This window comes from Pan troglodytes, chromosome 4, assembly GCF_028858775.2.
Source record: "Pan troglodytes isolate AG18354 chromosome 4, NHGRI_mPanTro3-v2.0_pri, whole genome shotgun sequence".
NCBI lineage: Eukaryota > Metazoa > Chordata > Mammalia > Primates > Hominidae > Pan > Pan troglodytes.
In genome coordinates, this window is record NC_072402.2 from 131,839,689 (window position 1) to 131,909,673 (window position 69,985).

A 69,985-nucleotide genomic window follows, 5' to 3' on the forward strand; every position below is an offset into this window, starting at 1 on the left:
TGGAGGCGAGGGTACCACTCTCTGCTGCCCAGAGGACTGAGCCCAGGAAGAAACAGGTTGCTGAGCTGATACTCCCCAGAGAGGGACGGAAAGTGGCCAAGGCAGCCCCTCTCTTGTGGGCCTTTCCCTATTCTGGGAAGCACTGTGAGATACCTTTGAATGTCCCCCAGCTGTGAGTCTCCTGTCTGCCTCATCTGAGAGTAATTGTTACTTTCCTGCAATCTGTAGCATCAACCCCACTGAAATACCCCAGAGACCAGAGCTGTGTGATCCTGGACTCCATGAGGCCAGTGAGCGGTGAAGGGTGGTGGGGGGCGGTGGGTGGAAGGCAGGTGCCCTGCTTCTTGGCTTAATGCAAAGTCAACAGGCTTGAGCACTGCCTCATCCAAGCAAGCATGAAGCTATTCCTGCCAGAGCGCTTGGATCCTTCCTGCAGGTGCAGGTCATTCGCGTTCCAGGCAGCTCTGGGCCCTGGCCTCCACACTGCATACCTGGGCAGTCAGAGGGAGTGCCTGATGGCTCTCTGCCCTGCCTTGTCTGTCTTCCCATCAGGGTCCAGCCCAGGTAGCGGAACGACGACAGAGTTTCTTCCATATCAAACTCTGGTCGGTTAGAGGAGCAACAGAATGAAAAGACATGAAATGGCCGGGCGCGGTGGCTCACACCTGTAATCTCAGCACTTGGGAGGCCGAGGCAGGCAGATCACGAGGTCAGGAGATCGAGACCATCCTGGCTAACACGATAAAACCCCGTCTCCACTAAAAATACAAAAAATTAGCTGAGCGTGGCGGCGGACGCCTGTAGTCCCAGCTAGTCGGGAGGCTGAGGTAGGAGAATGGCGTGAACCCGGGAGGCGGAGCTTGCAGTAAGCTGAGGTCGTGCCACTGCGCTCCAGCCTGGGTGAAGAGTGAGACTCCGTCTCAAAAAAAAAAAAAAAAAAAAAGACATGAAATGGGGCAGCTGCCTTTGTGCTCCCCAGTGAGAGGCCCTAATGCCAACGAGCAGCCTGCAGAGTAGGGAGGAGCTGCCCTGGGCCCCACAGCTGCCATGTCCAGGGCAAAGTACACACTGATGGGGCTGCCAGGGCCACTGCTGGGCTCCTGCCCAGACTGCAAAGGCCTGGGGAAACCCAAGGAAATGTCTTCAATTTAACCAAGAACTCTGAGTTTCCCACGTACATGCTGCAGAACCCAAGAGTCACCCCATTTGGGAGCATCAGTTCCTCCACATGTCCAGTTTCCTTTTCTAGCATTTCCCAAGGGGAACTCCACAAAATGCCAATAGACGTGCCATGTAAAAAAGGTGGTGTGGTCAAATACATTTGGAAAATTTGAGATTAAATAAAATGGTTGTTTTCTAAGCAGAATATCTCAGTGCCTTTATTTAACATGCAAATATACGTCTCAAAAATCCAAGAGGAGGCTGGGCACAATAACACACACCTATAATCCCAGCAGTTTGGGAGGCTGAGGCAGGAGGCTCATCTGACGCCAGGAGTTCGAGACCAGCCTGGGCACTACAGGGAGACCCCATCTCTACAAAAAATTTTTAAAATTAGCCGGGTATGGTGGCACGTGCCTATAGTCCCTGCTACTCAGGAGGCTGAGGTGGGGTGATTGCTTGAGCCCAGGAGATTGAGCCTGCGGTGAGCTATGATTGCATCACTGCACCCCAGCCTAGGCAGCAGAGTGAGACTCTGTCTCAGTAAATAAATAAATAAATAAATAAATAAATAAATCCAAGAGGAAGACAGAGTGGACTGTTTGCCAGATGTAATCTAACTTTCTCTCATAGACTATCACAAGACTGGGGTTTATTGGAATCCTTGGGTGGCCTTCCTCTATACCTAACGTTGCCATCCCCTCCCACTGCCCAATGATCCTAGTGAGCTGGGAGAGGCGAGCTGAGGCGCAGGACTCTAGGACTGCACTGCCCAGTTTAGCAGCTACCAGCCACACGTGGCTATTTACATTTAAATTCACTGCAACTAAATCAAACGTAAAGTGCAGTTCCTCGGTCACACCAGCCCCACTGTAAACGCTCAATGGCCACATGTGGCTAGTGGCTACTGTACTGGACAACACAGAGAACAATTTCCATCACTGCAGAAAGTTCTGGAGGAATGGTGCTTGTCTAGCTTCTAGAGAGGCTGGGAGACAAGCCCAGAGCCATAGAAAAATTCTAGGAAAGAGCCAAACCAGCTTCACCCTCCCGCTCTCGGCTTCAGAATCTGAGAACCAAGCTCCCTTGAGACCGATAAGCCATGGGCGCCAGCCACCGAGTCAGACTCTATCCCGCGTGCCAGAGGAGTTTCACTGAAACTGCAAGGAAGTGCGTGTTTCCTTTCCCCAGGGCCCGGGATTGTGCGGGGCAGCCCCTGACTCCCCCGCCTTGGTTCCCTCCTAGGGGCTTCCTCCTCAGCCCTCCCCAGGCCCCACTGACACTGCCGAGGGCAATGAGTCCTGGAAGAGGGAAGGGAGGAGTTGCGCTCCTCTCTCCAGTGCTCCTTTGTGGAGTCCCAGTCCCAGAGTGCCCTCACCCTCCATGCCAGGTGACAAGGCATCTAAAAGATTGCCTCTGCCCCCAGCCAGGGACCGGGCCCACAGCTTGACTGAGCAGCCCCGGCTGCAGGATTTAGGGCAGCTTCTAGGAGCTGTCTCTGCCAGGGCTCTCAGCATTATCCAATCCCAGTCTTGGGGAAGGGGGCTGTGGGCCACACGATCTCTCCTTTATCTAGCCAACTAAGGATGATCTGCTCTCACACCCCTGCCTTCCCCCTTTCTATGCTTATCTATATTTTCTTTTCTTTTCTCTTCTTCTTTTTTTATTTTTTATTTTTTTTGAGACAGGTTCTCACTCTGTCACCCAGGCTGGAGTGCAGTGGCGTGATCAACCTTCACCTCTTGAGCTCAAGTGATCCTCCCACCTCAGCCTCCCAAGTAGCTGGGATTACAGGTGTGTGCCACCACACCTGGCTAATTTTTGTATTTTATGTAGAGAGAGGGTTTTTCGTGTTGCCCAGGCTGGTTTTGAACTCCTGAGTTCAATCTGCCTGCCTCCGCCTCCTAAAGTGCTGGAATTACAGGCATACGCCACCACACCAGCCCCATCTTTAGATGGACAGTTATGGGCTCTCCAGCAGGCAAACGAAGGCCTAGCTAAGGGGCTTGCAGCCCCCTCTGGGGAAGCCGTGGATTTCCTGGGACTTAGCCTATTGCTAGAGACTCGTGGTCCCAGCGCACATCCCTACCAGCGTCTCCAGTGTTGCCTCTCTCAAAGCACATGCCTGTCTCATAAAAAGATATCAGCATTAGTGCTGTCAGGACCCTTCACATCACTGCAATTAATGAACCCCACAGTCTCAAACATCCTGTTTCCAACATTTTGATAATAGCACCCTGTTTTCTTTTGGAAGGAAACCCAGGTTGGATTGATTAACAAATACAATCATTATTTAACCTCAGAACTTGGTTTTGAAATTAATTTACAATAAAAGAAAAACTCCTCACTAAATAATCTGTCTAATTACATGTTAAGGACTCAGAATGGAAAACATTCAGGAACACAAAAGACCCAACCAAGCTCATTAGCTCTGTTTGCCTCTAACTTATCTCTATGGCAACTCACAGAGGGTCCAGGGAAAAAAAGGTTTTTAAAATTAGATCATCAAGAACTTCATCCAGAACAGCCACAACACAAAACTCTTTCAAAAAGCCTTTGGTTGTTGAAATGGTGAGGGCATGTTTCCTGATCACAGATGAGCACAGGCGTAGGGGAGCCTCTTCCTGGAAGCCCTCGGCCACCTCGGTTCACCCTGTAGAGGTCATTTCAATGGCTGGAAGGTGCTTGGTCCCGCAGCCCTCACCCACGGTGGAGGGGCTGCTGGTGAAGGTGGTGAAAATGCTCCTCTGGACGTGGCGGGGAGAATAGAAGAGTGTGTGTTTTCTCAAAATGAGGCCCACAGACATAGAAGGAGCCAGACGTCTAATTTTGCCTGCAACTGCAGCTCAAGGTTCTGAAGGTTTTTCCACTGGGACCCTCACAGTACAAGTCTTGCCAACACAAGGATTCCTTTCTTTTTCTTTTTCTTTCTTTCTTTTTTTTTTTTTTGAGATAGAGTTTCGCTCTAGTTGCCTAGCTGGAGTGCAACGGCAAGATCTCGGCTCACTGCAACCTCTGCCTCCCAGGTTTAAGCAATTCTCCAGCCTCAACTTCCCGAGTAGCTGGGATTACAGGCGCCTACCAGCATGCCTGGCTAATTTTTGTATTTTTAGTAGAGAACGGGGTTTGACCATTTTGCCTAGGCTGGTCTCAAACTCCTGACCTCAGGTGATCCACTAGCCTCAGCCTCCCAAAATGCTGGGATTACAGGTGTGAGCTACCATGCCCTGCTTATTATTATTATTATTATTATTATTATTATTTTGAGACAGAGTCTTGCTCTGTCACCCAGGCCGCAGTGCAGTGGCACGATGTCAGCTCATTGCAACCTCCATTACCTCTCAGGTTCAAGCAATTCTCCTGCCTCAGCCTCCCAAATAGCTGGGATTACAGGCACCCACCACCATGCTGGGATTACAGGCACCCACCACCATGACCGGCTAATTTTTGTATTTTTGGTAGAGACAGGGTTTCACCATATTGGCCAGGCTGGTCTCAAACTCCTGACTTCGGGTGATCTGCCTGCCCCAGCCTCCCAAAGTGCTGGGATTACAGGCGTGAGCCACCGCACCCGGCCAAGGATTCCTTTCTTTCAGACCAGTCCTCTGCTAACCTCTGACAATGCTCCCCTCTCAACCTCCTGGACAGGTGGTGGTGTCCTGGTGGCCCTGACCACCAGCTCCATCTTTATAACATGAAGACCCTTGGCCCCAGGCCTCTGAGGCCTTCTGCATGAGCTGGGCCTGATCTTTTCCTTGGGGCTGTCTGCAGCCTGCACAAGTGAGGGGACTAAGGCCACGGTGACCAGGGCAAGTCCAGCTCCTACTCTTACCCTGAGGGGCCCTCCCAGAGGGTTGAGTCACCTGGGGAGGGAGCAAAGTGCAAAAGGTCCAAGTTCTAGTCCACAATGGGTAGGAAAACAAACCAGCTCAGCTGCACCAGATCCAAAGTCATGTTTGAAGGCCTGTAATTTTGAAGGCCGAACCTGTTCAGGAGCAGTGGGCAAGCCAGGCTGGACTCCAGGCTCTGATCCTGAAGGAGCAATGAGAAGGGAGACCAGGCGCCGCTGGGGCTGCACAAATACTGGGTAAAATTCTGACACAGAGGAGAAATGGAGACTCATAGAGAGACACTGTAGGAGAGAAGGAAGGCGGGCAGAGAGGTGGACAGGCAGGAAAGGCAGGACTCATTGAAACTTACCAGCTCACAGCCTGTGTGCTTCAGGTCGAGCACAGACTCTTAGAAGTAGGGCTTTGGGTGGACTGTGATTTAGGCCGTCAAAAAAAGCCAGCATCTGGTTGGGTCTGGCTTGGGGAGGGTGGCTCCGGCTTACCCTCTGTCACTGCAGAACTGCTCTTCAATGGGACCAGCCTTTTACATTCCCAGAAAGCCCCTCTGCTTCTCAGGGCCCTAAAGGTGCCGTTTGGGGATGCTAGAGGGGGCTGGAGCCCATGGGGTCCCTCTCACCCCCTTCCTTTCCACTTCCTCCTCTGGCTCATGCTCCTTATCTGACCAGCCTGGCGCAGTCCGGCACAGCTGCAGAGGGTCAGAGCATCACGTCTGGGGAGTCATAATGGACATGCTGCACGGCCTCCTGGAGGCAGCCTTTCTCACCTTTCTCAACCACCTTCTTTTTTTAACTTTTACTTTTTGAGACAGGATCTTGCTCTGTCACCCAGGCTAGAGGGCAGTGGTGCAATCACAACACGCAGCAGCCTTGACCTCTTTGGCTTAAGCAATCCTCCCAGCTCAGCCTCCCAAGTAGCTGGACTACAGGCGCATGCCATCATCCCCAGCTAATTTTGTTTTTATTTTTTGTAGAGACATGGTCTCCCTAAGTTGCCCAGGCCGGTCTCAAACTCCTGGACTCAAGTAATCCTCCAGTCTCGGCCTCTCAAAGTGCTGGGATTGTGGGTGTGAGCCACCACGCCTGGCCCCAACTACCTTCTTTATCTCCCCAGAACCTATTGTCCAGGCCCAGGGTTGAGACAGAGTGGGAAGGGGTCCATCCCACATTTCCCAGGCCTCGCTGGTACAGCCTGGCCCCTTGGTTGGTATGGGGTCAATCCAAACACGCCCTGTGAGCCCAGCCTTATGTGGCTGGCCCTGTGCATAGGCACAGGCAGAGAAAACAGAAGCAGCAGGATGCTTTTTACTTGTTAATCTAGCTTTGATGCCCCACCTCCTTCTCACAAGGAGTGGAGGCCCCTCAGGGCGTACTAAGTGCCAGGAGTATAGACCCTAGCAGTGGCCTGGGCTGGTCTCCAGGAGGAGGAGGCAGTCAGGGCTCTCCCTGAAAGCAAGCTGGGGTTAAATATTTTTAGGGCAGAGGAGACACAAACCAGCCAGAGCTACCTTCCTTTCTAATCTTACCCAGGCATTAAGCTTTGAGAGTATCCCCCTCATTTACATACATTCACATTTGATTTGCATACGATGCAAAGAATGGAAAATTCTCCCAGTGCTTAGCCCCAAGATTACAGTCTCTAATACTTTATTCCCACAACCGCGGCACCCCGTGACAGACAGGGGGTCCTGCCTGTGATCTAGATCTGGGCTCCCTGCAGCCTGGGACCCAGCCTGCAGCCTCCTGCCTAGAGGTAGCAGCTCCTGTGAAGGGGGTGGCAGCACCAGACGCAGGCCTAGCAAAACAAGGTACTTTCACATGTGACTCACACCAAGGACCAGAAGCAGAATTACAGTGTGAAAAACCAGAGCCGGCCGAGACTCCATCGGGGAATCCCCTCCAGCTCCCTCTCTGTTTCACTCCTTTAAAAAGCCCTGGCCATGGCCCAGCACTCTAGAACCCTCCAAGAAAGTGCTGTGCCTCCCATCCAGGATGGGCAGGGGCCATGGCACTTCAGCCAGGCCCCTTGACTTTCTCTCTGGGTTCTTGGGCTCAGAAATTACATCTAAGCAGAGAAAGAGGCAGAAGTGGATTCATCCCAGGGGCAGAGCTGGAACTGGACCTGGGAGCAGTTGCTGCCTTGCAGGCCCCAGGGCTCCATGCTCATATTTTTCTTGGCCTGGCTTCCTCCTTCTGATCCATTCTCTGAGCTACCCATACACATGCAGCAAACTATTCTGCAAGACCACCAGAGCTGATTTCTGTTGCTTGCAAGGAGTAATCCCAACAGAAACCAGACATTCTCTGTGATGGCAGGATGCCCTGAAGTCCTTGACAAAGGCCACCTTCAGCTCCTGACACATGTCTGGATTTTCTGCCACCCTCAAGGGACCAGCATGGCTTCAAATCCTGCTCCTCTCAGTTTCCAGGGGCCTGACCTTGGGCACTTCCTTTCTCCGAGCCCCTAATTCTCTCACCTAGAAGATGATGCTGTTAATTAAGAAACACAGGATTGGCCGGGCGCGGTGGCTCACGCCTGTAATCCCAGCACTTTGGGAGGCTGAGGCAGGCAGATCACCCGAGGTCAGTAGTTCGAGACCAGCCTGGCCAACATGGTGAAACCCCATGTCTATTAAAAATACAAAAAAATTAGCCGGGCGTGGTGGTGCATGCCTGTGGTCCCAGCTACTTAGGAGGCTGACGTTGCAGTGAGCCGAGATCCACCACCGCACTCCAGCCTGGGTGACCGAGCGAGACTCTGTCTCAAAAAAAAAAAAAGAGTCCTGGCCTGTGAGCTGTTGTGAGCTTCACTGGTGTCGGCACAGGAGGTAATCCGTAAATGTGAGTTAACATTGTTCTTGTCACCATTGTTATTGCTATTATCCCACCAGCCTGAGTAGCTGAGTCAGGGTAGGGTCGGGACTCCTGACTGCTGGATCACTCTCAGGGACACCTTGTGCCATCCCTCACTGGGGTCCTCGTCAGCTGTGTGTCACAGCTGTCACCAACACTGATGTGGGGCTCCAGCAGGAGTTTCAGAACTGCTGAGCAGCTGCCAGGGCTCAGATGCAGCCTGACCCTCCCATTAGGCCCCGTGTTAGCGACTACATTCCAAGAGACACCCTTCTAGGAGTCATGGGAACCAACATGCTGGCCACTAGGCCAGCTTCGGAGTCCAGGCGAGAACGCTGTCGCAGCTCCCTGGTGACTGGAACGAGACCGCATGCCCATCCTCCACTATTCAGCGGCAGCAGCTGTGATGGGAGGCACAGGGGAGCGGTTTCCTTTTGAGGGTCCCGGGTCCAAACATCACCCTGGTTACTTCCCACTCCTGCAGTTGAGAGGCACGGCCCCTTCCAAATCCAGCCACCAGGGGGGGTCTGTGAGCAGCCCCCGCCGCTCTGGGGGGACTCTGGGCCTCGCCTGGGCTGAGAGGGGAGGAGGCTGAGGAACGGGCCACAGGGTCATCGGGGCCAGTGCAGTGAGTGCACTCGTGGTCTGAATGGAGCAGACTCCCCAGCCCATCCCCCCACCCTCTACCCCCCCACCCCAAAGCTTTTATTTCCACCTGCATTTTAAAAATAATATTAGGCCTGGCGCGGTGGCTCAAGCCTGTAATCCCAGCACTTTGGGAGGCTGAGGTGGGCGGATCACCTGAGGTCGGGAGTTCGAGACCAGCCTGACCAACATGGAGAAACCCCGTCTCTACTAAAAATACAAAATTAGCCAGGCGTGGTGGCGCACACCTGTAATCCCAGCTACTCGGGAGGCTGAGGCAGGAGAATCGCTTGAACCCGGGAGGTGGAGGTTGTGGTGAGCCGAGATCATGCTGTTGCACTCTAGCTTGGGCAACAAAAGTGAAACTCTGTCTCAAAAAAATAAAATAAAATAAAAACATTAAATAATATTTTTTTAATTACAAAAGCAATTCATGGTCAATTCATGACATGGGTGCTCTGGGTTTTCTGGTTTGTTTTACTTAGCTGCATGCTTCAAGATTTCCTGAGTTTGGGCTATGGGGCAGAGGAGGGTCCCTGCCTCTGGGCCTCAGTTTCCCCTGGGTGCATGTCTGGAGGTCCTAGTGTTCTCCTGAGTCTCCCTGAGTTCTCAGGGAGTTGTTAGAGTCTCTTTCTTTGGTGTTCAAAGCTGGTCCCAGAGAAGGTGGGACAGGGAGGACCAAACCTCAGCCTCTGCTCCCAAGACCTCTGCCCCTCCCCCAGGAGCCCTCACTGTCCTCCCTCCCCTCTGAGGGCCGGCTCAGCTCAGAGTCTCTGCTATTTGGGGCATGTCATGACCCCACGCCCTGTCCAGACGGTGTCATTCTTTTATTTATTTATTTATTTGAGACAGGGTCTGGCTCTGTCACCCAGGCTGGAGTGCAGTGGTGCAATCTCAGCTAACTGTAGCCTCCACCTCCCAGGCTCAAGCCATCTGCCCACCTCAGCCTCCCGAGTAGCTGGGACTACAGGCATGTACCATCACACCTGGCTAACTTTTGTATTTTTTCTAGAGATGGGGTTTTGCCATGTTGCCCAGGCTGGTCTCAAACTCCTGGGCTCCAAGTGATCCGGCCACCTCGGCCTCCCAAAGTGCTGGTATTACAAGCATGAGCCACTGTGCCAGGCTGGTGTCATTCTTTAACTTCACACCAACTGACACCGTTGTTTCTCTGGGTGCTCTGGCACCTCCCATGGCAGGAGAGATCGACTCCCCTCTGCAAGGGCCTCATAGTTTAGCTCTCCACCAGCCTTCAAGCTGGTGCCCTGAGTACTTCGAGACTTTCTGTGGGCGCAAAGGAAAGGCCCAGACAGCATTTCTCACGCTTGGAAATGCAGACACACTGTGAGCCTGTCTCAGGTATGAGTCCCAGCAGCCAAAGGGTTGTTTTTAAGTGCTTCCCCCCTGCAGATTTGAATCTCATCCTCAAACATAAAACGAAATGTTTACCAGCGCCGCCACACAAGCGTGAGTAGTTCAGGCACAGGCCAGAACACCACACTATCTTGTAGCAGGAGGAGCGGGGGCAAAAAGCCTTGGGACTTCTGTCCCTCCCCAATTTGAGGTCCTAGGAGCAGGGCTGAGCAAGGGGCACTAGGAGCGCTGCTCGGCTCCTAGGTGGAAGTAGAAAGGCAGGCTCATCTCTGAGGACCTGGGGCTTCCTCAGCTCCTCAGTTCCCACCTTCTCAGAACCAGATGCCAGGCACCAGCCCCAGGGGCAGATTGGAGGGACCCACCCGGCCCACCCTGAGCCCTGGCCTGGGTCCCGAAATCCACCACGATGGGCAAGTTACGTCACTAGGGCCCAGCCTGCTGCAAATGAGGAAACCCCCGCCCCAACCAAGGGGCTGTGAATTTCAGAAGGGGAGTTTTTGGCCACAGAACCAGTCCCACAATGAATCAGGGATGAGCAGAGAGGCCCCATGAAAGCCCTTCCCCTCATCCCTCATCTGTCTCTGCCATGTACCCATTTTCCCAGGCCACTACAAGCCCCAAGAAGGGAGGTGACTTGTTCACACTCAGTGGGTGCAGGGGTGCTGGCGGCTGCCCACAGTGGGTGGGCATCCCTGAGCGGGTGAGAATCCCGGAGGGAGGGAGAGTGGCTGGATCACTGCACAAAGGGTCTTGTACGTGCAGGGCGAGAGGCACCAAAGCTCCGCTTAGAACAGGAACAAGAATCTCCAGTTTATAAGGGTGCCCTCTGCCCGAGATGCTGCCCTCTGAGCTAGGTCCACCCTGGGGGCCCCTCAGGCCTGCTGGGGGTAGGGAGAGGGAGGCAAGGGATGCAGGGTGGGGTTGCTTTTAACCTCCCTCCCCCACCTACCTCCTGCTTCAGTTTTTTCCAAAACCATGGGCCAGGAGGAGAAAGGGGAGAAAAGGAGAGAAATTCTAAAATTCTAAAAACAAAAGACCAACTTGACCACGATGGGGAAACCCTTTAAGATGTCGGTAATAACAGAGCAGTGAACAAAGACTAAAAACAGCAAAGCTGACAAGGAAAACCACAGGGGCCCACCAGTGACCCCAAAGCGAGGGGATATACTTTCACCACTCACAACGGATGCACTCGGAGGAGCTGCCCTGCCACGCCCAATCCCAGACAGCTCTGAAGGCTGCAGTCATGGGGGCAGGGGGTCCCAAGCGGTTCCTTGATACTGTCTCCCGTAAACAGCATGCTATTCCCTGCAAGTGAGGCGGCACTCTGACGCCCCCGCCTTGGGACAGTGACTTGGACCCATCTAGCCTACCTCCCGAGAGCTCCTGAGAGCATGGCCCTGTCTAGCCCTGGTACCCAGCAGAGGCTGGGAAAGAACTCGCTCCGTGAATGGATGACCATCAGCAACCCTGAGATGCCCCACCTCCACCAGAAGCTCTGCAGCCCCAGGCTCTGTTCCCCTGCTGGCTGATAACACCACCCCCACTGATATCCCAGGAGCTCCTCTGTGTTAAAGGAGGCCAGGGGAGGCCTCCAATAACTTGGGGTTCCTGCTGCCCCCCACTATCCTCACAAAAGGAACAGGGCGAGCTCTCTGTAGGCTGCAGAACTACAGTCAGTTTGGAGCCCCAAAACTTTGGAGCCCAAAAGTTTGAGTTTTATGACCTGGGCGAGTCACTTCCGCTCTCTGAGCCGCAGTTTCCACGTCTGTAAAATGGGGTTAAAAGACCTACCTCTCTGGGCTGCTGTGAGGATGAGATGAGATAACACACAGGAAGGTGTTCTCGCTACATGAGTGTTCCCAGTCATTCTTAGGGCCAAGAGGTATTTACTGGATATCTGCTCTCTGCCAGGACCTGGCTCTGCCCAGGGGACCCAGTCATGAGCAAGACGGAGGAGTCCTGCTGGGACAAAACAGAAAATGAGAGTGAGCAAAACACCCTAGGCTGCAGCCACCACCCACACCCAGGGAAGCTGCATGGGGACCCGGGTCTCCCAGCTCCTGTGCCTTGCTCCTGGAGGCCATCTGGGGTGGCCCTGCTCCCTTGGCAGTGCCCCTGCCCAGGCAAACACAGCCAACCCCTCATCTGACTTTGGGAGGTGCCCACACTAGAAACTCCCTCTTTCTAGGACCCCATGATGGAGCTTACTCAGCTGGAGGGAACAGGGCTGCAGTTTGCCATCGAAGTCACTCAGCAAATTAGTCAGAGGAATGTCTCCAGCCTGAGAGGGAAGGAGCCCTTCTTGGCCCACCCCTCCTTCCTCTGCCGGCTGATGTGTTGTTGGTCAAAAGTGATGCAGTAGACGCTTCACCTCCGTAGAGAGGCTGCCAGCCCTGGAATAGGCAGGGCCGAGTGGTGGAGAGCCCCGGTCCTGGAGACAGACCATCCTGAGTTTCAACCTTTGCTCTGCCTTTTACTAGCTGTGTGACCTCAGGCAAGGAACTTGACCTTCTTGGGTCCACTTTCCCTAATAATAGTCATTCCAAGCTCATGTGGCTGTGGTGAAGACCAAACAAGGTAATTGATGTGAAGCCCCTTGCATAATACTAGGCATGGGTGAGCTGGGAAGTTAATTTGTGTATATTTAACAAACACAGGACCACAAACTCTTCCAACTACGTTAAAAACAGTAACCATTTAATCCTTACAAGATTCCAGTGAGACAGGCAGTGTTGTCATCCTATCTTTTTTTTTTTTTTTTTTAAATGGAGTCTCATCCTGTCACCCAGGCTGGAGTGCAGTGGCATGATCTCAGCTCACTGCAACCTCTGCCTCCTGAGTTCAAGCGATTCTCCTGCCTCAGCCTCCCGAGTATCTGGGATTACAGGTGCACGCCTCCACACCCAGCTAATTTTTGTATTTTTAGTAGAGATGGAGTTTCACCATGTTGGCCAGGCTGGTCTCCAACTCCTGACCTCGTGATCCACCCACCTCAGCCTCACAAAGTGCTGGGATTACAGGCGTGAGCCACCGCGCCTGGCCCGTCATCTTATCTTACAGATGATACCAAAGAGGGTAAGTGACAAAGAGGGTAAGTGACTTACGAACCAAAAAAGGGTAAGTGACCTGCCAAAGCCACAGAGCTACCAAGTGGTGGGAGCAAAATGGAAACCCAGGCTCTCTTCTCTCCTATTTCTTCCCATCTTTCTCCTTCCAGTTCCTGGTTTTAGAAAAAGTTGAAGCCTGTGAGGGGTGGCTGGCTTAAGAATAATCCCTCCCTCTGGTCTCTGTCCTCCCTGGCCCCAGAAGGCCTAAGGCTACCAGCCACTCCACTAGGCTGCCTCTCCAAAAAGAAGGTGATGTTGTTGGTATGAGGCCCCCTCGAGATCAGACTCTTACAGAGACCACCCCTGCTCCAGCCTCCAGCCCCACTTTGGAGCCAGAGGTGTCCAAACCTTTGCCCTCACACTCACCTCAGAGCCTGCAGCTGGTCAGATGCCTGCAGTAGGCTCAACCGGGCCAAGCGATGGGCAGAGCCGCACAGGAAGTAGAAGGGACTGCTCACAGCCTCAGAGGGGCCAGGAGGGCAGACAGCCCCTCCGTGGCTTCCCTTCCTAGAGAGCCCCCAGCCTCTGCTCATACACCTCTGGTGACAGGGAGCTCGCTGCCTCTGCTGCAGCCCGGCTGGGCCATGGCTGGCCAGCTCTGACTGCTAGACGTGCTTCCTCAAGCCGAGATGAAATCTCTCTGTGTAATTTCCTCCCATTAGTCCTGTCTCTGCCCCCAGGCCCCTACATGGCCAGCCGGCTCCTCCAACCTGCAGACATCTGGAGATGGCCATCTCTTGGCAAGAGGAGTCACCACTCAGGCTGAACGTCCTGGCAGCCTCAGCCTGGCCTCAGAAAGCAGGATTCCTGGTGCCCTCCCCACCCTGGTCCCCACTCTCCACCCATGACCCCTGCAAGATTGCAGGATTGCAAAGGCAGCTGCTTGCTCAGGCAACAGATGCTAAGCACCATGACAGGCCTGGTCCTGAGCTCAGCCCTGCTGCCTGGGAACAATAAGTGACAACAGTCACCACTCAGCAAGTATCTACTCTGCCCTAGACATTGGGCTAAGTACTCTACAAGCAGGAACTCATCCCATCTTCCCAGCTCTTTGAGACAAATATTACTCTTACCCCCACTTCTTCCCAGCTCTTTGAGACAAATATTACTCTTACCCCCACTTAACAGATGAGAAAAAGAAGGCTCCAGGAAGCGGGTGGCTTGCCCAAGGTCCCGCTCACACTGAGTAAGTGGAGAAGCTGATTTCACACCCAGGCTGTGAGTTTCAAGCTCAGCTCTTGACCAACAGAAAACAAAGACACAGTAGCAGAGGGACAGGAGACTCACTCACAGGAAACAGAGGCCAACAGCTCAGGATATGATGGTGGCTTCAATTCTAAAGGCAATGGGACTCCTGAAAGGAGAAAGTATCTCTGCAGACCTGGGGAGGCGGGGAGGCTTCCTGGATTAGGAAGAGACCAGGAATGGCCTTAAAAAGAAAAAGACGCCTCAGACTGCAGAATGCCCAGCTAACAAACGAACTGGAAACCCGTCCGTCCCCACTCCCAACCCCCACCCTGGGAGCCTGAGGAAACACATTGGACCATTATGCAACAGCCCCATCCCCTGGGCAGAAAGCATTTATTAAGTGCCACAGTATGCTTGGCCCATGTTAGTATCCAGCAAGGCCACAGATGAAGGTGCCATGATCCCAAGAAGTGAGAATCCATTTGGGCAGGCGGGAGGCCTGGTTAGAGCTGTGGTGAGCAGTGACTACAGGATCTGGTACAGGTCCTCTTCAAATTTACCCTGCCCACCACATCCCGTTGCTCCTTCCCCTACTACCCCTGTTGTCCTGGACTGGAGAGGGGTGAATATGGAATAAGAGGGTGAGCTTTCCTCGGGGCACTGAGCCAGGAAAGTCTTGAAGCCCCATGCAAGGCAGTGGGTCATATACTGGGAGGTAGTCTATTCTAGGAGAGAGGGCAGACAGGAAAAGCCAGTGTCCTGGGGAGGGAATACTTGGAGGAATTGTCCTAGGTGGCAGGGGTTGGAGGACTGCAGGAACTGAGACATGAAAAGGTGCCATTCTAGGCAAGGTTCAATGGATGGCCAAACTCTCCCCCAGGGCCTAGTTCACCTAGGTCCCAGGGACCCTATGGGGTCAAAGTCCACCATCACCCAGAGTGTGGCTTACTGCCCCACCTGGAAAAGGCCACATCCTCTTTAATCCCTCTTCTCTCCTAGGCTGACCTAGGACCTCCTTCCTCCAGGAAGCCCTCCCTAACTGCCATGTTGTGTGCCATGACATGCATAAAACAGCCAGGAGGGTTTCTGAACCCCCGGCTCCCAGAGCCTCTTTAGCACCTGATGTCTTCCACAAGATGGTGAGTTGCCTGACGGCAGGTACGGGGCCTGCTAACTACTTCCTGGATTCTAAGTGATCACTGCTATGGATGATCCATCCTTCCATTCAGCCATCCATCCAAAAACTTCTGAGCACTGCAGGTTGCCAGTTCTGTGCCAGGCCCTAGGGATAAGCAACAAAGCCCTGTATAGCCCTGTCTTAAAAAGCGATATTGAATAGTTCTTTCTCAATAAGACATTCCTCTCTCAGTGTGTCTGAGGCTGTCTCCCCAGGCCACATAGGATTTAGTGCAGGCGTATTCCTCTGTGAAGCTGCAGGTGACTCCCACGTGAACACCAGGACTTGGTGTGCTCCACCTTCTGCTGCATTTGTGATGCCGCTTGTCTCTCACCTCTGGTCTCAAGGCCATAACCTCTTCATGGCATCCTTAGAACTTAGAGGCACCTGGCCAGGTGCGGTGGCTCACGCCTGTAATCCCAGCACTTTGGGAGGCCAAGGTGGTTGAATCAGCTGAGGTCAGGAGTTCGAGACCAGCATGGCCAACATGGTGAAACCCCATCTCTACCAAAAATACAAAAATTAGCCGAGCGTGGTGGCAGGTGCCTGTAATCCCAGCTACTGGGTAGGCTGAGGTAGGAGAATTGCTTGAACCTGGGAGGCAGAGGTTGCAGTGAGCCGAGATCGTGCCACTGCCCTCCAGCCTAGGCAATAAGAGCAAGGCTCCATCTCAAAAAAAAAAAAAAAAAGAACTTAGAGGCATCTGCAGCTTCCAGGTGAATTTGGGCCCAAAGAAGGCAGAGGACTGACTTGACTTCACTCGGCAAGCCAGTGTTGGGTCAGGGACTAGGACATAGGTTGGCACTCCCGACCCCTTGGACAACTGGTACACCTGGCAGCCTAGGACCTGGCACACAGTGGCCACTCCACGTTTGCCTTCGCTGTCGCCACCTTGGTGTCTCTGACTCTAGACCCCTTCCTGGGGAAATTCAAGCCTAATGTTTCCTTCTGGTGAGGGAACCCCAAACCCATTCATCAGGAACAATGGCTGGCACAATGTGGGAAAAATAACCCATGGGAATAGTCCTAACAAGCCCTGTGAAGCTCTGGGGCAGCTCTTCTCATAATTTGCCCATCACCTCTCAAGCCAATTTGGCCAAGTTTCCTTAGGATTTCATCAGGAAATATGAACTGCCAATTTTGTTATTAAGTCTTTATTTTAATAACAATTCTTGGTTATTGTATGAAGTCCGAGGGATGGAGCAGGAGGGGAGAACCCACAGAAGAGTCCTTCCTTCCTTATGAAGAAAGAACTGACCCCAAAGCCCCCTTGCTTCATTTTAAGGGCAGCTGCCTGGTACCTGATGCAGAGTAGCAGCATCCCAGCAATTGTGTGTGCTTGCCTTTCTGTAGGTCACAACCACCTACATGCACACACATGGACACACACGCCCCAACAAACAGTGAAACTACACAGAGTTTCCAGAAAGCAAACCGTGTTTCTAGTAACAAACCACAGTCTACCTCTAGGACCTGTGACCGGGTTTTGCCCTGAGAGGATGCTCCATGGGAAGTGCTCCTGCCCAGAGCCAGCAGCCCAGCCTCCCGGCGGCTTTGGGCAAGCCCCAACAGGATGCCAGGCGGGCTGGTGAGCAGGAAGAGACGCCGCTCACAACCTCTCCTTGCTGTAATTTACTAAATCCATCTGGGGCTCCTTTGAGACGTTTTCTGGAAATGCCACATTTCAAGGGTCTCCCTGTTAGAAAAGGTCAGAGTTCACGTGGGCCTTTCATGTTAAAGGAGCTTGAAAGAAAAGGAAAGGAAATGTATATTTTCAGCTTTAGCCATGATTAAGTGGGCTCAGGCCATGAGAACATTCAGATGATTTACCTGACGTTACATGAAGAGCCAATTAGCCTAACAGCTTCCGAAAAATATCTCATTCAAGAGCACCCATTAGACACTTGGAATGCACCAGGCTGCTGTTCTAAGCTCTTCACTAGGGTACAGTGGTTCATCTCGACTGCACTCCAACAGAGCAGGGCAGGCCTGCGTATGACACCCATTTAACCTATGGGGAGACTGAGGCTCAGAGAGGGTCAGCAATCTGCCTGGGGTCCCACAGCTAGTAAGTGGCACGGCAGAGATGGAAACTTAAGACTGCCCAAATCTAAAGCTGGAGCTCATCTGCTCCAACAACCCTCAAGCCTTGGGAGTCCTGACTTAGTCCTGTTTGCAGCATCTGACTAGTGCAAGCTCATTTGCGTGAAGATGAAGCCTTATTAAATCACCAGCCCTGGCCTGGTCTGGATGAATCCAGAAGACTTTGGGGCCTCCTTGCAGCTGGTCCTGGTCCTGAAACTCCCCGGTCACCTCCAGGGGGGCAACCACAGCAGATTGCACTCACTACCCTGTGGAAGAACCCCAGTGTCTATCATCTGTCTATGTGATCTGAGCCAATTCCCAGAACAGGTGGCCTCGGGTGGGCTCAGGAGAGAGATGGTACACACTGAGATCTGTCTGGTTCAAGGGAGAGGTTCTAGGCCCTCTCTGCCAGCAAAGGTCTTGGGCCCCCTATACAGACCACCAAGATGATTCCCTAATCCTGTTGATGGCCCCTTTCATGCAACATGAGCCACCCAGAAAGTCAGGGCTCCAGATTAGTGACAGCTTATTTGTCAGCATTTGTCTGCCAAGACCACAAAGCAAATAAGGACTCCCTCTGGAATTTTATAATGGAACACTAGAGTGTGATAGTTAGGATGTGGGCTAGGAGTCAGACTGCTTGGGTTTCGAATTCTGACACCTTCATTTTCAAGCTGTGAGAACTTAGGTGACTTCATCTCTCTGAGCTTCAGTTTCCTCATTAGTCAAATGGGGATACGAGTCCCTATGTCACAGGGTTGGTGTGATGATTAAATGAGATAATGTGTGTGAAGCTCTTGACAGGATGCCTGGCACATAGTAATCACTCAGTATATGAGGTTGGTCGTTGTGTAGACGATGGTGAAGGAATCAGTGCTGACTAGACCAGGGACTCCTGTGGGGCCGCACCAACTTCTGGGGAACAAATCAGAGCTCTTGTTCCTTTCCAGCTTTCCAAACCCTCCTAAGCCATCCAGGCCCACATGAAATCTACCTCCTTCAGGAAGCCACCCTGACTACTCTAGTCCACATTGATCTCACCATATCTGAGCTCTTTCTGTCCATTATCTGTATAGACTACTCTAGCACCTAAATCGGCTCTAATAACTCTTCAGCTTCTCAAAGCAGCCAATGGCTCCTGGAAGGCAGACACCTCTAGCCCTTCCCTCTCCACAGCCCAAGCCAGGGCTAGGTACACAGTAGATGATCCCTTAGCAAGCCTTCAGACTGATTTCAGTGTGGCTGTGGATGCCTGTGACTCAGCCCTTCTCTCCCTCACGCCTCCTCACAGTCCCACTCTCCCTACTCACCCACCCTCTCCTCTGGTTCCAGCCAGCAGGGTGGGGAGTTGGAGCTATGACCCCATAGGACAGTTGTTCCCAGACTATAAAATGTCCAAAGAAACTTGAGAGTGGGGGAGTTAACAGATGGGGGAAAAAAATGTTCCTTATGTTCTTTCACCAAATAAAGACATGAAAAAAAACACTTGTCCCACCACCATTTTAGTAAAGAAAGGATGTTTTCACACCAATAAAGCAGTAAGGGCATAATCCTTGATTAAAGGCTAATACGAAGCTGGAAAGTTTTAACCTTACTGAGAAAACAAAACAAAACAAAAAGAACCTCACTGTTGTTCTGACTTTTCTCCTTTCTCCAAGGACTGGAGAACACTTCAGCCTCCACTGATCTGTGTCGGGGGAACTCATGGGTCTGGGGACAGCTATTCTGGAGGAGGTTCCTGCTGAACCAGGGTTCCCTACAAACACATGAGGACCCCTAAAGCCATTGGGTTGGGCAGATCCGGATTCCCTTTCAGCTGTCCCAGAGGAGGCTCACCCTAAGCCAGACCCTACCTATAACCTCAGGAGTTGAGGTGGCGGAGGCTCTGAACTCCCGTCCCTGTACCTCTCCCCTCCGGGCAGGGCCGAGCCCCCCCTTTCCCGCCAATCCGGAGCAGATGAGGCGAGACTGAGCGGCAAGCCCACCCTGGGAAGAGGCTGGGGAGACCTAATGGGCAGGGTCCCCCTCATCTCCATCACCAAGCTGAGCACTCGTGCCCATGCCACCCCCCAGCCCCAGCCTGGGGAAAGGAGGAAAAGTGGGCACCCTAGCCCGGAGGTGGCAGGGGAGGGGGGTGTGGGGGCTGGTGTCCGAGACACCCGGCTGGGCGGGCACAGATAGGATCTGAACACAGGGAAGCATGGCCTAGCTCTTTGATCCACAGCCAGCCACGCTGGGCCTGGACCCGGAGGGAGGCACGGCTGTCTTCCGGCCCGGCTTTGCACCGCTGCCAGGGGTCCTGTGGGGCCCTCAGAGGGAGAGGCGTCCAATACCCGGCCCTCCCCCAAATACCCTCTATCCCAACTGCTCTCAGAAGAGGCGTGAGCGTCTACAGTGAACCCAGCACAGAAACCTGCTAGGGGGGCTGCTGTTGACTGCATCGCGATCCAAAGGACCGGCGTCTTTTGTAGATGCAGGGGCTGAGCCAGGCCAAGCGTGCCGTGGAGGCCCGCGTGGACGCAGACCCGGGTGCCATACAGATGTGCTGGAATCCAGGCACTTTCCCGCGCTCCGCAAATCTAGATGTTTCAGCCTGGATCGAGCGAGGGTTAGAGGGTTAGTCAGGCCAGGGTCAACTTCAGAGTCATGGGCTCCCTAAATGCGACTTCTAGGGTTGAGTTGCTGTGGACGAGCGACCCATGTCGGAATCCCGCGCCCACGTGGCTGCCCAAAGTTCCGAGTCTCCGGGCTGCAGGTTCTAGTCACGGAACCGAGTTGGGAGAGTCATAGGGGCTGGGACTTGGAGGATCGGCTGAGGTCTGGTGCTCTTGGCTGTGTTCGCGGCTCGGAGCCGTCGCCTGACTGAGAGGCCCGTCACAGATGTGTGATGTATAAGCTCTGCACGCAACAGGAGCTCAATAAATGTGCGAAGGGGGGTATACTTATGTTCGCACTGTATGCAGGCGGCCTAGAAGGAAGTCCCTGATTGGCACAGGGATGGAGGATGGGGCAAGAGCCGCAACAGCGCCGCGGAGTTCCAACGCTGCCGGTTCCCTGGGGTACGAGCACAGCCTCAAGCAGCCTCAAGCCCTAGGAAGCCCCCAGTTCAAAGCACAGGGCGCATTGGAGCCTGGGCACGATACAGTTCACACCACGGCCGCGATGGTAAGCCACGCCCAAGTCCCAAGGGCCTAGGGGACCCCCGCCCTCCACAGCCGGAGGAGAAACCTGGGCGCAGGAAGCAGGGGGAATATCTGGTTGTAGGTGAGTAAGCGGGGTCAGGAGTTCCCTTTAGAGTCTCTGCGTTTCGGGAGAAAGGTGATCATTCCCAGGCTTGTCCGACGTCTCGCTCAGGGTGCGCTCCGGAAGAGCGAGCCCTTTAAGGCTATGCCGAGTGGGCGCGTCCCGGCCTCTCCCGGGAGAGGAGAGGCGGGGCGGACCTGTGTCCCGCCCCCGGCCGGGCCCGCCCCCAGTGCCCGCCCCGCCCCCGGCACTCGGCCGGCGGCGCCTTTGATGTTCCGACCCGCCAGCTCGCGGAGCCGCTCTGCCCCGCGCCCTAGCCCGCGCCTGCAGCCCGCCCAGGCGGAGTCAGCCCGCGCTCCGCCCGCTGCGATCCGGGCTCGGAGGTTCGGACTCCGGGCTCGCCGCCCCCCGGGCCGGCTCCGCGCCCCGCACTCCCGGCGCCCAGCGCCCCGCGCCCCGGCGGGCGGAGCGCACCATGCCGCAGCTGGACTCAGGCGGGGGCGGCGCGGGCGGCGGCGACGACCTCGGCGCGCCGGACGAGCTGCTGGCCTTCCAGGATGAGGGCGAGGAGCAGGACGACAAGAGCCGCGACAGCGCCGCCGGTCCCGAGCGCGACCTGGCCGAGCTCAAGTCGTCGCTCGTGAACGAGTCCGAGGGCGCGGCCGGCGGCGCAGGGATCCCGGGGGTCCCGGGGGCCGGCGCCGGGGCCCGCGGCGAGGCCGAGGTGAGCCCCCGCCGGCGCCGGCTCCTCCCCCGCGGTCGCCGCGCCCCACCGCCCCAGTTGCGCGCGGCCCTCGGGGTCTCCAGCGCGCAGAGCGTCCCTGCCCCGGCGTCGGCCCCGACCCCCGCGGTCCCACCGCCCCTCACTCCCCTCCGGTTCTCCCTCCAGGCTCTCGGGCGGGAACACGCTGCGCAGAGACTCTTCCCGGACAAACTTCCAGAGCCCCTGGAGGACGGTGAGTTTCTGCCCGGCCCGGCTTCCCTTCGTCGCGCTCAGGCCCTGGCCTCGGTGGGACGGGGACGCCGAGGACCGCGGGGAGCCGGGTGCCTCCCCCACCGCAGCTCAAGAGGCGGCAGAACCCAGGGGTGGGGAGTGGGGGGCGGGCTTCCCGGGCGCCGCCGGGTCGAGTCACTTCCGGTGCCCTGACCTTTATAGGAGTAAACAGACCCCCGCCATCCCCGCCTCCCCTCCTGCCCAGGTGACTGACTAATCCGCCGTCTTCAGGAGACAGAATTGGCCACGGTTTCTTGGTTGGAGGGCGGGGGGTGGGAGGTCAAGTAGGGGCCACCTCGGGGAGGCCTGCACTCCAGGTCCTTCCCCTAAAACTTGGCACTGCCGATACTCCCAGCCCGTTCCTTCCCAAGTCAGGAACTTGCAGGGGACTCCTTGGCAATTCTTTTTCTCTCAAGAGCAGACAGCCTTCAGTCCCAGCCGCTGCCAGGGCTGGTGTGTCTGACCCAGCTGTGGTTTTTCCAGGCCTGAAGGCCCCGGAGTGCACCAGCGGCATGTACAAAGAGACCGTCTACTCCGCCTTCAATCTGCTCATGCACTACCCACCCCCCTCGGGAGCAGGGCAGCACCCCCAGCCGCAGCCCCCGCTGGTAAGTGGACCCCGCAGCCAGTGTCGCCCTGTGCTTGCAGCCTCCTTGACCAGGTAGGTGAGGCACCGGCAAGAGACTTCTGCCTGGAACAAAATAGACGAGATTCCTGTGCTGGTCTTTTTTCCCATACACACCCGGTGGGATCTGAACCAAAAGGAGAACTTTGCTGAAGGAAAGAGGGGCCGCCCTGGGGCACCCCCCTGCCCTCTGGCTCTTGGCTTTTGTCTTCCCAGCTTGCTCATAAGCAGGTGCAGGCTCTGTCCTGGTGCTGGGTGATGCCAGGGTGGGGGTCTTCTTAGAGAACTTTTGAGCCGAGACCACCCTTGCTCCTCGCTGCTCTGATCTGAGTTCAGAGCTTTGCAATTAACTTTCTAACTAGCCCAGGAAACCCTGAGCCTCCTTGGCGCTTGGAGGAATGGGCAGGAAAGCTGATCTGTTCAGGTCCCCTGGTTGTGCAGGAGAAACGTGCTGTGTTCGGTCGGCTGTGTCCTTACGGGCGTGAGTGTACCGTTGCCAAAGAAGGACCCTGAACACCATGTGTGGAAAGTGGGTTCTTAGGAAACTGGCTTGGTCTCAGACATACCAGGAAGAGTTGGCAAAGGTGCTACAAATCAGTGATGTTGAGAAGGGACCAGTTTAATTAATTCGTGAATTAAATATTTTTAAGTCCCAGTGCTTTGAAAAGATTTCGTGATCTTTACAAACCATGCCCATTGGTACAGATGACCTAAAGTGTGAAGAACCTATTCTGAGTGCTTTGGAGCAGTACAGCTGCGCTTTTAAAGAAATTCGTGTTTCACACTCTTCTCAGTTGGTCCAAGTTGGGGTGAAGGTACGTGGAAGGTTTGGAGGACTGTGGTAAGCGAGTGTTGGGTGTGAATGTAAGCCCAGTGCGGGTGGGGCTGGCAGGCTGGAGGCTCACATGGCTACAGTGGGGTCACCAGAGGGAGGAGAGTTAAGTGCTAGGCTGTTTCAGACCAGGAGTGAAGAGGGTGGTTCTGAGAGCTGCTGCATGCCAAGCCAGTGGGAATGAGAAGACATATAGGCTTCTTTCCAGAAGCCTAGGCTGGAAAACCTATTCTATGGCCAGCTCTAGAAATGAGCTCCTTGCCGTTTGGGCCCCTATCTGTAAAATGAGTATGTTTTCCGAGTAGTCTCTGTATCCGACTTTCTGCTCTGGGGTGGCTTGGTATATGAGGTGGTTCACTTCCTTCCAAGTCTGTGAGATGGGGGGTGTGCCCCCCCAGCATTCCCCCGCTGATGTAGTGACATCCAGAGAACTCACCCTGTGTGAGCCCATGCTTAACAAAGATGCATTTTGGATCCCTGCAAGATGTAAATAAACCCTTAGATTTGGGACTAGGTTGACATAACCCACCAGTGCCAAACTTCCAACAGGTGTGCCACTTGCATAGGGGCTGGGGTCACCGTGGAACCATGATTAGACAAAAGGCCTAGGCCCAAGGCTCTACTCCAGCCTCCCGGGGCTCCACAGCAGCACAGGGAAAAGGCTTCCTTTCAGAGGTCATCTCATGGTGTGGGCAAGTGCTGGGAGAGTATCTGGAGCAGGGAGGGCTTCGTTCTGCTGTCAGGGTATGGGTGATGGGACCATTTGGTGTCCTTTGGGCCACATGGGTCAAGAGTAGGCTCTAACAGGACAGTGGAGGAGGCACACCACCACTGGCTTGGGTCATTTATTTTTCACCTTTCAGTCTTTCTCAAGCTACAGCAGATACATTTCTATGTATCGCACCTGCTCCTATAGGTACAAATCCCCTTGTCCTCCTCCCCGCGCAGCCACAGTCTCCACTGTCTGGCTTCTGGCCACACAGGAGGAGGAAAAGGACGGGCTGTGACACTGGCTCTCTGTGCCCTGGCCTCAGCTGCTCTGTGGGGCTGCAGAAAAGGACAGAGGCAGAGGTGTAAGTTGGAGTGACACTCGGTGAGGAAGCTGTATGTGAATGTAGGAGAACCTCTTTTAAGCAAACCTGCCAGTTATAAACACATAGCAAGTCAGAGCATTTGCTTGCATTACCTGAAGACGTGTGGGCATTGAAAATGTGGTTGGGTTTTACCAAGCAAAGTGAATCCACCCCCACATTTTAGAAGCATATTTATTATTGGATTCAAGGTTCATGTGTCTGGAACCAGGAATGATCTTCTTTTCTTGGGTCAGGAGCCCCTTGCAAGGGCCCTGAGGAAAAACTGCCTTTGGAAGATTTTTCCAAAGCTGGTCACTTTCCCAAGCCCATCTTTAAAGGACAGACAGCTTGCTGCTCAGGCCCTGCCACAGGCCTTAGATCCAGGCCCCCTTGCCCTTTGCCCGGCCCTCTCTGAGGGCACCTATGTGGTCAACACTTATGCTGAGAGGCTTGAGGCCAGTCATTGCACCTCCCTCAAGAGCAGGGAAAGCCTATACCAGGGACCTGCTCTGCCCATGTGTGGATAGGATGCCCATGTGGCTACTGTGTTAGAGACCTCAAAACAGGCCAGCTCGAACCTTGCCTGGAGCAATAGGCTGAATGACCACCCCACAGCCAACTGCCACGGGACACATTTTTTTTTTCTTCCAAAAAGCTTCCTTCTTTTTGGTAGTTGGCTTCTTTTAAGCTTGTTTGAGGAAGAAAAAATTAGGTCAAAGTTTATTCCATGAACACTGTCAGGAACCTGATTGATGTAGGCTTGCAGGCAGTTACTGGCCTAGACCAGTAACCAGGGTTTTTTTTGTTTTGTTTTGTGTTTGTGTTTGTGTTTGTGTTTTTTTAGACACAAGGTCTCACTCTGTTGCCCAGGCTGGAGTGCAGTGGTGTGATCTTGGCTCACTGCAGCCTCAAACTCCTGGGCTCAAGCCATCCTCCCACCTCAGCCTTCTGAGTAGCTGGGACTACAGGTATGCACTACAATGTCTGGCTAAGTTTGTTTTTCTTTCTGTAGCAATGGGTCTCACTGTGTTGCCCGGACTTTGGTTTGGTTTTCTCTGCTCTGCTCTGAGACCTGAAAGTAGGTGGAGGTGGTGAGTGGGGAGATAGTGAGCTGATCTTAGGCTGTACTTTGGGGGGATTCTGGGATGGGTAAGGCATCATTCCTTAGGCAAACTCAGGCTCAAACTCAGTGTAGTCAGTCTTGTCATATCCAAAATTGACATGAGGCCGCATTGAGCTGTGGCTTCTTCTATGAGCTCTACTTGGAGTCTGTAGCTTAGACAGATGCCGAGCCTTTTGCCATTTTGATGAAATATCCAGAATAGACACATCCATAGAGACAGAAAGAGGATTAGTGCTTGCCAGGGGCTGACAGAAGAGGGGCTCAGGGAGCAACTGCTAATGGGTATGGAGATACTTTCTGGGGTGATGAATACGTTCTGGAATTAGATCATGGTGGCAGCTGCACAATCTTATGAATATACTAAAAGCCACTGAATTATATACCCTTTAAAACAGTGTATTTTATGATATGTGAATTACATCTCAAATTAAATAAAAAGGCTGAGGCCTTTGGCTGTTGCAGACTTGGGGCCATGTGTCCCTGTCCCTGATCTCCACAGTTGTCCAGGTGCCTGGGGATGCCCCAAGCCAGGGGGTCAGGCATCAGGTGTCAGGTCCAGCAGAAGGAGCCTCACTGAGGCAGTGGACTCATGTTGGGGCTCCCGGCAGGTCCAGAGCGTGCCTGGGGGAGCAGGAGGTGAGGGTATGAGCAAGGCTCCAGCAGAGGAAGGAAGTGCTGCTGATGCACGGCCAGCCTGTCCGAGGAGCTTTGCAGAGATGAGTAGGTGCAGGAGCACCCACCGGCCTCTACACGCCCCAGAGCGAGCTGTGGGCCTTGCTGGGAAGCGTCAGTTATTGGTGTTGAGCACCAGCCCTGGTTGCAGTGAAGCCTATTAGGAGGGAATTTGGCACCAAGCTTGGTACCAGGTACTGGGCCCCCAGACTGGAACCAGGCTCTACCCCGGGAGTGCCCAGCTGAGCCGAGGAGACAGATAGAGACCTGAAGCAGAGCTGGCGAGAGGAGCGCTGTCACTGAGGTGTCCCGGGCAGAGCCGGCCCCAGCCCTGGCTGTAAGGGGGGGGCCCACTGAGGAGCACTCTGAAGGCCACAGGGTGTCCAACAGATGAAGACAGAGGAGGGACTGGCAGGCCCCAGGCTTCCCTCGGAACACATCCCAAACCTCCCCACTACTCTGCAGTCAGCACCCAAAGCCCCAGTCATCGCCATCTCTCACCCAGACAGCAGCAACAGCCTCCAGGGGACCCCTCCCTCACCCCAACCCCCATCCTAAATCACAGTCCAGGCTTCACGTAGCAGCCACAGGGGTCCTTTAAAAACAGAGTCAGATCACATCTCTCACCTGATTAGACCCCACATTCGCTTCCCATTGCTCTTGCAGTAAAGTCCAAGCCACTCATCACAGCCGAGTGCCTGGGTGGCCCCCGCCAGCCGCCCCTCATCACCTGCACCAGCCTCTTGCTGTCTCCCTGACAGCAGTCCCCTCCCTGTCCTAGGGGGTCTTACAGCCAGCAACTTCTTTCCACCCCAGGACTCTTGCACTGCTTCCCTCCGCTCGGAAGTCTCTTCCCCAGCCCTGCACATAGCCGCCACCTTCTCGTTCCTCACTCAGGGCTCAAGTCAGATGTCTCTGCCTCAGGGAGCCTCCTCTGACCATTCCCAGTAGGACCCTCCTCATCCCTTGGCTCCAGCTGCCTTGCCAGCCCTGGCAACTCTTCGGGCTCAAACGGTTGGCACTGCTTTACAATGCACTCACCATGCTTAACCCTAAGAAAGCCCGGCTGTTCATTTCCTCCTCTGCACAATGGGAGTGGTGAGCCCTCCTCCCAGATTTGGAGTGAGGACCAGCAGCAGTGCCAGGGAGGGGCCCAGGGAGGTGCCAGTGCGGCCTGGCCAGGGGGAGTCAGCCATGACTGAACCCTTGTCCCTTGCTGCCCTGGCTCCCCTGGGGCCAGTGGTTGCTCAGTTGTGGGCCCCACGTGGACTTGGGCACGGAGGGGTCTGGAGGTCTGAACCCTGGGACTGGGGACTCAGGTGTACAGGCCACCTACTCACTGCCCTGCCTGACCCAGGATTCTTAGGAGGGGAAAGTGCTATCCCTGGGGCCAGGCAGGGAGCCACAGCCACTCACTGCATTCTCAGAATTCTATCCTACCACCCCAAAGATTGACCTGAAAGAGACTCCCCTTCCTCAGTCATGTAGAAGTCCTTTACATGAGATGTTAGAAGCTTAAGCTGTTTTGTTTCAAAAAAAAAAAAAAAAAAAAAAAGATTGGCTGGGCGCGGTGGCTCATGCCTGTAATCCCAGCGCTTTGGGAGGTCAAGGTGGGTGGATCATTTGAGGTTAGGAGTTCAAGACCAGCCTGGCCAACACGGTAAAACCGGGTCTCTACTACAAATACAAAAATTAGCCGGGCATGGTGGCACACGCCTGTAATCCCAGCTACTCTACTCAGGAGGCTGAGGCAGGAGAATCGCTTGAACCCGGGAGGTAGAGGTTGCAGCGAACCAAGATTGCGCCACTGCACTCCAGCCTGGGCAACAGAACCAGACTCCTCAAAAAAAAAAAAAAAATGCAAAAAACCCTCATGGCCATCAGCCTGGGAAGCCATGGCCACCCTGTGCGTGCCCCTCATTCTTGCCACGATGCCACAGGTGTGGGCAGCCTCCTTGCTTGCAGCCTCCCCTGTGGCTCTGGCTTGCTCCCGGGCTGCCTTCTTTCCCAGTGTGAATGATGTTCTGTACACATCACTCTTTCGTTTCCACCTTGACTATTTTCCTGAAGCATAATACCCAAACAGAATTATGGGGTCAAGAGGCAGGAAGAGTCAAGGCGTTTTGCTTCCCTGGTGCCCCAGTGCGCTGTAGGTTCTGAGCTGTGAGTGTCCCATGCTTACAGTGGCTCAGCACAGCTGATATGGAGTTCTGCCTTTGTTGCTCTGCATTGAATAGGTTTGTGGTGGGCAGTGCGACTGTGAGCTATTTTGAATTACCTTTCTTTCCTTGGAAGGCTGCGTAGTATTGGCTATCACATTTGGAAAATCTGCAGCCTCTTTTCTGCTGCTTCCAAGGTGGGACTTTGAGGGTGGCTCCCTCAAAGCCTTGATGCCTTTCAAAGCCAGGAGAGCACCATGAAGGGGGCCAATCCTGCAGACCCCTGGTTAGAGCCAGGCTTCCTGCCCCACCCTGTCCTGGGGTCAGGGAGGGATGGCCGGGAATTTAGGGCGGTTTGCCCCTCCTCTGGAAAGTCGGGGTGAGTACTAGCTCAGCAGGGTAGGAAAGACCTTCCCAAGGCCCAGGGCTGGCAAAGAGCCCTGGATTGGTTGCTGAGACCTGGGATCCTTCCCCCAGGCTCTACCAGGTTCCACCAAGCCAGTTTCCACGGCAGCACACAGGAATATTCATACCAGCACTGCCACCTCCTCAGCTACTCTGAGACTCAAGTGAGTGGGGCTGAAGCAGATGAGGGTGGCCCCCTTTCTGGGTCTCTGGAGACCATACCCCATCCCCAGCCCCTCCAAGGAGGGAGGTTTAGCTGAGCTTAAGCAGGGCTCTGGGGGTGCTGGTTTAAAGTCGCATAACTGCTGAGGTCAGGCAGGTCAGGGGTGGGCCCAGAGCCTCCTGGAGGTGCAAGGCAAGCCGCAGCCCCCCTGAGCCTCTGCAGGCTGTTGTGGTCCCAAAGCCATACAGTCACACCCCTCACACCTTGTGACTGGTGCTTCCTGCTGCTGTGTACAAACAAGGCTCTGGTGGAGGAAACAGGTGTTTTATCAGGTCACAGGGGCCCCCACCCCCAATGGTACAGTGCACAGATCCTCCTGCTGCAGGTGGGGACAGGGAGGCCAGATCAGGGAAGGGACTTATCCAAGGCCCCTTAGAGGAGTGGTCAGAGGGAAGGCGTTGAGTCTGCACGATGCACCCTCTGACACTGTATCTGCCATTCTTTGGCTGGGTGGCCCTGGGTGAGTTACTTAGCCCTCTGGGCCTTAGTTTCCTTATCTAAAACTGAGGATAACGAGGGTTCTCACCTGTATGGGTCAGTGTGGAATGGAAAGAGACAGTGTGTGAAACACCCAGCACACAGTAGGTGCCTCCTGAGTGGCAGCGGTGGTAGAGGGAAGGCCTCTACCAGGAGTGTGAGTGCTCCAAAGGCTGAGGTGGGACTGGGGCCTTGGCTGCACTTTCCTTTCCCAGCTCCCCTGGGGCAGTGCCCTCTGGCCTACCCTACCCTTGGGCCCTCAGCCTGTGGATAGACTACACATTCTCTGCTGTAATCTTGGGTCCATACCCCGACCGAGCCCCTTCTCTATACTTGGCCTGGCTCAGCATGTGGCGGGCTCCCTCTGCCCTTCCAGAGCTCAGTCCTGGGAGACAAAGAGACTTTCACTGGGAGACTCTAAGTCGGCTCTGAGGTTCTGCTGGAGTTGGGAAAAGGGCACAGAGGAGGGAGAGGCCAGTGGGGGCAGCAGGGGAGGCTCCTGAGAGAGGGGCCTGCACAGGTGAGAGGGGGAGAACACTCTGGGTGGGGGCCCCACTGGAACAAAGGAGGAGAGAGGCAGAGGCTGGCATGCTCCATCAGCAGAGGGGCAGACAGAGGCCCAGGGTCTACGAAGGATGTGCGGTGAGGCTGGAGAAGAAGGTCCCAGCCTGTGACCTTGGTGCTGGGGCAGCGCTGGTTCCAGAGCCTGGGAGAAGCTGATGGGCGCATGCAGCATGTTGGCATCATGGTAGGGCAAGGCGGTACCCACCCGCAGATGGTGTGAATTGGACATGGCGGACAAAGGCGGGGAGAGCCAGCTTCTGGGGCAGGGTGGATGCTAGGAGGCATGGGGATCATGGGAGGAACTCGAACAGAGCCAAGGGAGAGGTAGGCTTTGGGTGGAGAAGACCCAAGGGTGTTGGGCAGTGCAAGGCAGGGGTACCTCAGAGGTGAGAACTTTCCATTTTCCCATCCTTCCATTTGACCCTCATGCTCTCTCGGGGTTCGGGATCCTAGGGTCTGGCCCCCTGATTACTGAGGGGAACTCTACCCCAGAGGTCAGTGGCTCGCTCAGGTCCCAAGGCCCATTGGTGACTCAGCCAGGGTGTGGAGAGCATCTCTGACCAGCTCTGTCTCTAGCAGAGCTCCAGGGTCCCAGGGGCTTTGGCAGGGGTGGAGGGTGGGCATCTCTGAGAAACCAGGACATTGTCAGCTTCTTGGTTCAGGCAGTTTGCTGTCCTGTTTCGCAGACCTGTCATGCTTGGGGTCTGGACCTGGGAAACCGCCTTCCTCCCTTAAAAATGTGTGGCCCGCTTCTGCTGCTGCACACAAGCTGTCTACAGCCTGGGTGGGCTTGTCCTCCTCAGAGGGTTCCCCCTTCCCCTGCTTTCTGCTGGAACATGGGGCTCCTCTTGGCCAGTTCCCCAGGGAGTAGAGGGTCTCTGTCCCTTGCTGGATAGGGACTCTGGCCTGGGGTGAGCCTGAGTCTGGCCCTCTCCTGGGAGGAGGTCACCTGCCTGGGCTCTGCTAGCAGACTACGCTAGAGCCGGAGCAGCCTGGGGACAGAAAGCCCTCACTCCGCAGCCCCGACTCCATAGCTAGAACTCCCTAGAGATCAGAGGAGCAGACACTCTGCCAAATAAGCTTCCTCCTAACCCCCCCGCCCTGCCCCCCATTAAAACCACTAGCTTGCTCTTCAAGGGCAGGAAAGCTGTCTGGGCCCCACACCATGTGCTTCCAAATGATGAGTGTGCGGCAGAGGCTCCAGGCATGGATGGGCAGGACGTGGCCCCAGGGAACAGTGGGTGTGGACTTTGGGGGTTTACACGGTTAGGGCTGCCCCCACTCCACCATGTCTGAGCTGGTTTGGGTGCCAGTGGTGGCAAATCACCTCCTCCCAGGAAACCCAGTTTTCCCATGAGGGCAGGGAGCTGTGATGGGAAGGAAGCCATCCCTCCCCCTGCTGTGTGACCTCACGCAAATCTGTGAACCTCTCTAGGTCTCAGTTTCTTAAATGGGGTAGGAATCCCTGGCCATGGAGAGGCCTGTGTGCTGGGTGGGCCTCAGCCGGGGTCTGCTGGGCAGCTCCTTGCAAGCATTGCTCCAGAGCCAGCCTCCCCACCAGGCAAGAAGGGGTCATGGGGAGGGAGGGACAGGTGATGGGAGTCTAGGCCGAGGGATTCTGACTAACTCTGACCTGGCTCTGGTGGCAGCGGGCCCAGCCTCCTGGCCTGCTGGGCCGCCATCTGAAACGCATTACTGATGCTTTGTAAACTCCACATCATTTGGCCACATGAAAGCCTGGGACTTAAAAATAGCTGCTCCCAGAGGACGCCCCGCATTGGTGGGGCTCAGCTGACCTCTGCACGCACACCCACCCACCACCAGGCCACCTCCCTTGCCAGGGAGCCCCGACTGGCAGGGCCCCACCCACTCACCCTCCCAGTGTGGGCAGCCACTGCCTGGAGCCAATTTATCTGGGCACAGGTCTCACTCAGCTGGTGAAAGCTTCAGGCCCTGTGGCTGTACCCAAGGCAGAATGTCTGGGAGAGCCAGGAGGAGGCTGCTGAGGCTGAGGTGGTGGTCTCAGGACCCTTCCCCAGGCTTGTCATGCCTGGAATGCTGGTAGGAACCTTATTGGAAAGCTAGTGGAACCATCTTACAGAAGAGGACACAGTGGCCCCAAGGAGGGGGAGCACTGGGAGGGTGCTAGTCTGGTGTTTACTTGGCCACTGTCCAATGCTGGACGAGAGAGTCACTGCCAACATGTTTGTGAGAGTAGGGCAGGGCCTGCCCGGGAGACCCCGGTGTCCGGTGGAAAACCCGCTAAGCAGGAGGCAGGGCAGCACAGGCCTCTGAGCTGCTAGGGTTGACTCTTTGCCCTGCTGTGTGGGTTCCCTCTCCTTATGGTCTCTATGACCAACTGCAAACCACTCTTTTCCCTAAAAATAAACATGCTTATGGGACTGGGGGAAGCTTTGTAGCTATCAAAGGAAATAATAGGGTGTTTTAGAAAATTACATTGTGTTTTAAATAACCAGCATGAAAGTCATTAAGTTTGAAGTTTCATTCAAATCAGATGGCTCTGTGGCTGGCGTGGTGGCCAGGCAGGCAGAGGTGGGTGGGCCCTCTGAGATGCTGAGAGGCAGCCTGTGGAGAGCCTTGCGGCAGTGGCAGCAGTGAGGTCTCTGCTGGCTGGGTACAGCCAAGGTCCAGGCGGGCTGGCCACCGAGTGCGTGCCTGGCTGCAGCAGCCACCCCAGAGCTCGCTGGCAGCCTTTGAGGCAGTGGGCAGCCCCATGGGCGGGGGTGTGGGGACAGATGAACCTGGGAGAGCCAAGGCCACAGGGTCGATGGCCATGTTGCAGGGGGTGGTGTTAGGGATGGAGTTGGGATCAGAAAGGGCCGGAGAGGATCTGTGGGGCCCAGGCCACATCTGTTCATTTCACCACTAGGCTCTCAGTGCCCACCCTAGGGCCTGGCACACAGTAGGTGCTCAGTAAGCAGTTGTTGAAAGAATAACAACAACTACAGTAGTTCATGTGTCAAGCACTTCCCAAGCGCCAGGCCTATGCCAGGGGCTTTTACTCATATCAAGATTGTACAAGTCGGTAGGGCACAGTGCCTCACGCCTGTAATCCCAGCACTTTGGGAGGCCAAGGCAGGCGGATCACGAGGTCAGGAGTTCGAGACCAGCCTGACCAACATGGTGAAACCCCGTCTCTACTAAAAATACAAAAATTAGCCGGGTGCGGTGGCACACACCTGTAATCCCAGCTGCTCAGGAGGCTGAGGCAGGAGAATCGCATGAACCTGGGAGGTGGAGGTCACAGTGAGCCAAGATTGCACCACTGCACTCCAGCCTGGGCGACAGAGCTAGACTCTATCTCAAAAAAAAAAAAAAAAAAAAGATTGTACAAGCCAAGAAAGTAGGTATTATTGTGGCCTCCCTTTTTGCAGATGGGGAAACTGAGGCTCAGAGAGGATAAGGAATGCGCTGATACCTGGCAGAGTCAGGATTTGAACTTTGGTCTGTTTTACCCTGAAACCCATGCTCCTCCCTGCTCTATCCCATTTGCTGTACAATGTGTGGAGATGGGGGCACTGCGGGCCAAGAAGCTGGGTGGTACCCCCAGCACACTGTCAGGTTCATAAGCTGGACCCAGCTGGATTCCTCTGGCCCCAGAGAAAGGCCATAGTCCTCTCACTCCCTCTCCAGGGGCACCTCATAGCTCTGGGCCTGGGTCAGGGATGACCCCTTTCCTCCCCAGACACCTGGCAAGTTCAGGGCTCCCAGGGCCAAAAGGGCTGTCTTTCTTACTTGAAAGGCAGGTGCCCAGGGCTTCTAGAAGGAATGTTATATGGAAAAGTATCCGTAAATGACATTAGGATTGATTCCGATTTGGTGCCTGATGGAAGGACAGTTAAGACCTATCTACAGGTGGATCACTTCCTCTTTCTAGTGTTGGTCCTGATGCAGCTCAGTGCCTGCTGTTGGACTCCTGGGCCAGGCACCCTCCTCTGTGTGGTCCCGGGCTGGGCTAGGGGGTTTCCTAGGCTCTGAGTCATGGGAAATGGCTGGACTGAGGCAGCTGAGGGAGTCTCAGGGTATGGGTGCGCCCGCCCACCTTATTCCCCCATGGGAAAGCCACTTAGGAACCAGAGCCGCTGCCAGCCCCACTGGGGCACGTTGAGGGCAGTTTCTTCTTCTCTCGCTGCCCCGCCGCCTCCCATCCTCTCTGGTCATCGCGGGCCAGCCAGGAGCTCAGTGATCTGGCCTGACAGGAATCAGGCAGTGGTCCAGAGGAAATCAAGGGCTGGCGGCCCCAACCTGGCACAATGCTGGCGTTCCTGAAAAGCCTTTGTCTTGGGACATACTTGCTTTTGATTTTTCTCCTTTTGTTTCATTTTGTTCTTAAGTAAAAAAGGAATATTAAGAAAAAAACACAAATATTAGTTCATCTAATCCTCACAGCAACCCCATGAGACCTGGATGTTTTACAGTGGAGACCCCCAGGCATAGAGAGACTTGCGCCTGGTGGGTACTGGAGGAGGGATTTGAGCCCAGACATCTGACTCGGCGTTCGCTGTCCCTCCCCTTACACTCCATTGCGTCTTTGGCCGCGCACGTGTGTTGCAGCCACAGCTGGGTGCCTGGCTCCCCCGTCCCATCCCTTCCCACTCCTCAACCCCAGGAGTTTGGTATTTCACTCTCTACCCTGTTTGCGTAATGCTACACCCAGGTGTGTTTCTGAGAGTTGTCTGGGGCAGTTTTGTGTGACCCTCCCTCACTCGCCTCATGAAGGGCTCTCCTGAGGCTCCCATGCAGTTGGTACTGCCCAGCCTCCTCCCTCTGCTCACACTGGGTGTGAGGGCTCGGGCAGCAGCACCCCAGGGCCTGGTGCCTCCAGGAGCTCCTTTCCACGCCTTGTTTCCCTTTGGATAAATGGCTAGACAGTCCAGACAGAGCCCCAGGGGCCTTGACTGGCTATAGCCGGGGGAGTGAGCGCTTCATGACCGTGGCGGCCTCAGGGCAGGACTGTCCTCCTAGGGCTGGTGCAGGCTGCGGGACAGAACACATGACTCGGAGACCCCTGTCTTGTCTTTGCTCCTCAGAGGCTACTAGATTAAATTGGGGCAAGAATGCAGGGCCAAGGCTGGGGAGGTGATCTCCAAGGCTCTCTCCCTCTGCCCTTGAGCCCCTGCCTTTCTGGGCCTTGCCTGGGCTCTCAGCTCTCACTCTCGGGCTTGGAGCTGGACAAGCCGTGGCGAGAGCACCCCAGCCTCCGGTGGCTGTCCCACCCCTCCTCACACATGGGGCCAGGGAGCACCAGCCAGACCCGGTGGGAAGGATGACCTCTTGCTTTTCTTTTGGTCATTTATGACTGAGAATCAAAATCACCTCCTTCAAGGACAGAGTGCCCTCACCTAGGGCCAGGGGGAGGTCAGAGCCACACTGCTAGCCAATTTGTTTCAAGAAAAATTCTTGGTAGGCTGCTGCCAGCAGAAGTGCTGCCTGTTGAGGCCTGTCACTGAATGGTAAAGATCTGTGGCCAAGAACCCCAAAGGGCCAGATTCTAATCCAGATCCATCACTGCTTGCTGTGAGACCTCGGGCAAGATTCTTAGCTTCTCTGTGCTTCACTTTCCTCGTCTGCGAAGTCTGTATGCACAGCACAAAGTGATTGGGAAGACTGGTGGGATTCCGGCAGGGGTGGAGCTCTGCAGACTGAGACACTCAGTTGGCTGTTACTAGTGGGGGCTGCCATCTCTAAATCTGCACCTGGTATTTTCCTGCCTTTTCTGCAAAGCCCCCAGGGAAACAGCCTCAGAACTCCTCAAACACCTCCCTCCCCAGATCCCTGTTTTCCATTCCCTACTGCCAAAGACAGCGGAGCTATGAGGTTGTGCCTTGCCTCGGTCCACGGTGGGCTCCTGGATGGCTGGGCACTGATGGGGAGCTGCATGAATAACTGCCTGGGCTGGGGGTTGCCCAGTCTCAGGGCTGCTGTGTAGTCTCCAGGCTGTGTTGGTAGCATCAACTAGCAGCTCAGTTGCAGCAGCTCCCGGAAGCTTATATTTTCCTCTAAAAACATCCTGTCCTGAGGGGCGTTCACCTCAAAGTGGAGGAAGGAAAATGCAAGTAAACGAATGCATAGAAACCACTGGAGGCCATGGGCCACGCCACTCGCCACTCGGCTAAGTGGGGCTCAGTGAGTTCCGAGGGTGCCTCGGGCCGGGTTGGGCCTAGAGCAGGCCTGTGGTTTGCCAAGGCTGCATGCAGGGACTCCAGTCCCCACCTCCGCTGTGGCAGGCCCCTTTATCTGATGTCAAGGCCAGGCGGTGGGTGGACTGGCCACACGCACCTAGCAGAGCTCTGTGCAACTGTGGCAACAGCCTTGTGCCAGCAGGGGAGACTGAAGCCTCTTGGTCCAGGAGGGTGTGGCCTTGCCATCCCCCACCCCTTCCAGCTCAGGTGGCCACGCAGCCACACTCTGTGCTTTTCTGTGCTTTGTGGTGGGCGTCTGGCACAGGGCATCCAGCACGCTGTGGGCAGGGAGCTTGCGGGCCGTCCTTTGGAGAGCACCGTGTCCTGGGCAGTGGTGCCTGGAGCGGGGGCTAGGGATAAAAGGGCATGAGCAGGGGCGCCTCCAGCCTGGCTGGCACTCTCAGCCCTACTGGAGTATATCTGCAGAGATGGGGTCTGCGAAAGTCCACAAATCGAGGCCTGGTCCATATTGCAGGCAAGCCCTGTCCCGCCCCCCAGGAAGTCGATTCTTATAGTCTGAGGGCTTGAGGGGCATCCTGCTCAGCAACTGGGCAGACTCCTCGGCACTAAAGCGCCATTGATGCTGGACAGTGGGGCTCTAGCTCTAGACACAGACGCCTAGGGAGCTGTGGGGCTGACTGGTGGGCCCTAGCAGTGCAAAGAAGGAAAGTGAGAACCGGAGGGGCTGTGCCAGGGGAGCTCGGCCAAGGGCTGAGACCAGCCTGCACTGTGCTTCCCAAGCCACTGCCCTGGCATGGCATGGCCCAGGTGTCTGTCCAGAAGAAGGGGTGCTTTTTCTAATTAGCACAAATGCCCCATGTGAATTAATGGCAGCCCTGATGTTGACTGGTCATTCTGACTCCCAAAGTATTGCAGGCAGGAGAGGACGGGGGTAGGAGGAGGCCAAAGGGTCTTAGGTACCAGGTAGGATGTCCTGAGTCCAAGTGGTGGCCCCAGCTCCTCCCACCTTCCTAACCTGTATGCTGCAGTGACCCTGTGCCCAGCCCCAGCCAGGGTGCCTTATTTAGTGCAGCCACATTTTCCCTAAACACTGGCTTACACACGCCTCTCACCCCACCTGCACTGGACTCAACTTCAAGGGCCCAGCTCTAATACATTCAATATAAATAACTCAGGGCAAAATCCCAGACCACAGGAAGGGCAGGACAGATAACAGTCAACTATAGCACAGTGGATCGGTGCTACAGAAGGAGTTGGGGATGTGAGCATGGCAAGGGACCCCTTCCTCCTCAGATGAGGAGGGTAGCATAGACTTCTAGGAGGAAGTCTCATTTATGTGAGTCCTGAAAGATGGATAGGAGTTTGCCAAGCCAAGTGGTGGAAGAGTGCTCCAAGCGGAGGGAATCATGGCCCTCAGAGCCAGTGATGTGGCTGGAGCACAGAGTGAGAAGGGGAGGACGAGGCTGGCACCACTGAAGACCTGGAGAGCCCATAAAGGGCCCTGGCACTGACCTGGTGGAGGAAGGGCTGTGGGGCCACGACTGACTTTCTCACCTTACAGAGCCTTGCTTCCCACATGTGTGAAATGGGAAGAATATATCATGCCCACCTCAAGTGGGTTGTCACACGTGGCATTTATGTTACTCAGTGTCACCTCTGTGTGCTTGGCAAACAGAACAGTAACCATAGCAATAGCCCACCTTTCTGTCTGGTCAGCCTCTGCTCTGGAGGTAGCACAAGGCTCAAGGTGGAGATCTGCCCTTCCTTCCATGGGCTTTTCCCCAAGGCCTCTCCCAGCTCCAGACCAGGCTTCAGGAGCAGCCCTCTGCTTGAGGGACCTGAGGGAAGAAGTCACAGCCCTGTGGCTGAGGGGGAGGCATGCAGAGGTTCTGGAGGCACCGGGATTCTAGAGGCCTTCATGCAACAAGCCTGCTGAGTGCAGAGCCCAGACGGAGATGACTAACCAGCAGACCCTGCCATCCAGCACCCGCAGGCCAACCTCTCTGCCAGCTAGGCTGGTGGCACCCCAAGCCAGGCCACAGGCCTTTCCACAAAGTGACCCTTAGACTGAGGTCAGGATGAGAGTGGGCCAGACTGGCCCAGAGCAGGAGGAAGTATGGAACATTGCAGAGGGAAGGCACCTGGGCCGGAGGAGCAGGCTGACATGGCTGTGCCGTGGTGAGCAGGGGACATGGCTGGGGCCTTGGGGTCATGCTCAACTACTGCCACCAGGCAGGCTGCCAGTGTAGCCAGAACCCCCATCCCAGGGGTCCTAAAACTTGGAGCATTTTTCAGGTTAGGGAAGCACTGGTTCAGGTCACCCTGACCAGCCAGGCTGGGAAAGGGAGAGACTGTGTTTAGAACTGGGACAGTGTCCTGTGCACAATAACCATAGGCCCTTTGCAGTGTCGTGGGTGTCATCCCAGCTCTGCCACTTACTAGCTGTGTGACCTTGTGCCTTAGCTTCCCCATCTGTCAGGTGGGCATAGTAGTTGTACCTAATATCATAGGTCTGTGTTAGGAGTATCTGAGTTCAACTCTGCACGGTGCTCAGAACTCTGCCTCACACATGGGAAATACTCCGCTCACATTAGCACATGCTTTTCTCTAGGCCTGAAGCATTTTTTTGCCTGGCACATAATAGGAGCTCATAAATACACCCTGACCAAATGGTACCAAGAGCGACCAGCTGAGCATCCTGATCTCTTGGGGGGCTGTTTCTGCTGGCACAGTCCCCTGCCACTGGGAGGCGTTCTTGGGAGGGCCTGAACAGGCCTCACCTATCCCCTACCCCCACAGGCTTGAGGCCAGAGGAAACAGCAACTTTCTTCGCTGGGAAAGTGTTGTGGGGCTCAAGCATTTGGGGGTTTTCAGAGTCAACCGTCAGAGGCGAGGGAGTTTCTCTGCTGGCGGTGGCAAAGGCTGTCAGCGTGCACACAGCCTGCGAGCAGACCGCTGCGGTCTGCAGGGAAAATGCCGACTGTGTTTATTTTTCACCTGAGCCTGCAGGAAGTTGGGGGGGGCGGGTTGGGGGGGTGGTGAAGGGGGATGCCAAGCCAGGCCCAAGCTTGACTTCAGAACAGAGGAGAACTACCTCAGGAGTCTCCGTTTCCATCTCCTCCTGCTTGGCCCTGCCTGGCTGTCTTCTGGGCTCCTGTCTGGTAAACAAGAAGGCACGCTGGAGCACCCGAATGAGGAATTCCTAGCCATGGGCTAAGGAAATAGTCCAGAAGGGCGAGGAGCCCCTGTGGGACAGTGGACTGGAGTGGTCTGAGGAAGTCTTTGAGCAGTAAGAGCAATGCAGTGGCAGGAAGGACCACTTTTGCTGGGAGTGAGCCCTGTCACCAGGCATCCAGTAGAAGGCTGGACAGGCATTGGTGGGACAGAGATGACTCTCAGGGTAGCCCTGGGGTGTCTGGGATGGTGGGGGAGACAGAGGGGCAAAGGCAAAGAGCATGGGTCTGGGGTTTGCTGATCAAGCAGTATGGACTGCTGGTGAGGCATCAATGCATTTAAACATCCCAGCATGCTTTGAGCACTTACTGTGCACCCAGCTCTAGGTTTGGTACTCTGTCCTCAGAGGATGAGGGCAAGAGAGATGGTGTGCCATTGAAATGCTCAGGGCCTGGTGGGGACAATCACCCTAGGCCTGCCTCTTTCCATTGAGGGCTGGGCACAGTCACCATCAGGGAGAGCAGGGGAGGGGGGCTTCAGTCACCGGGCTCCCCATATACATGCCAGGCCCCAGGTGACCCCACCCTGTTGTCTAGGCAGCCTGGCCCTGAGACAGCCTTGTGCTGAGGCCCTGGAGTGGGACGTTCCACTGGGCGAGGGGGACATGGGTGCCAGGCCCTGTGCTAGACGGTTTCCCCTGGCTCCTACCACCGGGCGCAAAGCGGGCTGGGGATTGAGGCTAAGAGGCAGCCTGCATGAATGTGGGAGGGACTGGCCAGGCCCTTGATGCTCTGCCCTGGAGCCCTGGCCACCCCAGGACCTCCAGCTGCCAGTGAGTTCTCTGCCCCACCCCTGCCCATCCAGCACTTCTCCTGTGGTCTGACAGCAGACTCCTGTTTGGTGCGTTTTTTCCCAGTTCCCAAGGAAGGCTGATAGACAGAATGAGCCCACAGCCTGCCAGGCAACACCCCGCAGCACTGCCCATCACATGCATATGTACCAGGCCAGCAGCTGTAGACTGGGCTGGATTCTTTTGGAGGTTTCCTAGGCCCAGCCTGAGCTGTGCTGCAACCTGGGGCTCAGGTGGCAAAGCTGGACCTGGGCCAGGCCCAGCATGGCCAAGGAGGGTCAGCTCTGGCCTCCCCGCTCCTGGCAGGAGGACTCTCCATGGCTTCCTGGCCAAAACTCCTGTGGATAGCTTCTCAGTAAACCACCTACTCCCAGGGGAAGGGTAGTTTACTGAGAAACTCACCATGGAGCCATGCTCTCACTACCTTGGGGCAGAGCCCCAACTCTGGGCAGAGCAGAGACTCTGGGACTGTCTTCCAAGAGCTGGCACCGTGGACCCCTGGCTCAGCTCCTTAGGCTTCCCTGCCTATTCTGCTAGCCAGGCGCTCGGTCCATCCCAAGGGTCAAAGAGCCAGAGCCAAGGCTGGATGGCAAGGCCTCCTCTGAAGCAGGAGCTTAGACTCGAAAGCCCCCCATGCTCCAGGCATTTGTGCCCTAAGGTGGTGAATGGTGGAATGCTTTCTGGCAGGATCCAATGTTCCTGAAGGAGTAGGCCCTGAGGCTCAGTCTCCGTGCCCTCAGCTGTCACGAGGCCTGGTCAGGGCTGATGTTGTCTGGCTGGCTGGTGTTATTCTAGGAACCTGTTAGGATAAAAACACCCCAGGGGTTTCCAGGAAACTTCCTACTTTAACAGGCCCTTGGCTCCTTCTCCCTGGAACTTTAGGACAGAGCAGAACTTTTGCATCTGTGACCAATGAGGTGAGTAGGACTGGTATTCTCATCTCCGTTTTACAAGGAGAGAAAATGCAGCCCCAGAGAAGGATGAGACTGGCCCAGGATCCTCCAATAAAAGGTCAGTGAAAAGGTCAGCAAGCCTAGAGCCAGGCTTCCCAACCTACCTCACATCATGGCACACTTTCAGCATTATCACTGGAGTAAATGAAGAAGGATGCTGGAGGCTAAAGCACCCATAGGAAGCCCCAGGCATTGTGAACAAGGAAGAGAGTAGAAGGTGCTGGGGTTACAGAGGGAGCAGGAGCCAGATCACGTAGAGCTTTACTTATTTGAGACAGCATCTCACTCTGTCACCCAGGCTGGAGTGCAGTGGCACAATCACGGCTCACTGCAGCCTCGATCTCCAGGGCTCTAATGATCCTCCTCCCTCAACCTTCTGAGTAGCTGGGGCTACAGGCATGCACCACCATGCCCAGCTAGTTATTTTTATTTTATTTTTAGTAGAGACAAGGTCTCGCTATGTTGCCCAGGCTGGTCTTGAACTCCTGACCTAAAGCAGTCCTCCTCCCTCAGCCTCCCAAAGTGCTGGGATTACAGGCATGAAGCCACTGCGCCCAGCCCACAGAGAATTTTGTAGGCCCCAGGTCAGGAGATACCGTGGGAAGCCACTGGAAGCTTTAGGCAGAAGTGACACGATCTGATTCCTGTTGCTGCTGGATTGAGGACTGGCGGAGGGGCAGGAGAGAAGCATGGGTCTAAGGAGGGAGCTGCTGCAGTCATCCAGGTGCAAAGTGATGGTGGCTTGGACTGGGTGGGGGCAAGGAGGAAGTGGTGGGATTCTAGATACATTTTGAAGGTAGAGCATTAGGATTTGCTGACAAATTGGATATGGAGTATCAGAGAAAAAGGAGTCAAGGATGACTCCAAGATCTTTAGTCTGAGCAGCTGAAAGGATGGAGTTACCATTAACTGGGGAAGAAGACAGGGAGGAGCGTTTGGGGCAGGAAGTCAGAGGTTCCGATCTGGATATGTTGAGTTTAGGGGGCATTTCAGACCACCAAGTAGAGTTGAGTAAGCATTTGGAAAGTAGAGTTCCTAGAAGTGGGGCTGGAGAAGAAATGTGGAGTCATCACATGAAGATGTTTAAAGCTGTAAACCCAGATGAGAGGAAGATGGGAGCCAGAAACAAGGTCAGGAAGGAGTGGCCCATGAAGCTGGAGGAATATCAGGCAGTGTGGCATTCTGGAAGCCAAGTGAAGAAACTCTTTCAAGGAAGTGGGAGAAACCAATTGTGTCTGATGCTGCAGAGAGGTTGGGTAAAATGAAGACTGAGAATTGACCATTGAGTTCAGGATGGTGGAAGTCACTGGGACTTTGACAAGAGTCATCTAGTGGAGGGATGGGGCAAGAGACTGGCTGGGTTGAAGGGAGAATGAGGGCTGAGAACTAGGGGCAGTGAATGGGGACAGGTCTGCTGAGGTTTCTGTAAAAGGGAGTGAGACAGGAGGTGGTAGCTGGGGGAGGATTTAGAGATGGGAGAAATGGCAGCCTGTTTGTACCCTGATGGGAATGAGACAGGGTTTACAAAGTGCATGACACAGTCCCTGGCATGTGGCAGGTACCAGATACCTGAAGGAGTGCACATGTGTCCACATACCCTGCAGCTGCCCCAGCCTCTCTTCTTCCTTGCTAGCCACCTATAGGGACATCAGCCCCTGTCTGCCTGAGGAAAGGAGGAAGCCTGTGAAGCCCTGTTATGTAAGGCTCCTCCCGGTGGGCAGATGGATGAGCAGGGCCCTGACAGGTGGCAGTGTCAGCACCTTCCCCAAGACCTGAGGGGAAGGGTGAAGGCTGTAGCCCGGAGGCAGGAATGTGAGGAAAGATGCCAGCAACAGGGCTGTTGCTGGCAGGTGTGGGAGCCTGTGCCCAGCTGGGAGCTTCGTGTCTTGGCTACAGCAGGGCTTATACCCAGCCTTCCATCTAGGCTTGCCCTGGGCTTCCAATAACGAAGTGCCGAGGGACTGTGCAAGGCCTCCTCACCATGAGCCACCCTTCTCCAGGCCTGGTAATAAAGGGGCCATGAACCCTATTCACTACTAGGAGAGATGCCTGAAGCTCTTAAGGAGTCTGGCTAAATTCACCCAGTCAGGAATTGCACTCACAGAGTGGGGACGAACCCAGGCCACAGCCCCTCATTACTGACTTGCTCCAAAGATGTCCCGTTTCCTCTGTGCCAGGAGTCAGAGATCACTCATCCATGCTCCCAGCCAACAGCATCCTTGCAAACGGGCTTTTCAAAGTGGGAAGCTGAACCTTGGTTGCAGATGATGTCTCCAGGGCCCTGACCCGTGCAGATGTGCACTGAGAATACTATAGAGCTGGGCCTTGGCCCTGGCAGTGACTCCCTGCAGCCAGGTCTTCCTGGGGAGCCCCTCCTTCCAGCCTGCTGACTGAATCATCTCTTGATAGAGCAATGCAACTAGTGTTAAGAGTCTTGGCTGGGCGCAGTTGGCTCACGCCTGTAATCCCAGCACTTTGGGAGGCCGAGGCAGGTGGATCACTTGAGGTCAGGAGTTTGAGACCAGCCTGGTCAACATGGCGAAACCCCATCTCTACTAAAAGTACAAAAATTAGCCGGGTGTGGTGGCGGGTGCCTGTAATCCCAGCTACTCGGGAGGCTGAGTCAGGAGAATCGCTTAAACTCCCAGGAGGCGGAGGTTGCAGTGAGCCGAGATCGCGCCACTGTACTCCAGCCTGGGCCACAGAGTGAGACAATGTCTCAAAAAAAAAAAAAAAAACAGAGAAAAAAGAAAAGTAAGAGTCCTGCGGTGCTGAGGAAACAGGAAGTACGGGGGCTGGGCAAGGATGGCCCTGGAGGAAGCCAGGCCCCATCTCCCCTGATTTAGGGGATTGAGGAGGGCCCTTCCCTGTGTCAGAAAATCCTGTTAGGCCTGAGCTAAGACAAATGGTCAGACTCAGAATCCCCAGACTGGGGGCTAGAAGATGAGGAAAGATAGATAGCTGTGCTTCTTCCAGGGTGTGCTGGGGTAGGCCTGGGTCCTCAGGCCATGCCCTGCTTTAGGGGGCTGGAGGCTATAAGCAACCTCCCAGACGAGCCAAACCTGAGATGAGGAGGCCAATAAGGGTTTTCTGGACAGGGGAGACGCACCTCCAGGAATTGAGTGCCCAGAAAGACCAAGAGGCTTTCTAGGGGGTGGGACTGCTTGGGCAAAGTCTTGGGGGCTAGTGGGCAGGGGTACTGGACACTGTGACTTGAGTGGTACCCCCTTCGCTGAGGCCTGTGGTTTTGGCCACCACTTTTCTTTGACAGCTGGGCTTCCTGTATACCCTCATCCCAGTGCCTTCCTCCCTCAGGACTCGCCACACTCACCCACCCTCCTCCTCATTTTTCAGCACAAGGCCAATCAGCCCCCCCACGGTGTCCCCCAACTCTCTCTCTACGAACATTTCAACAGCCCACATCCCACCCCTGCACCTGCGGACATCAGCCAGAAGCAAGGTACAAGCCTGGGATGGGGAGGGGCCCAGTGAAACCAGAGCCTAAGGGCCAAGACCCCAGCTTCTGAGACCAGGTAGCTGGGTCCATTTTATAACTGGAGAACCTGGGGCTGTGCAAACTAAGGGCCCAAAGAAAATTCCAGAAAGATGGACTGGGGTTATAAGGGCATCAGAAAACTGGAAAAGGTGGTGCTAGGTCAAAATGTGAAGGCTTCAGGTTGAAGCCTAAATCCCATGGGTGACCCCGCTGCCAGTATGGCAGCATTGCTGAGAACTGTAAAACTGTAGCCTTTCCTCCTCTCAGTGAGAAAATGGAAAGTGGTGGTTGTGATGGCTGATTCACCTCAGCCTCAGGCAAAGTCATTCTGAAATCCCTCATTGTCAGCTGTGGGAAACCTGCTGACTCAACCCTGGGGGGCAGGTGGAGCCTTGGCTCCCCAGGCTGGGCTCCCCTAGACCAGGGGCCTGCCTCCTGCCCAGAAAGCTAGGCTGGAGTCCCCCGAGCAGAGATGCCCCAATGCCTCCATGCCTGAGTGACTTCAGCTCTGCCTACTGGCCCCCTAATGTCTTAGGCAAGTCACCCCAGCCCTCTGCCCTGGGTTCCCTTGTCTGTCAAAGGGGCACTATTATCACACTGGGATCCTCCTGAATAAACTAGTTTATGTCTGGTCCTCTAGCAAAGCTGGTGGGATCTTAAGGCCCCTGTAGGAGGTTCTAGGATGCAGTAACTGCTGATGTGGCCTGCCAGGTCAGGCTAGCCCACTCACTCAGCTTCTCTCCTCTGCAGTTCACAGGCCTCTGCAGACCCCTGACCTCTCTGGCTTCTACTCCCTGACCTCAGGCAGCATGGGGCAGCTCCCCCACACTGTGAGCTGGTGAGTGTGGGCCCAATGGGAAAGGGGTACCGTGTGCTGGTCAGACCAAGACCTGCCTGCCCTTCCATTTCCTCCTCCATCCCTCTTGGCTGGCCACCCTGCTGCCAGCTCTGTTTAGATGCCAGGGGCTGGCCAGCAACTCTGTCCTAACCTGGCTCTGAGCTAGGGGTCCTCATGTACCCCGGCCTGCATTCCCCAGGGAGCCTGACATACTCCCTTTGGAGAGGCAGGAGAGCTGGTCCCTGGTCCCAGCCCTGTCTCCCTCAGTGTCCAAGAGATCCCCTTAGATGGGAGAACTCTGGGCTGCTAAGGGACCTCCAGGGCCATATGAGTAACTGAGGAAGAAAGGTGGGCCCGAGCAGGGAGGGGACAGCATGAGTGGCTACCAGAGAGGCTGCTGCTTCTCAGCTCACTGGCCTCAGTGCCTACTGCTTTTGGTCCTTTCCTTGGCTGAGCTGCTTGAGGGGCAGTGTCCCTCCCTGCCCCTGTGGTGCCTGCTTAAGCCCAAGCCTCTGACCAGCCTGCTTGGAGATTAAGGCTGGACCAGGAAAAGGAAGCCTGGCCCCCTAAGCCAGTAGGCCTGGCTATGGGCCAAAGGGCCTGTCCTCAGCTGGAGTTGGGCCTTGGCAGGCTACTTGGCCCTTTACTCATCAACGATAGTTTGAGCTGCGCAGGTCTCTAGCCTATTTCAGAGAGCTGGGCTGTGGCAGTCACCCAACAGCAGGAAAACTTGGCTCCCCAAGGAGATCGGGCAGGCCAGAGGCCCAACCTGTGGCCCACTTGCCCTTTACCCATGGTCAGCACCCTCCTCCGTTCCAGCTTCTCCTTGGACAATCCATTCTGAATACAAATTAAGACTACTACCATGAATACCCCTAGGATCAAAGCGTGGCAAGATGCTCAAGAGCCCAGCCTTACTGGACTAGACCAGGGTTCCGTGGATGCAAATCTGTAGGCCAGCCTTTCAAAAGCATCCCCTAGGCCAGCAGTGCTGAAGACCAAGAGAGTTGAGCCTACAGCAGATTTTACCCACCAAGGCTGTAAGGAGGGGACTTCAGGCAGCCCTGTGCTCTCGGCTTCCACCCGGTGGCACTTGGCTGTGAGGAAAGAAGTAGGGGTATTTAAGCCATCTCTCCACTGAGCCCTATTGTGTGCCGGGCAGGGTTCTGGGCACCAGGGAAGTCGGCACTGCTGAAGCCAACTGATCGTTAGGTCCCTGCCCTCTCAGAACTCAGTCTACCTCGTGGGCAACCCAGGCAAAAAACCAGACAGTTACAGGGCACTGTTGGTAGTGCTCTTGTTAGGGACTGTAGGAGCCCAGAGAGGTACCTCATCCAGCTTGGAATCTCAGGGATTTGAGGAGGAAGGGTCACTTAGCCAAGGAAGACCTGAAGGATGACCAGGAGTTGAAGCAGGCAAAGTGGTGCAAAAGAATCCAGTGTTAACAGTGGCTGCAATGGCCCCAGGACAGATATCAGCCCTATACCGTCAAAGAAACAGAAGCAGGCTGGAGGGGCCCAGGGGCCTGCTAAGCTGGGTCCCAGGAGAAGGATACCATTTCCATCCCTCAGGCACCCATACAAGTTTATAGAGGGAAACCGCACAAGCTGCCCTCTGGTGGCAGATGCTTGAAATTCCAGCGGAGGCCCATCTGTCTCACAGGATGGGTCAAGGCCTGCCTAGCAAGGTAGGGAAGTCTTTCCTCGTGTCTGGCCAGCAGCCAGACTGCTAACAGCTATCTCTCCCAACCACAGGCCCAGCCCTCCTCTCTACCCCCTGTCCCCTTCCTGCGGATATAGACAGCACTTCCCTGCCCCCACTGCAGCCCCTGGCGCCCCCTACCCCAGGTGAGTCCCCTACACTGCAGCTAGGCTCCTGCTTCCTGTTGCCCAGGCTTCAGAGCCCACACAAGGCCATGCCTGGGCCAGTGCTTGCCCTGTGTTAGTCGTTTGTCCATCTGTCCGTCTGTCATTTTGCAGCCCCCTGCTGTCCTGTGCCTGAGAATGAAGCTAGTGCAAGTGCCAAGAGGCCTCAGCCTGGGCCACACCGTGCAGCAGAGCACCACAGAGGCCAGGACAGTACATGCATATGTGGCTCAGCCCGTGTGCAGATGTGTGTGCACTCACCTCTGTTCTTCATCCCTACTTAGAAGGACTCTCCTGGGCATCCCCTGAGCTTTGCCCAAGCTGAGACAGCACCTTTTACCTAAGTCCCCAACCTCTGACCCTTAGGGGCTGCTGGCTCAGGGACAATACCTGTGCAAGCAGTAAGGGGCAGAATGGTCTCCACAGAATAGCAAGAAAGTGAAGTGGGAGGTGTGTGTACATGGATCCCTTCACTTAGGTCACTCCCTCAGTGACAGACTCAGTGCCAAATATGCAATGGCAGGGGATTCCACAGACATTTCCTGCCCACTGGAGCTCACAGCCCAGTATAGCAAGTGTAGACATGGCACCGGCAGCTTAATGGGCCAGCTGAGTGATGGGGAAGCCCCAGGGAGACCTCACCAGGCCTGATGGGTCAGGGAGAGCTTCGCGGAAAGAGTAATAGATCTTTTGCGAGAAGAAAACAAGGGAACAGCCATAACTGGGGCTGACGGGGAACGGAGAGGGACAGGAAGCAGAGGGGAAGAGAAGGGGCTAGCAACAGCAGCAGGATGCTCATGCAGGGCTGTGCAGGCCCTTGGGAGCAGCCTGGGTTCTATTCTTTGGACGCTGGGGGAATTTCAGCCGAAGCAGGCCAGGAACATTCAGGTGTCTCTAATGGTTACTCTGGCTATTGTGTGGAGAGAGGCCTGGAAGGGTCAAGCAGGAGAGGGATGAGGCCTCACAGGGCAGCCACAGGCTCCTGAGGCTGGGTTGGTAGGGGAAGGACGTGAAAAAGGGACAGATTCAAAAGCTACTTGGGACCTATGTAGTAACCACCTGAATGGCAATCTATGTAGATTTTTGCAGTGTGTCTGTGTAGTGTGCTGGGAGCAGGTATTTGTATTTATCTCTGTGTACTTATGTCTAGGCCAGTAGGATAGAGTATCTATCTGTTCACCTGTGTCCTCAAGTTATGTATTATGCAGGGGCCTCCGTGTGTGTCCAAAGGTCTGGCCCATAATTCTTGGCTCAGTGTTAACTTTCTTCCTGCCTCCAGGTTCACCCACCCATCCTTGATGCTAGGTTCTGGTGTACCTGGTCACCCAGCAGCCATCCCCCACCCGGCCATTGTGCCCCCCTCAGGGAAGCAGGAGCTGCAGCCCTTCGACCGCAACCTGTGAGTGAAAAGACAATGATCGCAGGGGATGTGTCAGTCAGGATACACATGCCTCCCCACCAGGCCTGAGGACTGCCACGAGGTCCCTGGCTAAGCTGTTTTGTGCCTCTGGCTATGTTTTTGATCCTCAGAAGTAGGAGGGGGTGGGTGGGATGGGGAACAAGGATTTTTCTGAGCCAACAGAGGAGGGGCTCAGAAGTCCTTAACACATGCTTTTCCCACTTGTCTGTAGTGTTCCTATAAGGAACAGTTACTTAGCTGTCTGCTCACCCATTTGGGGGCAGCTAGGAAAGATTCCACTTAGAAAACTCTGGTATCATACACTTACACACACTCTAGGCCCACACTAGAGGAGGAGGCTGCCATTAGGTGGGCACTCGGGGGGCTCCTGAACAATCTGGATTTGTGCCCCTCAGGAAGACACAAGCAGAGTCCAAGGCAGAGAAGGAGGCCAAGAAGCCAACCATCAAGAAGCCCCTCAATGCCTTCATGCTGTACATGAAGGAGATGAGAGCCAAGGTCATTGCAGAGTGCACACTTAAGGAGAGCGCTGCCATCAACCAGATCCTGGGCCGCAGGGTGAGACCATGGGCAGGTGGGCTGGCAGGGATGCTCCCCGACCATCTTCAGCCTGGTGCAGCCTGCTGACTCCCTGATGCACCCCACCTGCCCCCCTTCCCTGTTGCAGTGGCACGCGCTGTCGCGAGAAGAGCAGGCCAAGTACTATGAGCTGGCCCGCAAGGAGAGGCAGCTGCACATGCAGCTATACCCAGGCTGGTCAGCGCGGGACAACTACGTGAGTGCCTAGTGACACACAGCAGGGGTGGGCAGGGGACCCTTCGAGATACCATGCCCCAGGCCACAATCTCAGTAAGGAACGCAGAACTACTGTCCTGAAGGCACCGATGAGGAAGGGCACGGAGGGTCCAAGGCCTCCCATGGCTGCCTCAGAAGAGGACAAGCCCACATCCTATTCTCCACTCCAGAATATGCTCACACATGGGCTGTTACCCAACATTTGATTGGGCCACATGGGCAGAAGGGGAGAAAGGGGTCTGGAAGTCACCTCCTTCCATTCAAACTGGAGACCAGATTGGGGTGAGGGAAGAGCTTCTAAATGCACTCCATAGCAGCCTAGCAAGAACAGCAATCAAGAAACACCAGCACCCCAAGGTAGGAGGGGCCTGTACGCCCAGAATCCCAGAGTTACCCAAGCTAGGCAGCAGGCTGTGGGTATCCCAGTGTCTGCCTCCCAGATCTGAGCATCCCTCCTTTTGTTCCCTGCAGGGGAAGAAGAAGAGGCGGTCGAGGGAAAAGCACCAAGAATCCACCACAGGTGAGACCTTCTCTCAGCAGCAGTGGAGGCTCCTCTCCATGTCCCCATTTCAAGAACAGCCCTCCTCTGACCCAAAGGGAGGAACACGGTACCCAGCCAGGAGCCTCCAGGGCCTGGGGCCTATGAAAACAAGGCCTGCATCTCACAAGTCAAATTCCCATGCAAGAAACAGCTATATTATACTAAGTCCCAGGGAAACCCAGCAGAACTGGCTTCTGCTGGGTAGAATTGGAGTAGATGGTGTGTTCCTCTGCCTTGCACCCACTACCTTTGCTAGCTCCACTCACCAGAGAAACCAGCAAAGAACTGACTGTATGGTTTGATGCTTAGCCCAAACAATGTCCTGGCTAGTTCTGCTGAGACTGGGAGAGGCTGAGCTAGGCCCCATGACTAGGCCCAGTAGACACACAGCCTACTGGCTGGAGCCTGGCAATTTATCACCCCCACTTCAACATTTTTCATGGCAGTGCAAAGTGCTCTATGTAGAGAAGCCCACACCCTGCTGCAGGCCTCCTTCCTATGGGTGAATTCCTGCCCCTCTGGTAACTTAGACTCCACATCCCTGACCACCTCAGCCGTGCTGTCCCCACACAGGGAAGCTGGAGGCTAGGACTGGGACAGAGCAGGGCAGAGTTCCTAGCCCTTTTTCCAAGGCAAAGAATAGGCCCTTCCTTCCATCTGCAAGTGTGTAGAACAGCATAAGGTATAGCCTTCAGCCTTATCCCTTGAAGGAATGTAGGTCAAGAATGAAGAAAAACTGGATAAAATGGGTAGGGAGGTGGGGAGGAGGTGGGTGGCCCTAGGGCATAAAAGGCTGGATCTCCATGGTCTTCCTTGGGCCCCTCTGCAGCCTCCATGCTGCAAGGGCCCCACAAGCCACAGAGATGAGCCAGATTGACAGGACTCCCTCCCTCCCATTCTTCCGACTGCCTCTACTGCGTACCTGGGTGCCCACCTTTCCTGATATCTTGGCTCTGGGCTCTTGGGCTCCCACTGGGGCTGGCTGTGCCATGGAGAGGCCCACTCTGCCTATGGGGGCTGTAGGGTGTCTATAACTGGCTAACACTGATGTTACCTCTTCTTTCTGGGCCCTGCTCTGCCCCGCTGCCTGCTCGCCCTCTGCCCTGCTCTACCCCTCTGGCATGGCTGTGAGCAGACCCTGGCTCGCCTAAGAAATGCCGTGCTCGCTTTGGCCTCAACCAGCAGACGGATTGGTGTGGTCCGTGCAGGTGGGTTTGTCCCCACCATCGTTCTCCCTTTGCTTTAAGCTGCTTCCCTGACTCTGCACATGTTCCACTGGGCCTGCAGCCCACTCCTTTGGCCCCTCAGCCCACTAGCATACTCAGCAGATTGGGAGCCCAGGCCTCCTGAGAATAGTAGTAAATACTGAACACAGCGTGTGGAGAAGACCACTTGGGTCTAAGTGCAGGAGGATTGGAGAGAAAGACACAGAATGTTCCAGAAAGGAAGGACAGACTCAAGAAGGTAGCTCTGATGCCAGTGGGCCTAGCAGGTCCTCAGCAAACAGACAGCTCAGCCACCACTAAGGGGGCCTGGAGCCCATTCTACCAGGCCTCAAAGTCATTATGGCCCATGGGATCCCTGCCTGTACCATCCTGAGCCCTTAATCTGAAAAAGCAAGGTGACAACAACACAGAACCATCTGGTTGCCAGGTAGCCTTATGACTTGCTATCTTGTACCTACTGATACCAAAGGGCTGGAGAGGCTGGGGGAGAGGACCCAGGGGGTACCCTGGGCTGTCTGAGGGAAAGGGCTCATGCGTTTCACCATACAACAGAGAAATACTTGTGGGTGTGACAAGGTTTACCCAACAAGTGGTTAAAGTTTCCTCAGTCAGTTTCAGGCCAGGCCTGGCAGGGCTAAGATAGAGGGTACTCCAGGCAGTAAGGCCACTGGCTCTAAGGAACACTTGTCCAGCCTCTCAGTGTACCCACCACACTCCCTGTCCAAGGGCAAGGAGGAGTTTGGGGTGTGTCTGTGTATCCACATACATATGCACGGTGGGAAACAACCCTGTCTTCAGGGGAAGTTCTATTCCATTCATTCCATCAGAGACAAACTGGCCCAGAGAACTCAAGGATGGTCATGGACAAGAGTCACTGTCCATGTCTTCTTCCTCTAGCCCAGCCTGAGGACTGGGATGGCTGGGCAAGGAAGCCATAGGCATTGCGGCCCCTTGCCTTGGTGCAGATGTGAGTCCCACAAACACACCTGGAGAAGCTCAAAGGCCGGGACTGGGAGATGACTCCCTTGGAAGACAGGTGACAGCCCATAGGCCTAGTGACAAAAGGCCCCTTTGCCACCTTGTGGCTGTTCTGGGAACTGCACCTGTCCTAGGTCTGGGCCAGACCAAGCAGAATGGCAGTCTGAGGACACTGACTTACCACCCAAGTCCCAGGAAGAGAGGACAAGGAATCAGCCAGGCCTGTGCAAAGGCAGCATTTTTTGGTTGTGGTGTATGACTATGAATTCACCCTCTGTTTACAGATAACTCTCTTCACTATTCCTAGGAGGAAAAAGAAATGCATTCGGTACTTACCCGGAGAAGGCCGCTGCCCCAGCCCCGTTCCTTCCGATGACAGTGCTCTAGGCTGCCCCGGGTCCCCAGCTCCCCAGGACTCACCCTCATACCATCTGCTGCCCCGCTTCCCCACAGAACTGCTTACTAGCCCTGCGGAGCCGGCACCTACATCCCCAGGTCTCTCCACTGCTCTCAGCCTCCCAACCCCAGGGCCCCCACAGGCCCCCCGCAGCACCCTGCAGAGCACACAGGTACAGCAACAGGAATCTCAGAGACAGGTGGCCTAGCAGGCACAAGACACCTGGCCACATCCAGGAGCCTACCCCCTGAGAGAAAGTGACAGAGACCCAGATCTCATGGAAACTGGCCAGGGGTCCTGTTAACGTCATCTCAGGGTCCAGACCCTGAAGATTTCAGAGGCTGCAGAACTTCTGCCTGAACCTGGGGTCATCGATTCAAACTGCTCCAAGTGGTGGGAATCAGATCTGTCTTGATGTGTCATCTAATTAAGGGAATCCCTTGTACCTATGGCTGCCTGCATCTATTCTTTGTACCATCTGTCTTGCCAGCCAGAAGCCTCTGCCTCCCTAGCTTTTCTGCTGTAGGTCAGAGATGGGCTGAACTGAGCCTAGCTACCTTCTCTACCCATCTCCCCCATCCCCCACTGCCACACCCTCCCCATTCAGACACTTCATGGACCAAGAATGAGCTGGTTTGTCAAACAACATGTGAGCATGGTCACAACCACAAAGCTCAAGATGACAGCTCTTCTAAGGAAATGGAGAAGCTCTGTTTATAAAAACAAAAACAAAACCAGCTGCTACTCATAAGTTGGACCAGAGGAAGCCCCTTACTATGATCTCAGGAGCTTGCAAGGAGCAGGAAGGGGAATGGAATAGGTTAAGTTTAGGCCTATCAACCTAAGCAACAGAAATAATCTGACACTACCTTATCAGGCAAATTGGGGAGGGGAGGGTGTATCTAGCTCTAGTTCAAATTTGGAAGTGTTCCCTGAGAAACCCACCAGCCTAAGAAGCTCTGGCCCCAGGCTTGTCACTAGCAGCTACAGTCAATAGTTCAAAGAAGTCATGGCCCAAATCCAGTGTGCACCCCTCCCCGTTCACAGAGCCTTTTTCACAATTCCATTTCCAGTTCATCTATGGCAGTCCAGCCAGCTCCTGGGCAGCTTGAGAGGGCAAACCCAAAACCTCACGACAGCCAGAGCCTGTCTTTCAGCATTCAGTCCAGGCCGGCTCCAGTTTCCCCATGGGGCTGCGGGACAGAGGACCATTACAACTAGATCAAGGAGCCCAGAAAACCTCCAGTAGTGGACAACAGGTTTTCACCATAGCCTACGTTAACCCATTTTTGAGCCAAGCTTCAACCCTCAGCCTTGAAAAACAAGTCTTTTTTAATTTAATTTTTGTTTTTTGCCTAAATCCAAAGAAAAAGGGCTGTCGGGCCAGGCGCGGTGGCTCACGCCTGTAATCCCAGCACTTCGGCAGGCCGAGGCAGGTGGATCACCTGACGTCAGTAGTTTGAGACCAGCCTGGCCAACATGGTGTGAAACCCTGTATCTACTAAAAATACAAAAATTAGCTGGACGTGGTGGTGCGCGCATGTAATCCCAGCTACTCGGGAGGCTGAGGCAGGAGAATCACTTGAACCCGGGAGGCGGAGGTTCCAGTGAGCCGAGATGGCGCTATTGCACTCCAGTCTGGGTAACAGGGAGACTGCATCTCAAAAAAAAAAAAAAAAAAAAAGGCTGTCCATGTACTCACACACCCCTCAAAAAAAGCCTTTAGTTCCTACTTTAGCCACTGGTTTCTCAGAATCCAAAGATCACATATTCTAGTGTAACACTGCAAGAAGTCTTGAGAAAAAGATTATTGTAGTGTTCAAAATATTTTTGTATTGTTAATGCATCATCATAGAAAAACTTTTAAACATGAGAATAAAGATACTTTTTACTGGGTTTGTTTTTCAAAGCCTGACCCTGAGGAATAAGCTGTTTCAGTAACAGAGCATGATATTCTTTCCTTTTCTTCTCCACAGTCAGGAAACTTGGAGTTTGTTTCCTATGGTACATATGTTCCCAAACCTCCAGCCTGTAGAAACCAGGGATTACACTTGTCATCTCCCCTAAAGGGGTGTGGGCCCTGCCTGCCTCACCTGAGAGCTATGCCTATACTCCCATTCCAAGCTTTGCTCTTAACCCCACAATGATGCAGGCCAGCCTGCTCCCCAGTGCTCATATGAGAATAAATGAGTCGCCAACTGCCGTCCATAAAGGCTGACAAGACAATTCAACCTGAAGTAGGTACACATGACCACTAGGCTCCATTTTCCTCTGAGGGCAGAGAGAAAAGAAAACATTCCACAAGTGCATATCCTACTTCAAGGAAAACAAGAGCAAACAGGAGTCTTTTATAACCTATTAGCACCACAAAATCCTAAAGGAGGATTTTTTAATAGCACCCCTTCCTCCCAAAGACTGCATCTTTCTTTTTAAAATTATTATTATTATACTTTACGTTTTAGGGTACATGTGCACAATGCGCAGGTTAGTTACATATGTATACATGTGCCATGCTGGTGCGCTGCACCCAAAGACTGCATCTGTTAAGACACAAAGTATTTTTCATATTTTCACACAAGCCTTCAAGTTTGATAAATCTATTACCCACTTTTTAAAAAGTCACATACGCTGTTGGTGGACACGACAGCCACCATATCCACTTTATTTTTAGATTATTTGTATACATTTAGGGGGTACAAATGCAGCTGTGTTACATGAATATATTGTGTAGCGGTGAGGTCCGGGCTATTTTTAGATTATTTGTATACATTTAGGGGGTACAAGTGCAGCTGTGTTACATGAACATATTGGGTAGCGGTGAGGTCCGGGCTTTTAGTGTGCCTCTCACCCAAACAGTGTACTGTGCACGTAAATAGTATACATTGTACTCAACAGGTAGGATTTCATACCTCATCCCCCTTTCATCTCCCACCTTTTGAAGTCTCCAATGTCTATTATTCCATTCCGTATCCATATACCATGTGTACTCACTGTTTAGCTCCCTACAACCCACTTTTTACATGAGTTTCCACCAAGTACACTGCTGTCTTCCTGAGACCTATCATGAATGTAAAAGGTGTCATGAAGGCACCTCAACAGGTCAGTCAACAAGTAGATGATACACATCAGGCAAGAAGTATTTCACATGGGACAGCCACTGTGCCACCATCATGCATTGTCATTGTCACTCCACTGAGTTCTATTTTTTGGATTTTGTGTTTAAAGTATAAAGAAAGTCATTTTCCAGAGCAGCGTCTATTTAAAGTAGGCCACTGGAAGTTGTAACCCCAGACTTGCTTTTGCTTCTGAGAGAGTGCTAGAGGACACTAGCCATTCTCTGGACATCTGTCCCATTTTAAAGAATTCTGTTCTGGCTACTGGCCTAGTTGTTTAAAAAACCTACATTCTAACCAGGGCTTATGCAAGACCAGGTTGCTGCATCTGATTTGGTGTCTCACTTAGAGTACACAGGGTACCTGAACAATGCAGTCTTTGTGTATTGGCGGGGAAGTCTTTGGCAACTCTGTTTAAATCAGATCAGCTTTTTTTTTTTTTTTTTTTTAATCTGACTTCATAAAGGAAACTCAGATCCTCCCAAATCACCCTGGTGCATTCCTGCGAGGCCAGAGGGTGACTTGAGATTGCAACCTCAAGTTCAACTTCTAATACCACACCAGTCCCCCTTCACTGCCAGCTGAGAACCAACCCTGTTTCCTGAGACATCATAAGACAAGATACCTTAGCCTCCCTTGAACATTTCCAGACAACTAGCAGACTGGCAACTTGGGTGAAAGACGTTCATCCCTCCCCTGGTACAGCTGCTCCCCATTTTGTTCTCAGTGGATATGGTGAGGGTTCAGCCCAGCAAGCAGACAAAGCCTATGTCTCCCAACGTGAAGGTGTCTACTTTAACAGAACCCCATGGATGGACTCTCTTCTGACATGTAATTATCTTTTGAATGGCTCCTGTGGTCTCCCATTCCTTCTGGCTGTGGACCCCCAACAGCTAGCTCAGAAGCACTGCACCCTAGCTTTGTTCAGTATACATAAGCCTGGCCAGGAAGGCCACAAGTAAAGGGAAGCGCAAGGGTTCTTTATATCCTGTTCCAGAGAGGAAGAAAGGGAATCAGTTCCTGCATCCGTTTCTCAGAAAACAGCACAGAACAGAAGGGGTAAGGGTAACAAGGCCATGTTAAACTACTTCTTAGGCCTATATGTCAAAGTAGAATTTAAGACCCAAATCTAGTTAATTGTATAAAAAGGCTAAGTTGGCTTTTCTTTGAGGTTCTTTGAGAGTTCTTAACTGCGACTCTCAGATCTCTTCAGAGCATTTTTAAAGCTCTTCAGGGCTTTAAGAGTTCACCAAGGGTTTCTGAAACAGCTGCCCACCCAAGCAGACCCTGGTTGTGTCAACTCCCCCAATCCCAACTTATTGTGATAACCTTGTTCCAAATCTCAAATCACCCTGTGGGCATCTTTCAAATTCTGACTCCTGAGCTCTTCTCTAATGGTTTGGAGCTACTAACAAACCATTACTGGCAGTGAGCATCTGAAAATACTCAAAACAGCACCGAGTTTGAAAACAGGAAACATAGATGGTGGGGATGTTCACATACACAGTCCCTTAGAATAAAAGCCTAGCTCAGGTCAGGAAGGATTTTCAAGCTCTTAAAGATAGCATGGGATTAGGCATGTTAACTGGAAAGGGAAAACTTATGTCCTGGGGGTGGGAACTATACTATCACAAGCAGTCCTCACAAGTTAGGTCACTATTGGTAAGGGATGTTTCACTTCTGAAGACAAGATAGCAGCTGTGAATTATGCGGTAGATAGTCCGGGCCGACACTTCTTTCATATTCACCAGGGGCTCTGGACCAAGTCTTCCTTTTTCATTCAAGTGTTCTCATTCTTTTATCTGAAGCCTAGTTCTTTCAGGCATGTGCAATGTCAGGAAGCGGGGTGGGGGGCTTGGGGAGGGAAGAGGAAAAGCCAGGTTCCACTCACCAAAAATAAATAAATAAATAAATAAAAATTTTTTAAAAGCCACTCTGGAAACCCTGCTTGAGTACTTGAGGATAGAGTACAGCTTCTCTATTTTCCCACCCCTTTCCGTAAGCTTCCTGGAACAGAAAAATCTGCAAAGCAACTGAAGAAGGCAGTTAGAGGTTGTGAAATGGTACATTCAGGAAAGAAAGGACAAATAAGAATTTTCACCAGATAGGTGGGAGGTATTCAAAGTGAGAGCACTTTAAGGAAATAAGCTGATCCTCAGTGTGCAATAAGAGGCTGCTATATAGCAGGTTGAAAATTTGAAGTTAAGAGATATCAGAAGGTCTGAATATACTTAAATACTTCCAGAAAATTTAAAGTTGACAGATATCAGAAGGTCACAAGAACTACAGATGTGGAAGCAGACACTGTTATGAGCAACTACATTCCTCCCATAGAATGCTGCTCAATACTGGCACACAGACCAGAGGTAGCCAGCAGTACACAAGACTGCAAGGCAACAAGTACATTATCAATGAATTAGCCATCTATCACTCAAACTATGTCCCGCATTGGAAGTGTGTCAAGCAAGAGCACCTTCGACAACACTTTTCGGCCACCACTAATGTTCATCTCCACTGATGCCTCAGCAGAAAGGATAACATTCAGCCAATCCCGCTTAGGTGTCCAAACGGCTCAATCTTGGGCCAAAGGACATGCTCTGAAATATTTCTTACACCATACTTCATCTTGATATGCACAGCCAGTTCTCTTACTCATTCTCTGTGACCACTGGAGGTAGTGATTTTTAACAACAGTAAACAAGAAAAAGTCATCAGGACTCTTAACTGTAAAACCCCCAACATTCAAAAGACTGGTTTAGTTGAACAGCAAAAAAATAAATAAATAAAAATTAAAATTAAAAAAATTAGAATTTAGCTCAAACACTCAAAAATTGCCCTGCCTAATGTGGGTCTGATGAATAAATGCTGATAAAATACTACTGAGTGTCAGCAAAGTACTGTGACTAATCCTGCCCTAATTTCTCTTTAGTCTATATTCTCAGGGAAATGTACCAACACCCAACCTTCTGCTGTTAGTTCCTGACTGTGCACTGCTTTTTCCTCACTTTGGCATCTGTCCACCCCCAAACAAATCCAACTCGATTCTTGAAACCAAATTAGTTTCACTTTACAAAACCTTTCGTAGCACCTTTCAGCTCTGTAGCCCCCCATTGGCTCATTAATCTGTTCTGTCCAGAAACTTTTTTTTTTTTTGAAACGGAGTCTCACTCTGTCGCCAGGCTGGATTGCAGTCAGTGGCGTGATCTCGGCTCACTGCAACTTCCGCCTCCCGGGTTCAAGCAGTTCTCCTGCCTCAGCCTCCCGAGTTGCTGGGACTGCAGGCATGTGCCACCACGCCCAGCTAATTTTTGTATTTTTAGTAGAGACGAGGTTTCACCATGTTGGCCAGGATGGTCTCGATCTCTTGACCTCGTGATCTGCACACCTCAGCCTCTGAAAATGTTGGGATTACAGGCGTGAGCCACCGTGCCCAGCCCAGGAACATTTTTATTAGAGTTATCCACTCCCTCCCAGCAGTATTTATGCCTTCTCTCCTGAACTACACCAAAAGCTCCCAGCTCCCTAGAGGGAAACCATGTCTAATGCTTCCTACCAAGGAGAAGCCAGGAGCTACACTTTAAGGATTCAGCCATTTTGTAAGCTTTCCCTTTGCTTGCAATCTTCTTATTCTTGACTTCTTCCTAGCTTAAAAAGTTATACACTGGTTTCAAATCCAGATAATTGAAGATTAACTTTTCAAATCCTCAAACAACTTTGTAGGGAGAACATTTACTTGGTTGATTCCTTCCTACCAGAATGTACACTGAGCTTTAGAAAAGGAAAAATTGGTGGGTGCTGTGGCTCACATCTATAATCCCAGCACTTTGGGAGGTTGAGGCAGGAGGATCTTGAGCCCAGGAATTCGAAAACAGCCTGGGCAACATGAGGAGACCTCATCTCTATAAAAATCAATTTAAAAAAACAAAAACTAGCAAGGCATGGTAGCACACACATGTAGTCCTAGCTATTCAGGAGGCTGAGGCAGGAGGACTGTTGGAGCCCAAGAGTTCGAGGCTGCAATGAGCTGTGATCCCATCACTGCACTCCAGCCTGGGGGGCAGAGGTGAGACCTTGTCTCTTAAAAGAAGAATCAAAAAGCTCTTCGGGCTACTCTGGGCACACTGCCTATGGGGTAGTCCTGCTCTGCAAGGAGCAGTTAAAAAAAATCTTCAAAAGCTAATGGTGGCAAGCAAAAGTTAAGCTTGTAAAGGGTGCTTAGAGCAAGAGGTCTGCTGCTCTCTCAATTTTCTCTTTTCTGGTGGAAAATCACTTTATATTCCCAAACTGCCTTATTGAGAGCCTAGGCAAATTAATTTAAACAAAATTTATGTTGGGATCAGAACACAGCCCATAGGATTGGTCAATTTTTACGTAAACTGAAAAATCAATGTGATTTGGAATATGTGCCTGCCCTAAGTCAGATGCCCACAGTGACTCACTGTTACTATCCTCCCTCCCCAGCTAGTTTTAAGATAAGCTCAGCATTACTATGATGTCATGTTACAAGGCTGCAGTTACCTGTCCAACCAAGTCACAATATAGTTCTTGCTTAATTCCAGGAGCTGGTGTATTCTGACAGTTGTAGAGTAAAAAGTCACAGCTATAATCCCACACAAGGAGCTACAGGATGATTTTGTGAATCTTTGAGAAAATATAAGAACTGTAAAGCAGTATCTATTTTGTATACCAAGAATAGATTAAGGCAAGCTAACACATGGCACTTCAAAAGAGTAACTTGCTTCTACAACATAAGAATTATTAGGGCCGTGTGCGGTGGGTCACACGTGTAACCTCAGCACTTTCGGAGGCTAAGGCGGGCGGATCACAAGGTCAGGAGTTCAAGACCAGCCTGGCCAATATGGTAAAACTCCATCTCTAATAAAAACACAAAAAAATTAGCCAGGCATGGTGGCATGTGCCTGTAATCCCAGCTACTCGGGAGGCTGAGGCAGGAGAATCACTTGAACCCAGGAGGCGGAGGTTGCAGTGAGCTGAGATCGCACCACTGCATTCCAGCCTGGGCGACAGAGTGAGACTCTGTCTCAAAAAAAAAAAAATTATTAGAATTTGAGGGGGCACATCTTTAGCCTATGACAATGTTAAGGAGAAAATAATAAGCTAATATTCAGGAAGGTTTTGGTTTACTTTTAGATCACAAGTGACATAATCAATGAAAAGGTGAGAAGCCAAAGGACTGCCATGGAGTCCTTGAAAGGACTTCATCATTAAAAGCAGCACACTGCAGAAAGCAGCATGTTGTTTACAGAGGAAACCGACAAACATCCTTCAATCACCCAAATCTGCCAAATACCTTCTTCCTCTCATTCTCTTTCCTGGTGAAATAAAAGGCATTTCCTAATTAATCCCTAAGTTTACTTTATCAACAAGGGTTTTCTTTCCTTTACTACTATAACAGTAATTAGAGAAAGTCTTCATAATTCATCAGTAACCACTCTCCAAACCAAGGCTATTATCAGCTATTATCAAGCTCTCCCCTCTCATGCATTAAAACTACTCTTCTTGTTTTCATTATGCCCTGTACCTGCATTTCACAAGGACTTTTCACTTCTGTTACTTATACTGAAATTCATGGAGTAGTGCTGCTAAATACAAGTTAAATCCTGCTGTCAAGTGACTTCCAATGAAGTTCTGGAACTAATATAAAGCAGACTGCACTAGATCTATAAAACCGTAGTACCTATTTCCAACTTGCCCAAGGCCATGAAGACACTAAAACTCCAGCCTCAAGGTATGACTTAATGCCACAATATTAGTTTAGAAGAATAGTTGGGAAGTAAGAGAGTAGCCAGAAATGAGTGGAGTTTTGAAGACTGAGGTTTGGCTACTGTGATAATGAGAAAGGACCACTCACTCCAGGTGAAAGCCTAGAAAAGTTCTAGTAGATATATTAAAGGAATAGTGGGCATACAGCAGGGAACAGGAAAAAGAAAGGTAGGAAAAGAATACTGCAACCAGACTGAAAAGGGCTTCTTAATACCATGTCTATGATTTATTTGGGTCCACAATGGTGAAAAATGGCTTATTTTCTCTTGGATCTCTATTAATGTAAAAGTTTACGATTACTAGGATTTTTTGTTGTTTGTTTAGGGACTACAGAAAGTCAGGAAACAAAAATTTAAATTGCTACTATATTGTCTGTCCATCCAATCTTTCTGAAAGATCCCATTATCCTTCAAATACGGATAGTGACGTTATTTACTCATATAATTCTAACTACTGCTGAGTATTATACAGATCAAGTGGTAATAACAAGCTCCAGTTTCTTAGAAGGTGATACTTCCTTTACAAGTTAAACATGGCATATGGCAGTAATCCTGGACCTTCAGTGAAGATTTGTTTGTCATAATACTGCTAAGGATACTTCTGGTTTGTTTTTGAGACAAGGTCTCGCTCTATTGCCTAGACTGGAGTGCAGTGGTGCAATGCCAGCTCACTGCAGCCTCGACCTCTCAGGCTCAAGCAATCTTCCCACCTCAGCCTCTCAAGTAGTTGGGATTATAGGCATGCACCATATGACTGCTAATTTTTTTTTTTTTTTGGAGAGACAGGGACTTTCTGTGTTGCCCAGGCTGGTCTTGAACTCCTGGGCTCAAACGATCCTCCTGTCTTGTCCTCCCAAAATGTTGAGATTACAGGCATAAGCCACCATGCCCAGCTGCTAAGGATACTTGAGGTGGATAAGGTTTTTGCAGAAGTTGATCTTATAATAGCAGGAATTGGTAGATGAGACAATTCAGCCAGGACTATACACCGCTACCTTCCCCACTAAAACCAGGACAAACAGAAAACAAGCTTATCTCCTGAGAGAGAGAGAGAGAATTTTAAATAACTCTTTACAACGTAAAAACCATTTTTAGCTCAAAGACTACAAAAACAGGCTATGGGCCTGATTTGACCCACACGTTATAGTTTCCTATCTCTGGTACAGACAACAAATTGGAATTAAGTGAGACAACATATGGGACTTTATTAAATAAGGTGAATTTGGGACAAATGAAAGGTGAGATGAAGGCAAACTACTGTCAAGGGATGATCTGAGCCTGAACAACTCAGTGAATGTGAAGAGAAAACAAGATTACATGTGAATATAGATGTTAACTGGAAAAGGAAGGAGAAAAAAAGGGAGCACAAGGAAGAAAAAAAAATCAAAATTTGTGAGCCATCTCAAGCCATCAAAAAAACTTCATTCTATTGTAGGAGGGAAGCTGGAAACAATGGCAGAGTAATTTTGTGTTAAGAATTAAAGTACTAGCTCCAGTTAGGCATATAAATGACAATTAGAAGGGACAGAAGTTATGGTTATGTCAGCAGCCTCCAGTGAGCTAGGATATAAACTAAGTCTTTTCAAGCTGAACAAATATATACACATTCAACCCATTTAAGTGAAGAGACACATTTAAGTCCACAAAAGCAAACTTAACTACCTACTATATAACTTACTTTTTATTGAAAGTATCTTGCATTCATGATGGATGCTTTCTGGGTTTTACCACATATTTTAAAAGTTAAATTATTCTTTACATGCAAGTAGTGTGAATAATTTTCTCCACATGGGAACACTAATTATAAAAAGATGACATCCCACATGGGTTAAGTGTCTTTTTAATTGAAAAGCTAACTGTCCAGTTACATTTCTCCCAAAAAACCACAAACTGGGTAGTAACTGAGTCTCTAGGCAATATATTTAAAACTAAGAGGATTAAAAATAAAGAAAAAGAAAACAAGTCCTCAGATGCAATGAAGGGAGCCCTGCTACATACAGGCTAATCAATACAGTGGTACTCCTTGACTGCAGGAGGCTGGAAGACATCCTAGTAGCTCCACTCAGAACATTTACTTCAAGAAGCCTTTTACCAGTTTCCAACTCATGAATAAAGATAATATTTTGTTAATTCTATTCCAGAAAACTTTTTTGCAAGTTGTTTTATTTACAATGCCAACTTTTAAAAGGTCACTAAAGTTAACTGGACAATAAACTAGGCAGACATTGGTTTACAAAAAAGAGGGAAAGCCCAAAATGCCACTTATAGAGAACCCACAGTTCAGTTTTATTCAGAGCAAAGAAAAAAGAAACTTTCCATCATACTAGAAGAAACTTGGCCATAAGGTTTGGGATCTGTGCTCAAACTACACATGCAATGAGGACAATATTCTGCTAATACAATTGACTTGCTGCTGCATTTGTCTACTGTTTGTCTAATATTAACAATTATAAACAGAGCAGTGCAACTAGTATTTGGAACAATCCTTACAGTGTTACAGTGTCAGGCACAACATTTCACTTCTCTTCACACCACTGGTTCTCTTTGCGTACCTAAAAGAGATGGATATAGGGAAGTACCTTAACTTGAGTAGTCTTTCCTAAGACTTATAAATACTACCTACTGATTCATCGATAGCCAGTGAGTTGAGTCAGAAGAACAGATGGAAAATTAGAACAACACCAGGTTAAGACTATATTTCCGGATTTCCTTTCTTTGCCTCCCATGGTTTTTATTCTGCCCTGCTGAAATTATGAACAAAGCAAAGGCAATGGGCAATTTACTAAAGTTGACAGAGCAAATTCAGTTAATTCATTCACATTATTTCAGTCTGTAGTCATGTCAACAAAATCATTCTGATCTATTCTTTCATTTCCTCCCCTCATTAAGTTGCTCTAAAGTACCCTAGTATATACTTCTCTCTAGGGCCTGCTTTTCTGATGTCAGATATGTATGGTCTATACAGAAAGTTGCAGGTGCCAAAACTAGTAACTGTTAATACATTAACAAGAGCTCTTCTCATTGAAAACTAATTGTTCTTATGCTTAAAATGCAGTATCATCTAAGTGTTCAGATTCATAAAGACAGAACAGTAAGAGTATGTTTAAGACACATAAAGTACATATTATCCCTAAAGTATCAAGACTACTTGATACAGTCACCTCTTTTCCTGGCATGTTATAGGTGTTAGTCCCTTTTTAAGAGCATGTGATCAAAGACAAAACTGTGTGCTACCTACCTGGGCTTCCTCCTCTTCAGTAAAGTCATTTTTGATATTGAAGGTCTTGCGAATCTCCTCAGGAGTTTTCCCCTTGATCATATTGGCAACAGTCTTGCATGTAACATCAAGCAAACCTTTGATGTCTAAGTAGTTTGCAGCCTGTAAAGAGACAGTTGTTTTCCTTAAAGTATACTTGATGTTTTAAACTAAATCCAAAGTTAATGATTGACACTCCGTATCTAATAAAGCTTAAAATGCTAATTTTAAGAAATTAAAGGGAGAAGAATAAATCACTCCTAAGTTCTTCTGTGAAAGACTTTTATGTGATCTTCTTTGTTATACCTCTATAATGTTGAATCCTTCTGCTTCCTTAACCAAACTATACTAGCTCAAATGTGAAATAACGGCCACTACTGTTGTGTATGTGTGTACACATGCACACAAATACCACATCAGGTCTTGGCAAAAATATTTGTCCACACTTAAAGAGTTCAAACGTAAGCAGTTATAGCACTATATTGATCTCATTTTAAAAAACAGGTTTTGGTTTCATTGACTTTATTGTTTACCTGTTTTCTATTTCATTGATTTCTGCCCTTTAATATTCTCATTCTTCTGTTTACTTTGTAGTTAATTTCATCTTTTACTAGTTTAAGGTGGAAGCTTAGATCACCGATTTGAAACTTTTCTTCTTTTCTAATAATATACGTATTTCATTCCATCAATTTCCCTCTAAGTACTTCTTTAGCTGCATCTCACCGATTTTTCATGTGTTTTACTTCCACTCAGCTCAAAATACTTTCTTTTTATTTCTTCTCTGACCTATAGGTTACTTGCAAATGTGTTAGTTTAAAAGTAGTTGCAGATTTTTCCAGATACCTTTCTGTTTGTGATTTCTAATTCCATTGCAGTCAGAAGACATACTTTGTATGACCTGAATCCTTTTATAATGGAGACTTTTTTTTTAAGACACCGTCTCACTCTGTCACCCAGGCTGGAATTCAGTGGCGTGATCTCGGCTCACTGCAATCTCTACCTCCCAGGTTCAGCCAATTCTCTTGCTTCAGTCTCCCAAGTAGCTGGGATTACAGGTGGGTGCCATCTCACCCAGCTAATTTTTTTTTTTTTTTTTGAGACGAAGTCTCGCTCTGTCGCCCAGGCTGGAGGGCAGTGGTGCGATATCGGCTCACTGCAAGCTCCACCTCCCGGGTTCATGCCATTCTCCTGCCTCGGCCTCCCGAGTAGCTGAGACTACAGGTTCCTGCCACCCCACCCGGCTAATTTTCTGTATTTTTAGTAGAGACGGGGTTTCACCATGTTAGCCAGGATGGTCTCGATTTCCTGACCTTGTGATCCACCCACCTTGGCCTCCCAAAGTGCTGGGATTATAGGCGTGAGCCACCGCGCCCGGCCTAATTTTCGTATTTTTAGTAGAGATGGGGTTTCATCATGCTGGCCAGGCTGGTCTTGAACTCCTAGCCTCAAGTGATCCACCCGCCTCGCCCTCCCAAAGTGTTGGGATCACAGGCGTGAGCCACCGCACCCAGCTGAGACTTGTTTTATGGCCCAGAACATGGTCTATCTTGGTAATATACACTTGAAAAGAATATGTATTCTGCTATCATTACATATAATGTTTTAGGCCAGGCGCGGTGGCTCACACCTGTAATCCCAACACTTTGGGAGGCCTAGGCAGGTGGATCACCTGAGGTCAGGAGTTCAAGACCGTCCTGGCCAACATGGTGAAACCCCATCTCTACTAAAAATACAAAAACTTAGCTGAGCATGGTGGCTCATGCCTGTAATCTCAGCTACTCAGGAGGCTGAGGCAGGAGAATTGCTTGAACCTAGGAGGTGGAGGTTGCAGTGAGCCAAAATCATGCCACTGCACCACAGCCTGTGTGACAAGAGTGAAACTCTGTCTCAAAAATATATATATATATTTAATATTTTATAAATGTCCATTAAGACAATTTGGTCAATAGTGTTATATCAAGTTATCCTGATTTCTGTCTAGTTATATTAATTGAGAGAGGTGCTGAAATCTCTATGATTGTCACTTTGTGGACTTCTTTGAGTTCTATTGGGTTTTGTTTCACTTCTTGGAAGTTCTGCTTCTAGCCAGATAAAAATTTATAATTGTTATGTCTTTTAAAAAAACTGATCCCCTTATCAGTATGAAATAATCCTCTTTAACCCTGGTAATATTCTTTGCCTCCAAACCTATTTTAATATAGTCAACTCCAGCTTTCTTTTGATTCGTGTTAGTGTACTGTATCTTCTTCCATTCTTTAAACCTAGTTCTGTCTATATATTTAAAGCGGGTTTCTTACAGACAGCACAGCTAAGCTTGCTTTTCTGATCTGGTAATTTCTGCCTTTTAACTGTGTTTAGACCATTTACATTTAGTGTGTTACTGATATGTGGATTTAAATATGGTGTTACATTTGAATTTAGAGAGTATTAAAATTCAGTGTCAATGAAGTTAGCAAATTTTAAATCTATAAGAAGTGTTTAAAGGCTCTAGAATAGAGCTATCTTACACATTAAAAACTTACCAGAATGAGTTCAAAAAGTGTTCCTTGGTCAACTTTCAGGAATTCTTGGTCCCAAACAGGGATATCATCTGTTCGCTTTTCTTTGTTCTCATCATCTTCAGGAGGAGGAGGGTCATCCTTGTGGTGGGTGCACCACTGAATGACCTACAACAACAAAAGTTCATTCCTCTGTGGCACTTTGTCACAAGGTACTCACTCCACTGCTGGGAAAACTTATCCCTATATTGGAATAATAACTAGCTAGAGGTTGACTTGAGCCATTAACAGCCAAGCTTGAAAAACAAAAATGAAGCTTGAAGAATCATTATAACCCTAGAAGGGAGAAGATCTTATTAGATAAAAGCAAGCCATGCAGACAGAGTACTGTACTTGACTACATTAAAAAGCTTCTATGCAAAAAGAAAAGTTAGGACAATGACTGGAAGATACCCGCAATATGTACAACAATGATTAGCTGAGAGAATATAAAATCTTTCAAAAATCATTAAAGAGAAATGGGTTAATGATATGTACAGCCAATAAATGAAATCTGAATAGCCAAACATAAGGAACGCTCAACTTTACTAGAAGCAAAACTAACACTACAGATACTTCTCTAGATTGAAAAAAAATCAAGAAACTGATACTAATTGTTGGGCAATAGTAGAAAGGAAACACAAACTCTTCTAGAGAGTATAAATTGGTATAACCCCTTTGAAAGCTAATCCAGCACTCCTCAGAAAAGCTGAATATGTACATATATTGTAACCAGCAAATTCCAAATACCCCAGACACATGTGTGAGACTATTTGGTGTAGGAACAAAGCAGGAAAAGCCCCAAAATTCCCTTAATAGGAGAATAATTACTCCATAAAGTTTCAGGAAGCTGATTACTTAGACTATACATACCAGCATAAAGACCAAAATCAATACTGAAAGTGTTTTCAGTTGTAGAATCTAGGCAGTGGCTACTCTACTGTGTAATTCTTTCCATTTTTCTGTATGGCTAAAACTTTTTCATAGCAAAATGTTGGAGGAGTAAACAATGCTGAGAGAAAATGGCAGAGCCAAGAAACATTGCCAGGATACAAAAAAAAAAAAAAAAGAAAGAACAATTTCAATAAGGAAAAGCCAAGCAAAGGGTTGTTTGTTTTTGAGACAAGATCTCACTGTGTCACCCAGGCTGGAATGCAGTGCCGCGATCATGGCTCACTCGACCTCCTGTGCTTAAGCGATCCTCCCACCTCAGCCTCCCAAGTAGCTGCAACTACAGGTGCATGCCACCACACCTGGCTCATTTTTGTATTTTGTTTTTGTAGAGATAAGGTTTCATCATGTTGCAAACTCCTGAACTCAAGCAATTCACCCACCTTGCCCTCCCAAAGTGTTGGGATTACAGCTATGAGCCACCGTGCCTGGCCAGCGAAAGGTTTTTGTTTTCGTTTTAATTTTGAGACTGAGTTTCACTCTTGTTGCCCAGGCTGGAGTGCAATGGCGCTATCTCAGCTCACTGCAACCTCCACCTCCTGGGTTCAAGCGATTCTCCTGCCTCAGCCTCCTGAGTAGCTGGGATTATAGGTGCCTGCCACAACACCCAGCTAATTTTTTTTTATTTTTAGTTGGCCAGGCTGGTCTCGAACTCCTGACCTCAGATGATCCACACCCCCCCTTGGCTTCCCAAAGTGCTGGGATTACAGGCGTGAGCCACTGCACCCAGCTAAGGGTTTTTAATGAAATAAATAATAGCTTTTTAAGAAGTATTCCAACTATATAAGAAAATTTAAAAACGCCAATATTTGCTTATCCAGGCATTTTTAAAACTCTAAACCTGGGCACAGTGGTTCATACTTGTAATCTCAGCACTTTGGGAGGCTGAGGCAGGACTGCTTAAGGCCGGAAGTTCAAGAATAGCCTGGGCAATATAGAGACACCCCGTCTCTACAAAAAATGATGATAATAATAATAGGCTGGGCACTGTGGCTCACACCTGTAATCCTAGCACTTTGGGAGGCCAAGGTGGGTGACTTACTTGAGCCCAGAAGTTTGAGACCAGCCTGGGTAACATGGTGAAACCCTGTCTCTATGAAAAATACAAAAATGAGATGGGACTGGTGGTGCACACCTATGGTCCCAGCTACTCAGAAGGTTGAGGCAAGAGAATCACTTGAGCCCAGGAGGCTGAGGCTGTAGTGAGCCATGATCGTGCCACTGCACTCCAGCCTGAGCAAGAGAGTGCGATTCTGTCAAAAAAAAAAAAAAAAAAAAAATCACTACCACTACTAACAAAAAATAAAAATTTAAAAATAAAAAACTCTTAAAAGGATATATAAAGAAACTAATGCCTAGGTTCACAACGGGTGGTGCCAGTAAAAAAGAAAAACAAAAAAATGCCACATTACTTTGTGGGGGGAGCAGTTTCCAATCAGATAAGAGACAGGGAAAGGAGATTTTATTGTACTTCCATAGTTTTGGCATCATGTAATTATTCTTCAAAATATGATATATATTCAATACAAACAGGCTTAAAAAAAAAAAAAAAACTTCTCGGCTGGGTGTGGTGGCTCAGACCTATAATCCCAGCACCCTGGGAGGCCAAAGGAGACAGATCGCTTGAGCCCAGGAGTTCCGGACTAGCCTCGGCAACATGGTGAAACTCCATCTCTACAAAAAATACAAAAATTTGCCAAGTGTGGTGGCATGTGCTTGTACTCCCAGCTACTCGGGAGGCTGAGGTGAGAAGATCACCTGAAGCCGGGAGGTAGAAGGTGAGTGACCCATGACTGCACCACTGCACTCCAGCCCAGG

The 69,985-nt window shown here is 51.7% G+C and overlaps 2 protein-coding genes across 11 annotated transcripts in view; one reads left to right on the plus strand and one right to left on the minus strand.

Moving 5' to 3' along the window:
- Positions 1 to 20,932: 20,932 nt before the first annotated feature.
- On the plus strand, positions 20,933 to 54,423 carry TCF7 (transcription factor 7). Of its 10 annotated transcripts, none has more exons than XM_054684582.2 (12): positions 20,974 to 21,407; positions 21,573 to 21,639; positions 22,161 to 22,285; positions 44,326 to 44,431; positions 45,218 to 45,305; positions 47,060 to 47,152; positions 48,450 to 48,569; positions 48,986 to 49,148; positions 49,258 to 49,365; positions 49,857 to 49,905; positions 51,062 to 51,134; positions 52,438 to 54,423. In XM_054684582.2, exons 1-12 carry the CDS (start codon positions 21,159 to 21,161, stop codon positions 52,733 to 52,735), a joined length of 1,539 nt encoding a protein of 512 aa, XP_054540557.1. In that variant the 5' UTR covers positions 20,974 to 21,158; the 3' UTR covers positions 52,736 to 54,423. The 10 variants fall into 10 exon arrangements, with proteins under 10 accessions (XP_054540559.2, XP_054540562.2, XP_054540557.1 ...); XM_054684585.2 differs by having other exon boundaries at positions 21,037 to 21,407; positions 52,415 to 54,043; XM_054684584.2 differs by lacking the exon at positions 51,062 to 51,134 and having other exon boundaries at positions 20,933 to 21,407.
- Positions 54,424 to 63,679: 9,256 nt separating this feature from the next.
- The window catches only part of SKP1 (S-phase kinase associated protein 1), a 19,759-nt gene continuing 13,453 nt past the window's right edge, over positions 63,680 to 69,985 (minus strand). The window contains exons 4-6 of the mRNA XM_001166401.8: positions 67,202 to 67,345; positions 64,662 to 64,802; positions 63,680 to 63,975 (exon numbers count right to left, since the gene is read on the minus strand). Of these exons, the coding sequence (XP_001166401.1) occupies positions 63,940 to 63,975; positions 64,662 to 64,802; positions 67,202 to 67,345 (321 nt within the window). The 3' untranslated portion in view covers positions 63,680 to 63,939. The remainder of the gene's footprint in view (positions 63,976 to 64,661; positions 64,803 to 67,201; positions 67,346 to 69,985) is intronic.

Excerpts from the sequence above, each read along its gene's own strand:
- TCF7 (XM_054684582.2), top strand. The coding sequence starts at position 21,159 with ATGCCGCAGCTGGACTCAGGCGGGGGCGGCGCGGGCGGCGGCGACGAC. Across the intron at positions 21,640-22,160 it reads TCCAGAGCCCCTGGAGGACG|GCCTGAAGGCCCCGGAGTGC; the intron begins GTGAGTTTCTGC and ends TGGTTTTTCCAG. Across the intron at positions 51,135-52,437 it reads GATTGGTGTGGTCCGTGCAG|GAGGAAAAAGAAATGCATTC; the intron begins GTGGGTTTGTCC and ends CACTATTCCTAG.